Below are 72089 nucleotides of genomic sequence, written 5' to 3'. Positions count from 1 at the left end.
CTCAGTACATCATTCCATTATGCAAAGATTAAATATAATTCTTGAAGAAATTAATTTAATGGTTGCATACGGCCAGAAGTAGTAAGAACCTAATGGATCACACATAAGACTTGGAACCAAAAGAGAGATGGATGTTATTAATTGATGGAAGCCCAATTGAGCCCAGTAAGGCCCATTTAATTAAAGGGGGCCGAAATTTATATATAATTAGTGAGTAATTATTTTGATTCTATTAATCCTAATTTGATTAGGAATATGAATTAAATTAATTAAGAGATAATTAAGTTAGGAGTTTTAATTAGATTAATATACTCCTATTATTATCCAATAAGGTTATTTATTATTATCCTAGATATATTAGATATATAGTGAGATAATAATTAGGAATTCTATTCCGAATTGAATTCCTATTAAGTAACCTAATCCTATCTAACCAGGGTTTAGATATAAGTAATTATATATACCCCCTACCACATGAATTTCGACTAAGCCACCTTACTCCTCCCTTTGTGATTTTCGAAATCTTCAACTAGAGAGAGAGAGAGAATTCGACTCCCCCAGTTCGTGGACAAGAATTCATACGGCTTCCATCGATCGATTAATTTCATCTATCTTCTTTTTCTTTGATCTTGTGTTGATTAATTAGAGGCAATCTATTTTGGTTGCATCTCATACGGTTGATTCTATCTTAATCTCACTGTGTTTTACTTTGTGCTTGGGAACTCGGAGAAGAGTTGTGGGCACTTCATTAACAACGGTAGATTGTTCATCAAAAGGTATTTCTTCTTATCCCTCTTTATATGAAATAACGATTAACGGATCCTATGGTTAAAAGGAAGTAGGCTAAATTTTTTATATTTCCGCTGCTATACCTTAGCCTAATTTCCAACACAAAGTTCGTGAATAAATAAACAAGATGCTTACAAATAGTTCGTCTATTACTCATTTATTATGTTTGTGAACGAATTCATCTAATTGTAAATGAAATAATATTAAGTTTAGATATCTGTGAACTAACAGAAAACTATATAGTTTTCTACAAAACTAAAATTTGTTCATAAATGTTCTAATCGAGCCTACTCGCGAGCTTTCGAGCCGAGCTATGGCCTGCTCAAGCTTGGCTCGTTTACGAACCGAGCATGTAAATCGTGTTCACGAGCGTCTCGTTTACAAATCGAGCCGAGTCGAGCTGAGCTTTTATCGAGCCGATCGCCGAGCCGCTCTGTTCATTTACAGCCCTAAACGTACTATCTGTGCATTGTTGAATTCTTTTAAGTTTATGCGAACGTATGTGCATATTATTGTTTGTCAATTAGCATTCAGGTTGAATCGTCCATTATTAGTTGACTTTTTAGCATGTCAAATAAAAAATTCTGCATCCAAATAAAAGTTCTGCTTATAACGGTTAATCCTTCATCCTAATTAAATCATTCTATTTATGAACTTAATCAGGGACCACAAGGGTATTTTGGGGGTGAAGAATCGCCCAAAATCTGAATTATACCGAATTCAACCAAAAAATTCAAAATTTAAATGTTTGGCTTGGACAAGTCCGCATATACATGGTCTTTATCTTATCATGTATGCGAGTCCATAGGACCATATATACGTGGTCCCGGGCATAATCCGGTCTACATATATCCGGACCGAAGTCACACAAAGGAGAGGTGCACAGTCTCGTGCACAGTTAAGATCGCATATATGCGGTCTTGATTGTTCCAAGTGACACGATCACAAGACTATGTATATGTGTTCTGTTTTGGTCATCCCTCATAAATTACAACAACAATATGTTTTACCATTATTTAAAACAAAATTTCCTTGTGAAATTTGTCAAAAAACTAGTAGAAAGAAGCTACCATTTGAGTGAAAATATATCCCGTGGTAGTTTTGATTTAGATATTTAGGGTCTTATGATTTGTGCTTTGGGTTTTGATTAGACCTGTCCATGGGCCTGGATACCCATCCGGCCCGCCTAGGCCCGTATCCCTTGTACCGGGTTTGGAAATGATAATTGCTGTTAGACTCAGTCCGACCCAGATCTACTAAAGCCTGCCTATTTTTTAGACGGGTTTGGAATTAATAAAAATAGCCGCCCCGCCCCGCCCCGCCTATTAATATTAATTAATAAATTTTATATATTTATATATTAAATATTTATTTTTAAGTATTAAAACTTACTTTTTATAATTGACTATGGGTTCTTTCTCCTTCTCGTGGGAGCTTTGCTTCTCCTCCTCGTGGGAGTCTTGCTTTTCGATCTTTTTTCCTTCGTGACTGATGTGTTCGTTGTCGGCGATTATTGCTGTTGATTGCTATTGCCATGTGGAGGTTAGTATTTCTGTCTTTTTGGCCTTTGGGGAAGTCTCTGAGGATAGGGCGATGCGCTTAAATAGCTTGAAGTACTGCGATTGAATTGTTTAGGGATTTTGTCGATTTTCTTGGTCCTTGTTTTATTATTCGGTGTTTTTTTGGTGCTATTTGTCTCTGTGTTGTGGAGATCGGACTGTCTGTTTCTGGTAATTAGGGAGGGTGCAGTGGATTGGGTTAAGTGTTCACCAAGTTTGAAGCTCTTGAGCCTGCATTGTCTAGGGGCTTACCAATTCTTATTGCCTTATGGAGACCTCTTTTGACAACATATCTTTGGCTGAAGATGAGGATGATCCCATTGTTTTTCCAATAATAGGGCAGGAGAGGCGGAATGATGGGGAGAATTTGAAATTGGTGGGGAAGTTTTTATCAGAAAGAACGATCAATTTTGCCACTATGAAGACACGTATTGCGGATATCTGGATGCCCAAGAAAGGGGTTTGGATCACTGCGATAAACCCTAACCTTTTCTGTTTTGAGTTCTATCATAAAATTGATAAAGATAGAGTACTGGAAGGGGGGCCGTGGTCTTTTGACAATAAGATGTTGTTATTACAAGAAGTTGTAAGGGGTCAGCCACCGGAGGAAGTCGATTTATCACAATTGAATATCTGGGTTCAGATTTCTGGAATCCCTGTGGGATTGTTTTCAGAATCGGTGGGGAAGCAGGTCGGGGACTTCATTGGATCTTTTTTGGAGTATGATCCTTTCAATGAGATAACGAGTAGGAGATTGGATTTCATGCGCATCCGTGTAAGCATTGACGTTCGGAAGCCGCTTAAACGTTGCAAACGTATTAAGAGACAAGAGTTGGAGAGCTCTTTTTTATAGTTTAAATACGAGAGATTGTGCAACTTCTGTTTCCTCTGTGGAGTCTTGGGGCATACTGAGCGTTTCTGTGATTGTTTGTTCGTTAATGATACCCGTAATATGAAGAGAGGTTGGGGATTGTGGCTAGTTGCTCAAGGGAGAAGGGGAAGTGGACCGCCTATATCTAAATGGTTACGTGAACCTGGATTGAAGAACGAAGGGATGTGCCATGCCTCTGATATTGATAGTGGAGGGAATAATTGGGATGTTGGAAATAATTCCAATTCGGAAGCTTTTGGGCATAATAAAGCTGCTGAGGAAAGTGCAGGGGAAGATGATGAAATGGAACTGCTAGAAGCTAAGAAGCGCAGAAGAGGTGATAAGGATAATGAAGTTCAGATTGGAAATATGATATCTGATAGGGCAACGAAGGGAGTGTCATTGGAACATGAAGTTTCTAATATTCATTCGGATTCTTCTTTTCCTGGTGCAATGGATTCGGCGAGGTCTGGGGATCAGACCCGCCGGGGAAAATGACGTGCTTTAGCTGGAACTGCCGGGGCCTCGGCAACCCCCGGGCAGTTCGGGTTTTGGGTGAGTTACTAAAGACTCACAGGCCGCAGGTGGTTTTCCTGATGGAAACTTTGGTTGACGGAGTTAGGATGGAAAGTTTAAAACGACAATTTGGCTATTATGGATGTTTTACTATCAATGCTAGAGGTCGCAGTGGGGGCCTCGCAATGTTGTGGAAGGAGGATGCGGGGCTTGGTATCAAAAGTTTTTCTGATCACCACATTGAGATGTCTGTACTGGATAGGAGAGTTGGGGAATGGAGACTAATTGGTTTTTACGGGTTTGCGGATAGAGGTAGGCAAACGGAATCATGGAACTTACTTGGATCTATTGTTCAATCATCATTATTGCCTTGTCTTTTCATCGGTGACTTTAATTGCATTTTGAATTTAGATGAGAAACGGGGGGGGGGGGGGGGGTCCTGAATATCCAGTCTATCTTATTAACAGATTTATTGATGCGGTTCAAAACAATGATCTTTATGACCTAACCATGAGGGGTAGCAAGTACACTTGGGAAAGAGGACACGGGTCGGATCACTGGGTTAGTGAAAAACTGGATAGAGCTCTTGGGTCGGGGGGTTGGATGGCTCGTTTTAAAAATTATCGACTTACAAATTTAACGGCCTCATACTCTGACCATTCCCCTTTATTACTTGATTTCAACTTTTCTATCCCTAGGGGTAGATGATACAGATTTCGATTTGAGGCAGCCTTGTGCAAGGAAGTGGGTTTCGACGAAGCTGTACAGTTATGTTGGCAAAATTCTCTTGGTGATGCTGTTCCGAATCGAATTAACACCTGCAGGGCTCTTGTTGATCGATGGGGGGCTGATTACAAAAGGCGTTTTCTTAACAGAATTAGCAGATATAAAAGAATAATGGATCAATGCAGGGACTTAACTGATGCGTTGTCTGTTGAGAGGTATAGGAATGTCAAGGAGCAACTTAACATTGTTTTGGAACAGGAAGCTGTATATTGGAGGCAAAGAGCAAAGATTTTTTTGCTTAAGGAGGGGGATCGGAATACAAGGTTTTTTCATGCGTGCGTTATGGCTAGGAAGCAGACGAACCACATTCATTCTTTGGTTGATGCCCAAGGTATTCCTCAGACCGAGGAATCTAATAAAGGGAAGGAGGTCTTACTTAAGGCAGTCGCACAAGCATTACCCACTTTCTGTATGAGCACATTTCTGCTCCCTAAGTCAACTTGTGAGGAACTTCAAAGGATGATGAACTCATTTTGGTGGGGTTCGAAGGAAAACGGATCAAGGAAAATCCATTGGTGTAGTTGGGAAAGGCTGAGTGTTAGGAAGGAAAATGGCGGTCTGGGGTTTAAGAAATTGCATGAGTTTAACCTTGCCCTCTTGGGTAAACAAAGCTGGAAGTTAATTGAAAAACCAAACCTATTAGTGAGCCGTATGTTCAAAGCCAAATATTATCCCCACGGTTCACTACTTTCCGCTAATTTAGGGAGCAATCCCAGTCTTGTTTGGCGTAGCGTTTGGAGTTCATTATCTGTTATCAGGGAGGGCGTGAGGTGGAGAATTGGAAGGGGCTCTCAAATTTCAGTATGGGGAGATCCCTGGCTGTTATCAGATGATAGGAGAATGGTGGAATCCCTTTGTACGGCAGAAAATCGGGATGCGGTTGTTGCCGATCTATTCGTACCTGGTACACGGATATGGGATAGAGGGAAAGTTGAGGAGTGGTTTGCGTTGGAGGATAGGAATATCATTCTTAATATGGTAGTTCCGTTGGCATATCAGGAGGATTCTATCATTTGGCACTTTAATAATAAAGGCATCTACACTGCAAAATCGGGGTACCGTAGGCTAGATCTAAGTCCGCCAGTAACTGAACTGAACTTAGGATGGAAGCGGATTTGGAACTTGGATATTCCTCCAAAGGTCCGTTCGTTCCTATGGAGATTATGTGCAAGGATTCTGCCTTTGAGAAGTCGATTATCGCACAGGCATATCCCGGTTCCTATTGAATGTGTAATTTGTGGTAGGGACGTAGAGCATGGCTGGCACCTTTTCGGGGGTTGCGATTTTGCGGTTTCGTGTTGGCAGTTATCGGGTTTGGATGCTCCAGGAGGCGAATGGGATTGGATTGAAGATTGGTTCCTTAATATGATGATTAATTCAACATCTGATATAGTGGGTAAGTATGCTGCTGTTTTTTGGGCTATTTGGAATTATAGGAATAAAAAACTGTGGTCTGGTCAAGGAAGAGATGCTAGAAATGTGGTGGCACAAGCTGAAATAATGATTAGTGAGTGGAGGGAGGCGAATAGTAAAACGGTAAGACGCAGTGCTGTTACCCGAGATGTGAGTGGTGTAAAATGGGAAAAACCAGCAGTTGGGACACTCAAATGCAATGTCGACGCTTCCCTTTTCGCTGATACTAACCAATTGGAGGCTGGGGCTGTCGTGAGGAATCATTTTGGAAATCTACTGGCGTGCTGCAGTAAATGGGGATCAGGTCGTATTTCGGTTCCGTTGGCTGAAGCATTAGCGATCAGACAGGCTATGGAGTGGTGTATTGCCTTGTCTTTCACCGATGTGATTTTTGAGTCGGATGCGAAGAGTATCACTGACAGTATACGTGCTCCGCAAATTGACCAATCGGAAGTCGGGGGTGTTATTGAGGATATCCGTAGGATACTTGTTGAACGTCAAGATTATTCTGTGACTTTTGTTCCGCGATTAGCGAACGGTGCTGCTCATGCCATGGCTAGGCATGCTCGTTCCAATACTAATTGGTTTAGCGATTCTTTTGCGCCAAGTTATTTGGCTCCTATTCTTTGTACTGATACATTTTCTATTCTTTGTACTGATACATTTTCTGGGTAATAATAGTGGTTTCTGTTTCAAAAAAAAAAAAAAAACTTACTTTTTCACCAAAGCTTTAGTTTCTCCTATTTATAAATTTTATAACAGTTTAGAAATTATCAAATTGGAGAGTTTAGAATATTAAGCCAAATTAATATGATATCTAGACTTAGGATAGTAACAGATGATAACCTAACATTGGCCCCACAATACTACATACCCAGACATAGTTCACAAATATGGCTAAACATATATGATAATCATTTTTACCCATATGGCTCACAATTTTATGTATTGATTATATAAGGTTCTGAAAATTTATGTCATATTTCAGGAAGTTTTTTGTTCCTATATATGTGTGTGAGAGAGAGAGGGGTTAATTTAAGTTTTTTTTTTCTTTTTCCTTTTTAAGTAATTAGCAACTAAAGTATTATTTATATAGGCTTGTTCAAGCTCGAGTATTTATACAAGCTTACGTTTAATGATCATTTACCTTACTTGTCAACTTTAGACACTTATAAAAGAGTAAGTTTATAAAATAATTGTAATTATATATATTTTTATCTGATTAATCGGTTTGAGATTAATTAAATATTCATAGACGGTCTCTTTGAAGTAAAATGGTTTGCGCATTAGGGGTGCACGTGGTCGGTTAACCAGTCCATTAAGATTAATTCGGTCGGTTAACCATTTAATTGGTTTTTTAAAAACACTGACCATACATTAGTCCATTAAATTCGGTTAACCACTAATCGGTTAACCAATTATTTCGGTCGGTTAACCTTTTATTTCGGTTTCTAACTATTAGTAAATAAAAATAAAAATAATAAAAGAATTCTAATTTTTTATTATGAAGGAGACGACGGCGAGTTTGAAGAGATTAACTGCGGAGAGGGAGTTGTACGTGCATTATGTCCATGTGGTTTTACATAATTGTCACGTCCGGATCTAAATTTCTAGAATTTATACCTTGATCGTACTATATATTATACTTATTAGGTGTATGGTTTTTATTTGGTGCTATAGGAAAAATTTGGAGTTAATTCGATGGGTTTAGATGTAAATTAAAAGTTTAGAATAAGTTTTAAAAGATTATATAAAGGTGGAGGACCAAACGAGATCTTTACCAGATTTGGATATATATCTTCCAAAATCATACGGATCATCATCATCTTCTTTGGTTTTCTATTTTCCTTTTTCTTTTCTTTCTGTGCCTCTTCAACATTTTCATCGTTCTTGAACCGTTTCTTCACCGTTTCTTTGATTTACGGATATTCGATCGTCCGATTCACTTGAAATTGAAAACATAGCATCCTTATGTATAGATCTAAGTCCTAGCTAAAGAGTTTTTGAATTTCGACAGTGTTTGGAGGAAAATATCTTAGACATAGTTTAGAGGCGAATTGAACGGGTTTATGGTCTTCAATTAGTGACCAATGTAAGTAAATATCAACTATATTTTGAGTTTTATGTATATGGATATATATATATATAATCAAAGAATTTTCAGAAAGTGATATTTTAAGGTTATGCAGGAATTTTGTAAATTGAGGTTTTTCACGATTTTGCTTTTTATTGTGAAATTATGGTTCAAATGAAGCTATTAATTATGCTTCTATGTGAATTTCATATTTTACTTGATTATGTTGATTTAAGGCTTAATTTGGTTGATTTGCATATATACATATATGTTTTTGGTTTCAATATATATCTATATTGAACAAAATGAATTTGATGATATATTACGAATTGTTTTTTGATTGAGAAATCGGTTGCGGTTATTATTGTTATTATTTTGGATTGAAGTCCAAATATGATTTTTATGATACAAAAGGGCTAATTGTAGCTAAATGATTTATGGTTATGAAATAGTTTAGAATTTGATTGTGAAAGGATATTTGAGCACGTTATGATTTTATGATTTTATATCCATCGAGAGTTATCCGGATCGGTGGTTCCATATTTGAAGACCATGTTCAGTGAGGGACATGGCCTGTGTACACAGTTTGAAGACCTATTGGGTATGGCAAAGAAGTGTTGGGTAAGACCATATGGGATAGGCAATGTTAAGAGACGTCTCGACTATATATGTGGTTATGGATTGATACTTAAGGGGAGAAACTCGAGGATGGATACAATGTTTTAAGTTCATTTGGATTATGTTTTCGGTTATTATTGATTTTGATATAAGGTTTTACGTTTGATTAAATACGAGTTCGTTTGATAAAACACTTATTTGATTACAATATTTTATAAGGTTTTGAACTCAAGAATGAATACAATATTATATATTTTATATGTTTTTGGTTTACTACTTTGACTATATTATAAACTTAAGTTTTGAATCCCTTTATAAACGTATATAGCTATGTTAAGTAAAATTGGTTTTTATAAAGATTTTTGTCTCACGTTTTTAAATGTTTTAATGTTTTTAGGTGATAAAGTACAGGATATAGAGAAGGTTACCGACCGGTTAGGCGAGGTTTGGAAGTTGGCTGCTTATTACTAGAATTATGGTTAGAACTTTGGTATTGCAATTGTAGTATTATGATATTGAGATAAATTGGAGACTCTTAAGTGTTGATTATGATATTTCTATTTCACGCCCAATGCCGATTGAGGTCGTTTAGGGTCGGGTGTGACAGTTTGGTATCAGAGCTCTAGGTTAAATTCTTCGGACCTAAGGTTGATAGTAATTGAGGAATATCGATATTTGGTGATAGCTAAGAAATAATCGATAGTAATTGCGGAATATGGATATTTGGTGATAGTTAATAAATAATTTGGAATTTTTTTGAGGATTGAGTAACTAGCTAATGAGGAGTAGAAATGAGATTTGATGGTTAATAAAATATTGGGTGTATGAAAAATAGCAGATTATTTGATATTTGGTGATATGGGTTATGAGTAAGTCATAACTTTGAGCTAGAGATATAGAGAATTGTCTATATAAGTGCTGCTGGAAAATCAGATTCATACCTGAATCTTGTGATGCATTTTTCGACCAGATAGAGGCCGAATCTGTCATAGAGTCCTACATGAAAGTTCTTTATTATTATCTTACGTTTCCAAGGGTTTTTGAATCGCCTTAATCGGACTCCGTATGAAAAAGTTATGCTGAAAACGGCATATGTTGCTTTGATTTTTCTCCTTATCTGAGAGACATTGCTACTGGTTTACATAATAAGTTGGTCTTCTTAGGACTATAGGAGATTGAGGAAATGATAAAGTGATAAATTAAAGATAATCGATATGGGATTGAGAAAGCTAAAATATGGAGGTTTCATTTAATGGGTTTAGAAGTTGATTAATAATTGAGAGATTATTTAGTGTATTATAGAATCTTAAGTTGAATAAATGATATCTGAAATTTAAATTACTGTCTTATTGGTGAACTTTACTGTATTGAGGTTTAGAATTATTGAGAGTTATATAAATTATGTTTAGAGAGATGCCGATGTTAGTGATCAATGAGAAGTAAAGTGGAAGAATATCTTAGACTTTATGATTTGATGAATAATATGAAAATTTGGCAAGCTTACATAGTGTTTGAGGAGATATGAATTTTGAGGACAAATTTTCCTGATCTTAGAGGTAGGAAATTAAGAGATAAATATGATATAAGAGGAGATATATGTTGATAATTGAAATTTTGTAGTACATATATTGTTAATAGAAGTTATTTTTAGTTGAAGTTTGTGTGATTATGGTTTAAATTTATATAAGGATCAAATTGAGTGTTTATAGGTCAAATAAGAAAATCGAATGATATTATATAGTTTGGAGAATTATAAGAGTGATGTGATCTTAAGAGTTTATGAAATGACTCTTATTGATAGGAAATTGTATCATAATAATGAGGTTTATAATTGATTGATGATGATGATTAAAGTTAATGATACGAAACATGATTGGAGTGAAAATTATAGAATTAAGTATTATTATGATGAAATATGATTATAGGTGTATGATGTTTATTGATTCGAATTATTTGAAGTTTAAGACAAATATAATATCGTACATATTAGCAGTTCAAAAGTTATATTTTTGAAGTCTGTAGAACTTGGAAATAGGTGAAATCAATGGTGATTTAAATTTATTAAAGTGAGATTTGGTTTATCAAAGTGTATCATATCATATAAAATTGAATATATGATATTTGAAGTTTTATTGTGGATTTATTGGTGATGGAATTGACTAGGTTGAAGTTTAGAGTTACTAAGAGTTATATTTAAATGATTGTTACAGTGATTTGGATATGGGTAAATCATGGAGGTAATGGAAGGAAGCATTAGAATTTGTGGTCTTATGATAATTATGAGGAATCTTGATAATGTGAAATAATTTTGTGATCTTGGAGATTATTTGAGGAAGAGAATTTGGATTAGAGAATGTGAATTTCGAGGACGAAATTTCTTAAGGTGGGAAGAATTGTCACGTTCGGGTCTAAATTTCTAGAATTTATACCTTGATCGTACTATATATTATACTTATTAGGTGTATGATTTTTATTTGGTGCTATAGGAAAAATTTGGAGTTAATTCGATGGGTTTAGGTGTAAATTAAAAGTTTAGAATAAGTTTTAAAAGATTATATAAAGGTGGAGGACCAAACGAGATCTTTATCAGATTTGGATATATATTCCAAAATCATACGGATCATCATCATCTGCTTTGGTTTTCTATTTTCCTTTTTCTTTTCTTTCTGTGCCTCTTCAATATTTTCATCGTTCTTGAACCGTTTCTCCACCGTTTCTTTGATTTACGGATATTCGACCGTCCGATTCACTTGAATTGAAAACATAGCATCCTTATGTATAGATCTAAGTCCTAGCCAAAGAGTTTTTGAATTTCGACAGTGTTTGGAGGAAAATGTCTTAGACATAGTTTAGAGGCGAATTGAACGGGTTTATGGTCTTCAATTAGTGACCAATGTAAGTAAATATCAACTATATTTTGAGTTTTATATATATGGATATATATATATAATCAAAGAATTTTCAGAAAGTGATATTTTAAGGTTATGCAGGAATTTTGTAAATTGAGGTTTTTCACGATTTTGCTTTTTATTGTGAAATTATGGTTCAAATGAAGCTATTAATTATGCTTCTATGTGAATTTCATATTTTACTTGATTATGTTGATTTAAGGCTTAATTTGGTTGATTTACATATATACATATATGTTTTTGGTTTCAATATATATCTATATTGAACAAAATGAATTTGATGATATATTACGAATTGTTTTTTGATTGAGAAATCGGTTGCGGTTATTATTGTTATTATTTTGGATTGAAGTCCAAATATGATTTTTATGATACAAAAGGGCTAATTGTAGCTAAATGATTTATGGTTATGAAATAGTTTAGAATTTGATTGTGAAAGGATATTTGAGCACGTTATGATTTTATGATTTTATATCCATCGAGAGTTATCCGGATCGGTGGTTCCATATTTGAAGACCATGTTCAGTGAGGGACATGGCCTGTGTACACAGTTTGAAGACCTATTGGGTATGGCAAAGAAGTGTTGGGTAAGACCATATGGGATAGGCAATGTTAAGAGACGTCTCGACTATATATGTGGTTATGGATTGATACTTAAGGGGAGAAACTCGAGGATGGATACAATGTTTTAAGTTCATTTGGATTATGTTTTCGGTTATTATTGATTTTGATATAAGGTTTTACGTTTGATTAAATACGAGTTCGTTTGATAAAACACTTATTTGATTACAATATTTTATAAGGTTTTGAACTCAAGAATGAATACAATATTATATATTTTATATGTTTTTGGTTTACTACTTTGACTATATTATAAACTTAAGTTTTGAATCCCTTTATAAACGTATATAGCTATGTTAAGTAAAATTTTGGTTTTTATAGCTAATAGTTTCTTACTGAGATTTTTGTCTCACGTTTTTAAATGTTTTAATGTTTTTAGGTGATAAAGTACAGGATATAGAGAAGGTTACCGACCGGTTAGGCGAGGTTTGGAAGTTGGCTGCTTATTACTAGAATTATGGTTAGAACTTTGGTATTGCAATTGTAGTATTATGATATTGAGATAAATTGGAGACTCTTAAGTGTTGATTATGATATTTCTATTTCACGCCCGATGCCGATTGAGGTCGTTTAGGGTCGGGTGTGACAATAATACACTAATTATTTAACCCTTACGGGGCGTTTGGTATTCTATTGGGATAGCGATAGGGATAAAAGTTGAGATAAAGATAAAGATAAATGGTTGGGATAAGGATAAAAATATGATAGTCGAGAATTATTATTCAATGTTTGGTATGTGGGATAAGAATGAGGATAAAATAATACATTTTACTATTTTAACCTTATTTAAACTACATAACATTAATTTGAGGGATAAGATGAACTTTTCCATACTATTAAAATCGCAGGAGCTTATCACACCTTCTTATACTACCCCCCTCTTGGGTATAGGATTTGAGGGATAAGAAATCCCTCATCCGTCTCACTCTTCTATCCCCCAAACAAACACGAGATAACTTATTTCGTGTTTTTTTATCCCTATCCCACCTCCTATATCCCTTCTAACAAACACCCTGTTATGGTTACATAATACACTAATTAGTCTCTAAAAAAAGCCGCATAAATTGAAATTAGAGAGACAGTAACAAATTAACTAAGAGTTATTTACATATTTTCATCTAATTTGATGTTAATATTTGATAGAAGGACTAAACCGTGAAAAAATTTAGAGACCTTATAATTAAATAGTGGATTGATTAATGAGTTATGAAAAACTATAAGTACTAATTAATTGTTTACCCATATAAATAAAATTATTTTTATATTTTTTTAATATTTAATTGAGATTCGATCGGTTTCGGTTAACCGCGGTTTTTGGAATAAAGAAACCGTAACCGTAACCATTAACCACTATTTTTAAAATTAAAAACCGTACATTAGTCCATCGGTTTCGGTTAACCTTAATTTTGGTTTGGTTTTCCGGTTTTTCGGATTTTTGTGTGCACCCCTATTGCGCACACTGGAAATAAAAGTTGAGACATAGCTTATAACTAGATACTCAATTTGAACATGCATTTTTCAAACTCAGTGATAAAAACATGTTCAAGCCTCGATATGTGAGAATTTATGTAGACTTTTTTCTATAGGAGTGAGAATTCACCGAGATTGTCTTCTATATGGTATGAATAGACTTTCATCACAGGGGTTGGAAACATTCGTGCTGACATTCTTACCACTTTAGTTTGTGAATCTCTAAGATAAATATCTCTTAGGCAGATGGAATCGACTCTAGTTAATTTTAATTGATTTTTTTGTTAGCTATTCTTGTAATTAATGAAATTATATAAAAAAAAATCCGAATTATTAAATTTAAATAATGTAAAATTAATTTTGAGAATATGATATTATTCAACTTTCCTTATGAACTAAAGTTGGAAAAATTGTTTCCTTTTAGGCGAATAATAATAGAGCTATTAGCTTCATGGTCTAGTTTATACTTATGGAAGTTGTTAAATAATTTTCTAATGGTTCATTATCCAAAAAGCAAACCCATGGACTCATAAAGGTGATTTTAGGAATTATTGGAGTTTTATAATTGAAGCTCTATACAATTATTGATATGGTTGCATAGGTTTACTTGTAAATAAGAGGTGGACTTCTAAACTTGTGGGCTCATCTTAATGATGAAAATGTTGCATCTTTTTTTCAAAACAAACATGACATTGTAATGATAATGTGTTGTTAGTTGGGTTAATTGTAATCATGGACTCAAATTTGGAGTTATTTTAAAAATATCATTCAATTTTATTTTGTTTCGATTCAACTTTTGATGTTTATTTCAATCAATTTATTCAGACCATCAGGGTCGTTGTTGATCTTTTAGAGATCCGAGATGAAATGACAAATTTGAGTTTTTTCATATATATATTTTTTGAAAGCTAGATGAAAAAGAGGTTGTTAAACATCCCAACTAGATAGGCACCCTGGCATTCCCCTTTTATATAAATAAGCACGTATAATAAAATTTTATATATTAAAAACTATAACGTTTACAATTATAACACTTTAAATTGAAACTATTTGAATTTCTAACTGATACAATTAATGCAACGATGATCAACATACCAGTCGCCGTGGAGTTCTTATATTAAGCATTCAATCTTCTATGTCACTTCGAGGATCCCCAAGTCATATTTGGATACGCGTATTATGACCCCGCTTAATAATTAAAATAGTGAGACCTTTTATAATATGTGTTGGTCCATGTTACACATGACAAAATATATATGAAAGATCCTCTATTTGACATGGAGAACCGGGTGCATCTAATAATTTCACGTCGTTGTGATAGATGCATCGCTAAGCCTTTAATAACCTTAGCCCGAAAATAGAATTCGTAGAAGTGGGGTGAGCTTGGAAGATAACTAATAATAATATGCATAGCACAATCACACACGTATATAGTTCAAATTACATGCATTTAATACCTAATAAATGACCAAACATCAAAACACGACATTTTTCTATTTATTCATTAACATTTGTTTAAAGGCCCCGCCTGCCAATAAGAGATATACATAATGGTTTGCAACTTCATACACCCCATCACAATCACATACGTTTCACAATCAGATACCGCCCCCACATTGAGGTATCTCATCACTGCCCCCACGCTAAGGTGCTCAATACATATCACATAACATAATAACAGCACAAAATATTTCTCGCATCTCGAGATACTCCTACACTAGCCTTAGGGACAACTGCCTAACAATAAATCTCAACTTATCCACATATACTAACAATAAGTACACGAAGGAACCATTGAATATAACTCCATCAAAACAACCTATTAATTATTCTTTGTTTCTTTATTTACTAAACACACCCCACATTCTCCTCAATAACCATTATCTCATAATATTAATATCACATTATTACGTATGCCACTAGCCACATTCATTAAGCAAGTTAGAACAGTAACGTAGTTTCAACCATCATCAATATTGTCATCGATAAGAAAAAGCACATACATCACCAATCATTTCATATTTTCAAATCTAACACATCAACCAATCAAACACGACTTCAAATTTAACAATCAAATTCAAAAGAAGACAAACACATATAAAATATGCATATAATTATCTACTTATATTCAAAAGAACTATGCACATATTAACTATTTACCGCTATTCAGGATGAAAAATGAACAAGCTACCATCTCTAATTTATTACTTATTTAATCATCATACCAATACAAGAAGAAAATATCATGACTTCTACTGCTTTACAAAGACACAACGACTCTAAAATAAAAGTGAGATTTTTTTTTCCTATTGAACCCTTAAATTTTCATCCCTATTTATTAAATTTTTTATTTTATTAGACATTACCATAAATTAATCACATTAATCATTATATTTATTTCTAGTAATCAACATATACAATAATCATTCATATTATAGTTATTACAAATTTTATTTCATCAGAGGTTTCCTAAATTAATCATATTTATTATAATATTTATTTCTAATAATTCATTTAATTAAAATATCAATTTAATATACCACCATTATGAATTATAGTCCTAATTAATTATATAACTGATGTTACATTTATTCCTATAATTTTTAGAATGTAACTGTTCTTCTCCCCCTCCCACTAAAAAGTGTCCTGATAGCCCTTTAATTTGATTAAGATATAGTTGATTAATCTGTTAGTTGTAAAAAGTCAACTGCATACGTGTGTTGTACACACTTTGAAAAATTCAAACGAATTGACACGTAAGCGACACGTTGGACTTGGACTGACACAAAGAAAAAAAAGAAAGGAGGTTAAATTTTTTTCACAATGAAATCCAATATATCTTGTTACTTAGAGCATAATTTTTGACGTTCCTTGCTCCATTTGTAACAATTCTTTCTACTGGTGTTCGTACTATTAAAACAAAGTAAAATTGAACAATGTTATTATATAATTGACAAAGTTAGGGCTTTTACGGTAAAAAAAATAACCTCATTTCTTTTTTCCTACGTGTCAATTCATTTGACTTTTTCAAGGTACGTGCAACACACTTTCCGCATGCAATTTACTTCTCTACAATCGAGAGATTAATTGACTATATTTTAAGTAAGCTGTGAGAACTATCAAGATATTTTAAGTAAGTTGATCTTAGGAAGACAATCAACATTTTTGTACGATTTCAGAGGTTAATGATATATTAACCCTACATATAAAAAAACGAGCGGAATAAGATAGAGGTATTTTTGCACGTAGCTTAGTGGGTGGCATTTGTACGGATTAATGCCAGAGTCAATTCTAACCTAACAAAAAAAACTATGTTAACCTAATCAATTTAATATCGACTTGATATGGTGTTTGCATATGATATGTAATTTTAATGAGACTAAAAAATATGATTTTCAAATTAACAAATTAACTATGTCATTCAAAAGTTCGATCTAAATTTTATATAACAAATTTTCAATCCACTTATATTATGTAGCATTCGTGTAATGTATTCACAAATCACGCTTAATCTTACTATCTCTATTACGAATTATATGTAAAATTTTAGGAAGTCCGAGTCATGTTTATAGTTAATAATTGTAATATATTATCTTTATTAATTAGGATGATATGTAACAATATGAAAAAAAAAATGTATTAATGATTTTAAATATTCGTGTCATGTTTGAGTTAGCGGATCAACTTTAACCAAGCTTAAGCGTTTATTGTCAACAACGGACCCAAAGAACAAAATGAGTGAGGGTTTGGTCATCTATTGATGACCGAAAAATTAGGAGTGACAATTTCTGACATGAAAATACGATTTACAGAGACAATACAATTGACACGATGTAAATAATTTTTCTACCATTTATAACATATAAAACCATATGGAACATATATAAGATACGATTTTGACACGAAACACGAAAATTGGCACCTCCACGAAAAATATTATTGGAAGGTTTGTAGAATAATTGGCAACTCTAAATCTAATAACCCCTTTAATGGTTGACATTAATCCGGAGATTCAAATGCCCGGGTGACAATGCCCACTCACCCAACTTTCATTCGATTGAACAATTCAGTCAAGGTGGGACCCAAACAGGTGGTTCCTGAGAAAACGACACCGTATCTAATACGAGAGCAATGAACAGAAGAAGTAAGTAAAGAATGGATTAAACCTTTGTTTGGGGTTAAATTTGAGAATAATTTCAAGGTTGAGTGGGGTTAGAAAATAATTCTTAGAGAGGGGCTGTTTTTCTAACCATGGTTAGTTTAGGTAAGCCATTGCCCCCAATAAATATTAAAAAACAAAGTATCATTTTATAAAAATAAATATAAAAAGAAATTAATTTATTATTTTATAAAAATAAAATTATTATTATAATAATGTTATTGAATTTGTATTTTATAAAATTTGATTAAAAATTTAATTTAATTTTGCTTGAAAATGTTATGATTAAATTTGTACAATTTTATACGTTAGGGCTAAATCTGTACTTCAGTTAAAACGTTACGGTTAAATATTTAGTGTATTACTAACAAAAAAAAATATATTTAGTATATTAACAACATAGCTATTGGTTTGAATAGCAAGAATCTGATTAATGGGATCAAGAGGCTCTGCCATGTCTTTGGTTCTATCTCTTTCTGCCATATCTTTAGGGAGCAAAACAGGGTGGCGGATCGTTTGGCGGCAACTGGTCATGAATGGAGTTGGGAAGTCACTACTTATTCTTCTCCTCTGGATTTCCTTTCCTCGGTCCTCCTGGAGGATGTGGTGGGGGTTAGCTTCCCAAGGCTGATCCCGGGTTAATTTTTTTGTTGGTTTGTCTTTATTTTTTTTGTTCCTACCAAAAAAAAAAATAGAGTAAAATATTTTAGACATTTTCAAAGAAATTGTGATTAATTTATACGTAACAGGTTTAGTTTTTTTAAACTGTCTAAGATATTTTACTATATTATTAATATAGTTACAAAAAAAATGTAACTGATTCAATTTATCGACAAACTGGTTTAGAAGTTCTGGCGTGGCTAAATAACAGTCAAACAAATTTTTTTTTCAAATTTTCGATAGCGTATGGTTAAAATTGATCTTCCTTGAAAACGTTAGTGCTAAATTTGCATAATTTCATACATTAGGGCTAAATCTGTACTTCGCTTGAAACGTTACGGTTAAATATTTAGTGCATTACTAACAAAAAAAATATTTAGTATATTAATAACACAGTAAAATATTTTCGAAAATTTTTAAAAAATTATGATTAATTTATATTGCTAATTAAATTGGCAAGGGAAGGCTTGCTCCCAATACACCCTTGTGGTGGGACCCCTCCCCGGACCCTCGCTCAGCGGGGACGCGTAATGCGACCGGGCCGCCCTTTTTTTTTATGATTAATTTATATATAGCAAGTTTAAACTGTCTAAAATATTTTACTGTGTTATTAATACAGTTACAAAAAATGTACTATGAAACTGTTTCAGTTTATCGACAAAGTGGTTTAGAAGGTTCGATGTAGCCAAATAACAATTAAACAAGTCTTTTTAAATTTTCGTAAGCGTGTGGTCAAATTTGATCTTACTTGAAAATTATACAAATTTAATAACATCCGTATAATTTATATATAATTCTATTTTTATTTTTATAAATTAATAAATTAATTCTTTTTATAATTTTTATTTTTATTTTTATAAAAAATATAAATTTTTTTTTATATTTGTTTGGGACAGTGGCGTATAGCCACTGTCCCACTAATAGCCATTCCGACGCCATAGGACCACCTTATCAAAAAAACTATCCATTACGATTAAAAATACACCGTAATGGTACCTAAACTAACTATGATTAAAAAAACAATCCCTTCTTAAGAATTAATTTCTGACCCTATCCAACTTTAAAATTATTTTTAAATTTAACCCTAAACTGAGGTTTAATCCGTAAAAAATAACGTTGGTGTCAGGTGTTCCTCCAAGTTAGCCGTTTTCTTTAGCTTCTCTCTCTAAACAAAACCAAGTTGATCCAATTATCTTTCCTCTCTCTCTCTTTTTTCCCTTTTTCTGCTTTTCATTGACACTTTCCCTCTTTTCTCCTCCTCCTTCCTTTATTTATATACATACATACATTTCTTTATCACTGTACTTTTGTGAAATAGAAAGAGAGAGAGAACAGGGAAGAAGTCTCGATCATCATTAGAGACAACACATACACAGAGATTTGAGAGAAAAAAAAGGGTTTCTGATTCTGATTCAAATTTGAAAACCCACCAAAAAGGAGCAAACTTTACCCCCTTTTTTTGGGGATTTGAAAAATGGGATCATCTTCAGGACAAGGGAATAGTGGGTATGATTTCTCATTCAAGATCTTGTTGATCGGTGATTCTGGGGTTGGTAAAAGCAGTCTTCTTGTCAGTTTCATTTCAAATTCGGTTGAGGATCTTTCTCCTACTATTGGTACTTTTTATTTACTCTTACAAATTTCTCTGTTAGATCTCTATTGACTTGAAACTGTGATTTCAAAACATGGTAGTACCATTTTATAGGGTTTTTTTATGGGTGAATTAGAAAGTAATGGGTCTCTTTTGAACTTTGTATTTTCAAGTCAGAAGGAATAATTGAAGAAGTTTCTGTGATTTCTGCCTTAGTTACAGTTGAAAAGTTGATTTTTTTTTTTTTTTTTTGTGATGGGGTTAATGATTATTTATACATTGTGTTAATTCAGGGGTTGATTTTAAGATCAAGCAGTTAATAGTAGATGGGAAGAAATTAAAGCTTACAATTTGGGATACTGGTAAGTTTTTCTGATTGGTTTCTTCTAAAGTTCTAATTTTCTCTCCATTATTGACTGATAAAGCCTGCTGCATTTTTGAAGAAATTTTGGATATTTTTTTACAGTAATTTAACTTTCCCTTCAATGTAACATTGGGGTTTGTCTGATATATATAGGTAAAAAAGAAAAAGTGAGAATTGGTGACCACTTTTACTTTTGTTTTGTCAACTCTTTTACTAGGCAGTTCTTTTGACTTTAATGAAAATTTGAGCCACTTGACTATTACAATCATCTTTTTGGTTGTGAATAATTTGCCCCTTTTTTGGGGGAAGTGCACATATAACACTAATGTAAGAAATGGTAAAAGAAAGTAGGCCAGGTAATACTAACATGGCTCTTACCTGATCCTAGAGGCGGTGACAGAGAGGCACGGGTTGTTAGAGCACCCCGACAATCCCCTTCTTTTTCGTTAAAAGGGTGTTTATTGCACCCCCAACGGATGAAAGACTATGCATCTTATATTTTATTGCCCCAGGCCAGGCCAGGCCAGGCCAAAACGGCGATCTTTTGGCTTAGGTAAGGGTAAAAAACTTGTAAGCCAAACATATATCGATTGGGTTTGCTTTTTGCATTCCAAGCATCCGAAGGCTAACTATGCCACTGCTTGGGTCCAAAAATTGCTCCACATTGGTAACGTTGACTACAAAATTTTGACGTTAGAGGTAAATTTGGACCTTATAGGATCACTCAAACACAACATGTCATAATAAACCTCAGTTTAACAGCTAATAACAGTCTTTTATGGCCCAAAGATGTTACAAACATTACAAAGATTCAAAATCACCCCTTGACGGTAAGGGGACAGTTTTTTTTTGTAATAATGCATTATTCACGAGGAGTGATGAATGAGACATTGTAATGGTTGTTCCTCCCAGGCCTAAAGGGTATAAGGTACTATAGGAGGGTGTGATTGGTCACCACTGGAACTAAACGCTAGCCAGTGCCTAAGTTCTTCCCGTCCCTAGTAGTTACCCCTACTAGTATCATCTATGTATTGTTGTCTTTCGTATATAAATAAGATTATCCGAGCATTATCCACTTATCCACTCTTTTGAGTGATTGATTGATTCTGCTGATATGTTTGCAGCTGGACAAGAGAGATTCAGAACATTAACAAGCTCGTATTATAGAAATGCCCAAGGAATCATTCTTGGTATGTTACTTAAACTCTCAATCTTTCTCATCTACATTGGTTGACATTTTTGTAGTTGATTCAGCTTTAGAATAACAATGACTTCTGATAACATAAAGTCCTCCTAAAGCCATAAAATGTGAAGCAACAATAGTAGAAATTGATTCTAATTTCGGGTTAATTTCTGAGACAAAAACATGTTTGAGCACAGAAACTTATGCATTATCATATGTTATACCGCAATGTGAATAATGATCTTTCCATATCTGTTATGATTCTGTTTCTGCTTCTGCATACCTCTTAAACGTATATGACTGTAGCTTTACCGGGTAAACTACAACTGTGGCCATTCAACTTTTTTCTTACTAACATTATGGCCCGTCAACTTCAAAACTAAACATAAAAGTCACTCAACTTTAGTTTTTAATATAAAAGTCCTTTAACCTTTGACCATTCCAATAGCAGGTAACCTCCATTGTACAATCGATGGAAATGACATTCTAAGCAACTTTAATTCTTGAACTTTCTGGTTTTAAGGTCAGTTAGGTCTTGTTTTGTTAAGAGAGAGAAAACTCTGAAAATGGTGATTTTTGAAAACTGAAAGCGTGGTTCCATGAGAAATGTGGTTCTAAACAACTTTCTTTATTGGAATTTTATATTATGAGGCCGTCAACCGTCATTTTGGGGTCGTTTACTTTCATAAGTGACTTTTATGTTAGTAAAAGGTAAAGTGCAGGGACTTTTATGTCCGGTTTTGAAGTTTAGGGGCCATAAAGAAATTAAGGCCAAAGTGGAGGGGCCATAGGTGTAATTATGCATAGTGCAGACCACTGTTCGAAACGAAGGCCGCCTGGACCGCCTAGGCGCTCGAAATCGAGAATTCGCCCCGATTTTCTACAATTAGTCCCTCTAGGCGTTTTATTGACTCATGCGATTTTTAGGCTCCGCCTAGGCCGCCTCGACACCGCCTAGGTACCGCCTAAAAGATAATGAACAAAAGCATTTAATTGTGAATTTATTTTTTTACTTTATTATAATTCACTTTTAAGTTGTTTCAATGATATTGTTGTTGAAATGTTGATGTTTGCACAATTTTAAAGATATATGTTACAAATATACGTGTTTTTCTATATTAAATAATTTTATATTATTATTTTTAGATAGTATAATACATATTTTAATTGGATTTATACAATGATTTGTTGATTAATAAATCCCCGATTAATCTCCAACTAATCCCCGATTAATCATCGAGAGTCCTGTCCGCCCGACTAGCGCCTAGCGTTTTTTACAACCTTGGTGCAGACTAAGGAACTATTGTTCTTCTCTTGCAGCATTTACAGGCATCTAATAACAATCTTTTCTCTTTGATGCTATGGCAGTTTATGATGTGACACAGAGAGACAGCTTTACGAACTTATCAGACGTGTGGGCGAAAGAAGTCGATCTCTACTGCACGAATAAGTCCTGTGTAAAGATGCTTGTTGGGAATAAAGTCGATATAGTAAGTTTCAGTTATTCAATTCGAGAGGACATAGTAAATACGCGAATATGAATGAATCATATAACGCAGAGTTCAGTATACGCGAATATGAAATATGAAAAGGCGAGGATTCTCTTAATGATTCTTGTTTTTTCTATATGTGTATGATTGCAGGAGTCGGAAAGAGGTGTTAGTCAAGAAGAAGGAATGGCACTAGCTAAAGAACACGGATGCTTGTTTCTTGAATGTAGTGCTAAAACTCGAACAAACGTCCAAAAATGCTTCGAAGAACTAACACTCAAGGTACATATGTATCGAAATGTGTACACTATAATTTCATATATGGTTTTTGCAATTCTTTACAACAGGATATATAATCAGCATTCGTAGGTACACTATGCTTTTCTTCGACGAACACAGATTTTATATCCGTGTTCATTGATCTTAAGCACGTGTTGGTTTGGGGATTGACATGACAGACGATTCCTAGCAAAGATCACAACTTTAAGTTCTGATATTGCTGAATTCCATTTCGAAATTTAAACGCTTTTCCTGGACTTAGCATCTCATGACTCGACTCACATTTCTTCAATGAACACAGATTTTATATCTGTGTTCATTGATCTTAAGCACATTTTGGTTTGGGGATTGACTTGGCAGATGATTTCTAGCAAAGATCACAACTTTAAGTTCTTATAATGCTGAACTCCAATTCGAATTCCTGCTGCTAATATCTCATGACTCATATCACATTCCTTCGCAGATTTTATATCCGTGTTCATTGATCTTAAGCAAACTTGGAAGAGGGTGATCGAGAGTGATGTGAGTTTATTGGGGATTGAGGAAAATATGGTAGTGGATAGGACGGAGTGGAGGGAGAGAATTTATATCGCTGACACGATTTGATTTCACGGTTTTGTATGATGGTTCATGTTAGCGGACCCCGAATCATTTCGGGACTAAGGCTTTGTTGTTGTTCATTGATCTCAAGCACATTTTGTTTTGGGGATTGACTTGACAGATGCTTTTGAGTAAAGATCAGAACTTTAAGTTCCGATAATGCTCAATTCCATTTCGGAATTCAAACCCGTTTCCAGCATTTAACATATCATGACTCGAACAAACACAGATTTTATATACGTGTTCATTGATCTTAAGCACAATTTGGTTTTTGGGGATTGACTTGACATATGATTTATAGCGAAGATAACAACTTTAAGTTCTAATAATGCTGATTTCGATTTCGACATTCAAACCCTTTTCCCGCATTCTAACATGACTTGTCTCGCTTGCAGATAATGGAGGTTCCAAGCCTTTTGGAAGAAGGATCAACTGCAGTTAAGAGAAACATTTTAAAGCAGAAACAGGAAAACCAGGCGCCTCCTGGCAGCGGTTGTTGCTCGTCATAAGCCGCGACAGTGAGGACACCTCGAATATCGGAAGGCCTCAAATGGCATTGTACAATCAATGAGTTTCTTCTTCTTCCACTTTAACAGATAATGTATATGATGATGATAAACGCTTTTCTTGCCTCTTACTACTGTGTTATTTTTACTGTTTGAGTTGAGTTGATTACTGGTTTCCATGATTCTGGGAGAGTAAAGGAACTCAAATAACAACATTGTATTAGATTATTGAGTTGTGTATATTTATTTGTTTGTGTTTTTGTTTTTGTCGGCTAATTATTCAGTCATGTCAGCAAGAACAAGATTTTTATTTACTGTATTCTATTTATCAAGTTAATGTGAATTATTTATTTGGTTACATCTTCCAATAACAGTCTAATAATTAAATGTTCTTAATCTTTTACGCGGTAATACGATTTACAGAGACAATTGACAATACACTGATTTCAACTATTTTTTTTTTTTTTTAAATTTGTGTCGCTTCTGAACTCTATAATTCAGCTTAATATGGAGTAATTAGGATTGACGGTCATATAAATTTCGGTAATGTTTCGGTAATGTTTCCAAAAGGTTATAAATGTTTGTTATCTCAATAAAATCTCTACATCTTTTCTTTTGTTCTTATGCTGAAAATATTGACATGGCATCTACTTGCGTGACTCAATGCCATGTCCGCACTATGTTAATGCCATATCAGTTCCACATTTGCCGTTGAACCTTAGTTTGTGGACTCCAACTAGAGGAAAAAATGTACCATTGCTACTAATTTTTTTTATGCCACATGGTGCTGATGTGGCACAAACACGGCGATGCCATAGTGATCAGACATGTAAGAAGATGTCATGTCAATATTCTCGTTCTCGTAGAAAATGCCTAACATGACTTTATTGAGATAAAAGTAAAGATAATTGTTTTTATTAAAACAAAATGAACATTTACGATCTTATTAAGACATTATCTAAACTTTTATAACTGTCCGTACTAATTATCCGCTTAATAGGTGTAAATGTATCTTTATCTTTCTCGTTGATGAATTGTAGTTCAAAGAAAAAATGACGAATAAAAGAGTTATAATATATAACAATATTTTTAAAGTTGTCTCTAGTTTTATTCCTAACATAAATGATAGGACCCTAAACATTATTTATTTTTTTCTCTCTCGCGTTGTCTCTCTCGACTCCGTAACTCACGAAGCCGCCACCGCCGCCGGAGCTACCCTGGTTGTGGCCGTCGTCGTGCGTCTCCGTCGCCGGTGAGAGGGTCCTTCCGATCTGGTGAAGGTTTGTCTCAAATCTTTTGAGAGTGTTTTCGTTTTTGTCTCTGTTTATCGATGATTTTCTGCCCGGATCTTTAGCGATTCCTAGCCGTTTCTTGCTCCGATTTCTTGTTCGGTTTTGCTGGTATTGATGTTGGAAGTATGGAGGTCGGATTTTAGTTGTATTTTCTGGGTTGTGATGTTGATTCTTGCGCTGTTTTCTTGATGTTTCAGTGAGGAGTCGTTTTTCCGTTTTGTTTGGTTTTATGCTCAGGTCTTGAGGGACTGTTTAGCGATTCCTAGCCGTTTTTGCTACGATTCCTTGTTCGGTTTTGCTGTTATTGATGTTGGAAGTATGGATGTGGATTTTTAGTTGCTTTTTTTGGGTTGTGATGTTGATTCTTGCGCTGGTTCTTGTTGCTCAATGAGGAGTCGTTTTCCGTTTTGTCTGGTTTTGGTTTCGTTGTTTTCCGTTTTGTTGTGCTGGGCCAGGGTAAAGAATCGATAATGGTCTTGCTACTACTTGGTTCGAAGTGTGGCCGACGAAATTCTGTTTGAATTTTTTGATTATGTTGTTGCTTTTGTGCTGCGTTGAGCTGTTTGTTTTTTTATTGTGAAGAGCCGATTTATTTACTGACAGTGAGGAGACGTGTTTGTGCTCTGTGTTGCCTTGGTACCGCCTTTCCGTATTGCTTTGATTGGCCGGGTAAAGCTCTGGTCTGGTCTATATTGAGTGTAGCAACTCATTTGAGGGTGTTGGAATTCTGCTCCTGTGTGCAATGGACAGGGATATGGAAAGGCTTCGAATTGAGGGAGAGGAAGGGGGGCATCTTGATTTGTTGGCACCGCCGATAGCAGAGGTGGTGGTGGATGCGGGACTTCGGTTTCTGGGTCGATTTGTGGCAGATAGACCGCTCAACTTTTTGAGCATGAAAAACAGAATGGCGGTGCTGTGGAGACCAGTGAGAGGAGTTGAAATTCAAGAGGTAAGCCCTAATCTTTATTCCTTTGAATTTTTCCACCCGATTGATAGGGATAGGGTGTTAGCTGGAGGTCCTTGGTCTTTTGATAATTACGTGCTGATTATGAATGTTTGGAAATATAGAGTACATGTGGATGAGGTGAATTTACTGAATTACTCTATCTGGGTGCAAATTTATGGGTTACCTGTGGGGACTATGTCTGAGATAGTAGGAAAACAATTTGGGCAACTTTCTTGGGAATTTTGAGGAGTATGATATGAACAATAATATTGGTATTCATAGACAGTTTATGCGTATCAGAGTCAGCCTAGACAGTGAGCGTCCATTGAAAAGATTTAAAAAGCTGAAGAGCACAGGAAATGTTTGGTCCTTAGCAACCTTTAAATATGAACGGTTGGGGATCTTTTGCTATGTGTGTGGTTGCCTGGGTCATACGGAACGCTTTTGTGAAAAAGTTTTTAACCTGCAGGGGGGGAAAATCCAGAGAGAGTGGGGGGAATGGCTAAAGGCCCCTATAAGAAGAGGAGGGGATCAAAGTGGGGCGAAATGGTTAAGAGAGAGCAATGGGGGCAGTATGGTAGGAGGGAGTTAGAGGGGATTTGGAGGTATGAGAGGAGGAGGTATGGGGGTTATGAGGGATATAACTAATACAGGGAGAGGGAGAGGGGATCAAACAAACATGTCGGGGAAGGGGAGAGGGAGGTGCTGATCTGCCCAATCTCAGGGCCATTTTTTAAGATCATGTTAGAAGATGAGGGTGGAGGGAAAATGGGAGAGGAAGGGGGAGATAAGGGTGAGGACACTGGGATGGAATTAAACGATGTTAGAAAGAGAAGAAGGGAGGGTCAGTGGGAGGGGAGGGAGAAGGAAGGGGAGAGTGGACAGGAGGGGGAAATCTCTGTTCCTGGAAAGGATAAGGGGATTTTTACAGAGAATGAATCGGCGAGCCCTAAAATGCAGGGCCGCCGGGGAGAATGAGTTGTTTAAGTTGGAACTGTCGTGGCTTGGGAAACCACCGGGCAGTTCGCTCTCTAAAGGAGCTTGTTTCTTCCCAAAGTCCCAATATTGTATTTTTAATGGAAACATTGGTGGAGGATCAGAGGTTAAGTGTCATTAAACAACAGTTGAAGTTTGAGGGAGCATTCCCTGTGTGTAGAAGAGGTCGTAGTGGTGGGTTAGCTTTGCTGTGGAAAGCAGGGTTACAGGTGGTGGTCAAAAGTTTTTCTGATCATCATATTGAGGCTATTATCTCTGATCCGGTCCAGGGAGATTGGAGATTTGTTGGATTTTACGGGTTTGCTGACCGTAGTAGGCATGGAGAGTCATGGGAGCTATTAAGGAGTTTGGCTAGAGATGTTTCTCTTCCGTGGGTTGTGATAGGGGATTTCAATTGCATTCTTAACGCTTTTGAAAAGGATGGGGGAGCCAACTACCCCTACCTTTTAATGCAGGACTTTGCCAAAGCAATTGAGGAGTGTGGTTTGTGTGAGCTGGAGCTGAATGGTAACCCATTTACATGGGAAAGAGGTAGGGGCTCTCCGATGTGGGTAAGAGAAAAGTTAGATAGGGGCTTTGCTTCAGCAGAATGGCTGAACCGATTTGAAAATTATCACCTCAAATCTTATATGACAGGGTATTCAGATCATCTTCCACTTTCACTCTGTTTGGAGAGGGCGAGAAGTAGAGGTAGAGGAAACAGATTCTTCTTTGAGGAATCTTGGCTTAAAGAGCAGGAGTTTCGGAATCTGGTAATAAGGCAATGGAGAGGGCGGGTGGGTAAACCAGTGAAAGAGAAATTGGAGGATTGTGTGCAGAAAATGGCAGAATGGGGAAAGGGTTTCAATACGAGATTTAAAAGCCAGATTAGAAAATGGAGAACCAAAATGGAAAGATTACATGGTAGCAGTGATAGGGATTCCATTGCCTACTATTTTCTTGCCAAAAGAAAACTTAATGACATTCTGAAAGCTGAAGAGACTCATTGGAGACAGAGGGCTAAGGTGTTCTGGTTGACTGAAGGGGATAGAAATAAACAATTCTTCCATGCTCATGTCAAAGCAAGGAGACAACAGAACCGTATTGCCTCACTAATTTATGAGAATGGGGGGTGTGATCGAAAACCAGGCTGATTTATTGGACCATGCGCAGAGGTATTTCCAGGAGGTTTTCTCTGCTTCGAATTTGACAAGAGTGGATACGGTCCAGGTAATTGATACACTTATTGACTCCCCTACAAATGATTTACTTGTTGCCCCGTTTGAACTGGAGGAATTTAAACAAGCACTATTCTCAATGAGTCCTAACAAATCACCTGGTCCTGATGGGCTAAATCCGGGTTTTTTCCAAGCTTGTTGGGATACAATGGGGGCAGAAGTGGGGGCAGCCTGTGCAAAGTGGCTCCAAGAGGGAGAATTTCCTCAAGGGGTAAACGACACCACAATCGCCCTTATACCTAAGATTGACAACCCTCGAATGCTTACGGATTTTCGCCCTATCTCTTTGTGCAATGTCATCTATAAAATTATTGCAAAGGCCTTAGCCAATCGATTGAAAAAGATTCTCCCTCAAATTATTGGCGAAACCCAATCTGCTTTTGTTCCAGGCAGGTCTATAATTGATAATGTCCAGGTGGCTTTTGAGAGCATACACTTCATGAAGAGATTAAATAGAGGGAGGAATGGCCAGGCTGCTTTAAAAATTGACATAAGTAAGGCCTACGATAGAGTTGACTGGGATTTTCTGAAAGCAGTTATGGTTAGGATGGGATTTCACGAGATTTGGATTGGATGGATGATGATGTGTATCACAATAGTGAATTACAAGGTGGAAGTGAATGGGGATTGTTCTGATCAGGTTGTCCCAGGAAGAGGCCTGCGACAAGGAGACCCACTATCACCCTATCTCTTTATACTGTGTGCCGAAGTCTTATCTAAACTAATAAGGAAAGCTGAAGATGAAGGGCTAATCTCTGGATGCAGGATTTGCAGCAGGGCGCCAGCCGTAACACATCTCTTTTTTGCTGACGACAGTTTTCTATTCTTTGGGACAACTGTAGAGGAGGCTAGGAAGGTAATGGAGATCTTGACTGATTATGAAGTGGCATCAGGACAGGCAGTAAATTTGAATAAATCAGGGATCTTCTTCAGTTTAAATACGTCAGAGGAAGTGAGAAGTGAGATCAAATCGATTTTGGGTGTGTCAACTCCTCTAGATACTGGGCGGTACCTGGGGCTATCTTCGCTTATCGGTCGCTCGAAGCCCCGGATTTTCACTTTCCTGGTCGACAGACTGCGCAAGAAGTTTGGTGCGTGGGGTCTAAAATTCCTTTCACAGGCAGGGATAGAAGTGCTACTCAAATCTGTTGCCCAGGCCTTGCCAACCTTCTGTATGAGTACGTTCCTTTTACCCTTATCTATCTGTGATGAGCTGCAAAAATTAATGAATTCCTTTTGGTGGGGTATGAAGCCTGAAGGAAGAAAAAACATACATTGGTTTGATTGGGGTAAATTGTGTAGGCCTAAAGACTCAGGAGGGATGGGTTTCAAAGATTTACATATGTTTAACCTGGCAATGTTAGGAAAGCAGGGTTGGAAATTGCTAAAATTCCCAAATACTTTAATAAGTAGAATGTTCAAAGCTAAATATTTTCCTAGGCATGACTTACTTTCTCTAAATTAGGCAATAATCCTAGTATGGTTTGGAGAAGTATATGGGAGGGGCTTAGCATATTGAGAAAAGGAACTAGATGGAGAGTGGAAAATGGCAGGTCTATTAGAGTTTGGGAGGATGCATGGGTACCCAGTTTAGAGGGTTTCTGTATAAATTCGTTCATGGTCCCTGGAATGGAGAATTTGACTGTGGCTGATCTTTTACTTGAGAATGGGAGAGGGTGGGACATGTAGAGACTAAATGGATATTTTAGTGAAACCGAGGTGCAGGCTGTTAGCAATATTATTTTGCCATATCATGTAGGAGAAGATATGAGAATCTGGCACTGGTCAAGGGATGGTCATTGCAATGTGCATTCTGGCTACTTGACTGGCATGGGTGAGGTTGAAGGTAGTAGAGCTCAGGAAGGTTGGAGAAGGTTGTGGAAGTTGATGATTCCCCCTAAACTCAAACAATTTATTTGGCGCCTTTGCTCGAGATGTTTACCCACTAGAGCTCGGCTGGCTCAAAGGAGAGTTCCCATCTCCACCGAATGCCCAGTATGTGTGGAGCAGGAGGAGACAGATAACCATTGATTTATTGATTGCTGTTTTGCAGGTGACATTTGGCGAATATCAGGGATTCCTACCCTGCTGGTTGACAATGTGAATTTTGCTGATTGGCTCTTACAAGCTTTATGTGGCTCAAATCAAGATATGATTGTCAGATTATGCTGTGCACTAAAAGCAATTTGGGACCACAGAAACCGAGTCCTTTGGCACATGAGATGGTGGCCGGCAGATACTAGTTGGCGGAGCAGTCTGGAAGCGACTCAGGACTGGAGAGCTTATCAAAAAAAGGCGTCACCCTTAGGCAACAGGAGGATGGAATTGAGCGATCTTCAATCAGCCATGGCAGTAGCCACTGTCACCAGGGTGCCATCAACAGACAGCGCGGAGGGACAGTAGCATCATAGCACTGCGCGCAACAATCCCGAAGTTGCGCATATTTTTGGCGAGAGACAGCACGCGACGATTCAGCAATGGAGCACACCTAGCCCAGGCTATGTCAAATGCAACATAGACGGGGCAATCTTTAAAGAATTGAGAAGCAGTGGTATGGGAGCGGTTATCAGAGACGAAAGAGGAGCCTTTTTATTATGCAGCAGCAGCTTTATCCCAGGTATCAAAGAGCCACGTGTTATAGAAGCTCTTGCTATTCGTACGAGTTTGATATGGCTATCTAATATGGGATTTACAGCTGTTGAATTTGAATCTGATGCTAAACTAGTGGTAGATGCTATTCATTCTGAAAAACGGGATATCTCTGAATTCGGAATGATACTAGAGGACTGTCGAGTAGTTCTAAGATCCAATCCAGCTTTTAAATTAGTTTTTATTCCTCGCTTAGCGAACAGTGCAGCTCATTTGGTAGCTAGGCTTGCCTGTTCCAATGCTAGCGATTTCGTTTCAACTATGATGCCGGAATGGCTTGTGAACACTATTGTTATGGATGCAAATCCATCATTTATTTGATCTTTCTCTTTCTGGTTCAAAAAAAAAAAACATAAATGATAGGATATTATTAAGAGCCTAACATCAGCAAATTGAACGAAATTCAAACTATTTTGTGAAATCTCCATTCAATGTCTTGTATATTACAAAGATTACAAAGTATGCAAAACATTTATTTTCTCTTGTTTATTTAGTAAGAATCTCATTGAAAACATGTGAAACGAACTGTTAGCGATATTTTCGTAATATATTAAATATTGTCCATTTTAACCTTGTTACGTGTGGATTGAGTGCGGACGTGACAGTGAAATTAATTTCCAATTAATTTGGACGGTTAAATGATGAAAAATGTATGCAAAAACTTGATTTCTAAACGAAACGATTGGCGAAGAACGCAATGATTGAAAAAGTCCATCTTGGATTTCTAGTGCCGCTATAGAAGCTTTAATAGAATGACAATGGCCACTAAAAATTAAATAAAGGAAACTTAGATGCAAAATTGACACGATGATTTGAAAAAAAGTCAATTTTATTGATATAATGGATTAATTACATAGATGTTGATAAGATATGAGCGATTACAATCAAATTTATATCTATTATTACAAAATAGCTAAATCGATTGTGAATATTGAATTTAAAACAAAATATGAATAACAATGGAAATTGGAATACATAATCGAAGAATGGAATTGAAATGTTAATAATAGAATTGAAACGAAATTGAAATGACAAACTCAGCCAATATGGCTAGCTTTAACGAGTCTTGGCTAAAGTCGGCTTAGATTCCACGAGCGTGAGCGCGACTTGAACAATCGATGGACGGTATGAATGTCTTGAGTATGAACTTCCAATAATGATTTGATGATGATTGTGGGCGAATTGAATGTTTGGAGAATTAAAGTTTCGGAATCGGGATTGACGAATGATTTTGAGTTGGATATCGAGTGTGAGAACCTAACAGATGTTAAATAAATAAAGAGGGACGACTCTGGATTGAATTGATTTGGTGTCACAAAAGCTAAATAGAAGTAGATTTTTGAAAGCTGAAACAGAAAATCAAGACACAAAAACATGTATAAAATGAGTTTCCGGACACGGAATTGAACGAAACGAAAGCTTAGAATCAAATTTAGGATATTGGAAACAATAATAAAGTGAAAATTTGGACCAAAAATAGACTCTATAATACCGAAATGAGGTCACAAAAAAATATGGGCAGAATATGTAAAAGAACAACAAAAGAACAGAAATTATGAACTTCGAACGATGAAAACTCTAAAAGCGGATTTGGAATAGACAAAATAAATAAAGAAAGCTAAGAATTATTCACTTAGAGCTAGAGAAACTCAAAGACAAAGCTAAGAACTAAAGGAAAAGACTCAAGAAATTGAAAAGAGAAAATTGTATTTGCGTTGAATGTGTGTCGAAATGAGAAGGAGGTGGCGTTTTATTTATAGTTGAAGAGGGTATGTTTAGTTACAACTAGCTCCTAACTTGCCTCCACTATTTACTAACTTCCTTTGTTTTTAGTATTTAGTTTCGATGAAGGTGGTAGTTAAATTGGTTAGAGTAAGAGTATGGATAACAATTAAATTAACTAACAATTGCACATTATCTAGGTATTGGCTTTACTTCCAAACTTTATTTCTCCTTCCATATGGACCCGAATTAGACCCACGAACACATCCCAGATTCATCGGGATGTCTAGTTTCTGGAACATTCGATCTCGTGAGAAAATTCGTCCGATTGATACCCCGAATGGTCAATTGAAGTGACGTTGGGACAGCAGACCCGTACTCTAACTTCCAAAATTTTTTTCTCCCTCCATATAGATCCGAATTAGGCCCACGAACACATCCCTGATTCCTTGGAATGTCTAGTTTGTGAAAACTTCGACCTCGTGAAAAAATTCGTCCATTTGATGCCTCAAATGGTCAGTTGAAGTGACGTTGATGCTACTGGAAAAATGGTCCTTATGGCTTTCTCTTTTTCTCTTTCTTTTCTTTGAACTGGAGGCCAGCTTGTTGAGATGAGAATGCCAGTTCGCCGAGCTAGACTTTAGAACTCCCTCTGGGATTGGCTAGATTCCAGTTTGTCAAGCTAGGGACCAACAAGTGCCTAAGAGATGTTTTTGTTTATTATTAATTTTTGTTTATTTTTATACTTTGCAATAAAAATTACGTTATGTTTCTAAAAAAAAAAAAATTATTTTATAGACCAATATGAACATATTTATTGTTACTCATTCAAAATATTCTCATTGAATTGTATTTTAACATTGAAAAAAGCCGTAATCTTTTTCTTTCATAAAATTGGATTGCTCCCAACAAAAACTACAAGTAAAAAAAAACCTATTTCTCTATTTCTTGCTGACAAAAGATAGATTAGGGATTTGAGAATTGGTGTTCTATTGTTACAATAAAGGTACATTGGGGATTTTTATTTGCTTTTCTTTTAACAAATTAATATTAATTACTGATTTGGAATAAAAAATGAAAATACATGCCATGTATAACAATGGGCAAGAGTTAACAGCCCGGTTAACTTCCCATTCCATCCATAGATGTAGTAAAAGTTACCAATTTGAATACCTAATGAATCAAAATATCACCAAATTATACCTCATGATTCAAGAGGCAAAATTTTAGAGGTTCTGAAAACCATTTTCCCCTAAAGCTACAAATTATAGTTTGTTCGGAGAACAGTTTCCATTCTTAAAAAAAAACAATTTTACATTTACCAAACAACAATAGTTTTAGATTTGCTTTTAGCCGAGAAAAATGAGAAACTGTGCTTTTAGGTCTGAAGAAGCGCGCCCTCAATCAATACCTAACGAGTCAAACATTTACCCAACTCAAGTTTTTTTTTTTTATCATGACAACCTAAATTTAACCTAAAACATATTTAACCATACCCTAATCCACTAATTTTGTATTGGATTGGTATCTTGGCTATTACATATAATTTTACTAAAAGTAACTTGTATAAATATAAGAAAATATAGTAGTAATTTTAAATATCCATTCGATCGAGTTTTGATCCAATACGTATTTAATAAACCACCCAAGCTTTTCGTGTTGAGTTCGTATAGTATTGCCAAGAAAAATCTCTTTCCTTTACAAAGTGATTCTAATTAAGGCATCCATCTCATCCAAGTTTTAGAAATTTTCATGTAAAAGGAATCTTAAAAAAATACACAAAACAGAATAAGTGCAAAGGAAAGTTCTTGGTATTCTTTTTCTTTAACTTCTCCCAAATCAAGAAGAATTTATGCCATTCTTTCTTTTCCTTTCTTCCTCCTATTTTCCCCTTTTGTGTTATTCTCTTTTTCCCTTTATAAGTCCATGTTGTCTTTGGATCAAGATTTCAACTTGATCAAACAATGTCAACATCTTCAGGGAAGCAGGGCAGTAGTGACTATGATCACTCATTCAAGATCGTTTTGATCGGCGATTCAGGCGTCGGAAAGAGTAGCCTTCTAGTCAGTTTCGTATCCGGTGCTGTCACAGATCTTCCTAACACTATCGGTATACTATAATTCATACATTTCTCAATCTCTGTGTAATTTTTCATGTTATTTCAATTGAGAAATACACATATATTCTTGTTCTGTTTGATTGATATCTAGGTGTGGATATGAAGATAAAGCAATTAACAGTGGGTAAGAAGAAATTGAAGCTCACAATTTGGGACACCGGTAAGTTTTAGTTAACTCTATAAATTTTCGAGTAAATCTATGCCGAAAATTTGAAGTGACGTGATTAATTATGTACCTAAGCCAGCCACTCCAAAGTCTTAAAGAAACGCCAATATTAGCTCCACAAATACTGCTATCAACAGAAATGCTCCGAAAAAACTTCAACTTGTTACTATTTATAGACCCCGATTGGGATGTTTTGTTACCGACGGTGACATAATATAAGTGAAGCTAGCATTACGTGGCTTGATGCCATTAATTTAGTGGAAATTCATAACAGACTTTGGGCGGCCTGGTGCACTATGCGTCCCCGCTAAGCGAGGGTCCGAGGAGGGGTCCCACCAGTGTATTGGGGGCAAGCCTTTCCTGACAATTTTTTGGCAAGAGGCTGCTCCTAAAACTCGAACCCGTGATCACATGACAATAATGTTTACCGTTGCGCGAACGTTTAACGTTTAACGTTTACTGTTGAAATTCATAACAGACTTTAACAGGATAAAAATCAAAGTTCAATTATTATTTTTATGACACGAAATGCAGTAACCGTAGAGCCGAAGTCAAATGGCTGTTTGATGTTACAGTTTAACTACATTTGTTAATTACTTGTTGCAGCTGGGCAGGAGAGATACAGAACACTAACAAGCACTTACTATAGAGATGCCCATGGAATCATTCTTGGTATGTACTCATTCTTCATATGCTCACATGTGATTTTCTGATCTTATGTTTGCTATAATGCACTCAGTTACCAAGCTCAGACACTAATCTGTTCAAAAATAATTAAGCTAAACCAATTTCGTAAGAGAATACGAGTTCAATCAGGAGTATCAAAACAAATTAATGTGTCATAATCGTGTTATGTGATTTATATTTCCCACATCATTATCAATAATGTAAATGAAGCAAAAATGATAATCATGTCAGGTAGATTCTCTATAGATCGTATTCTCGTACCAGAATTTGATAACCTTAAGTTCAAGACCTTTCTGTATTTGTATCTGTATTTTAACACAGTCCTAAAATTGCCCAATAAATTAGGGCAAAAGCCATATTTGTGCTCTTGTTTTTGCCTATATTTCATCAATAAGCCAAAGTTCTCCCTGGTCATTTATTATACTTGTAATTTTTGGATAATTTGCCATAATTAACAAATTGGTCAGACATATACCATACTCTTCGTCAACTGGCATGTCATTATTCACGTCAGATGTAATCCTTTTCGTTTTTGTCGAGCCAATTACGGTTATTAACAATTAGTCTTTAATTGTTATTTACAGTTTATGATGTGACACAGAAACAAACCTTCACCAACTTGGCAAACGTGTGGACTAAAGAAGTTGAACTCTACTCAACAAACAAGGACTGTATCAAGATACTAGTTGGAAACAAAGTTGATAGAGTAAGTTTTCTCAATAGGAAAACCAATTAACTGCTAACAAGACTTCGGTTCGGAGTGGCCATCAGTGTTAAAAAGTGTAAAATTCAGTAGTCATACCGTTAAGAATTGAAGTTCAGTGGCCATGGGTGTAATTTACCCAACCAAAAAATGATACATTACTTGCTCAATAAAACACTAACCTACTAAATTTGGGTTGGATTCATATTGTTTTATGGGATAAGGTACCAAAATAGGTCTATGGTTTTTGGGGAAGTATCAATTTAGGCTCCACATACAAAATAGCACCAATATGGGCTTAACGTTTAAAAAAGGGTACCAATTTAGGCATCGACAACGGAACGTGACACGTCATTCATATTACTCCGTTGATACTTCCCCAAAAACCATGGACCTATTTTGGTAGGTATCCCTTGTTTTATTGGTTTGTGTACATAATTGTCACCACTAGTTTTTTTCTATTTCAATAGCAATCTATATTTGTGCTGTTTGACATATAGGAATCAGAGAGGCAAGTAAGCACAGAAGAGGGAATGGCTCTTGCAGAACAACATGGATTTTTGTTTCTTGAATCCAGTGCTAAAACTAGAGAGAATGTAGAGAGATGTTTCGAAGATCTCGCACTTAAGGTAGTCCTTTCCGTGGAGTGAATAGATAATTGTAGGTCAAAAAATCAAATTCTTAACAAGCTAGATTTCATGTTGCAGATACTGCAGGAATTCGAGAAGAAACGGGAACAAGAAGAGGAACTGAAGAAGAAAGAAGCAGCTAAGATGCCACCAGAACCAAAACCGGTGGAACTTAAACCGCAAGGAAACCCAAAACCAACCCCATACACAGGAGCGCCAGGTGGTAATGGGGCCTGCTGCAACTAAGACTTTATTGAGTAACAGTTTCTAATAATGTATATGAAGATTCGTAGTTTGTAATAATGTGTTGAGTAACAGTTAGATCCGTTACCAATAGTCAAGTAAATTGAAGTTTCTATCGACATCTCGTGTGTTCAATGTGAGGAATGCGACATCTCGTGTGTTCAATGTGAGGAATGCTACCCACCTAGGGGTGCAAACGAGCCTTGGTAGTTCGCAAACTATTCAAGCTCGGTTCGGTGAAACCGGCTCGACTCGAGTTCGGGATCGGCTCGAGCACTAACGAGCTGAGTCCGAGCTTCCTCAGGTTTGGCTCGAAAGCTCGCGAGCAGGCTCGATTGTTTTTAATTACATATATTTGATATATATTTCATTGGTTATTATTAGTTTTCATCACAATTCACAACTCAAATAAGATTTAACTCATACAAAAAATGACACAAAAAAGCTTAGAAATTTGAATCTTTAGCTAGACAATTAGGTTTTGATGAGGAATAAAATACATTACAAACTTTAATATATATGTCATTGTTTGAAATTTTTCTCCGAGCTTGTGTTTTCCGATCACAAGTACCATATACTGTTCTGGAATCTCGACAATAACATGATTGTTTTTTTTTATAAATATTTTAAACTCATATAGAGTATGTTATAAAGCTTTTCTATTTTTTTTATGCTACTTATTTTATACATGTATGATGAATTTGGTTAAAGTTCGTTAAAAGCTCGATAAAAGCTCGGCTCGATCAAAGCTCGGTCAGATTCCGTCAAAGCTCGTCAAAACTCGATTCGAGATATTAACGAGCCAATACCGAGCCTACCTAGGGTTCGGCTCGGTTACACCCCTATACCCACCTAAGCAAATTCGAAAAAGAAATCAATAAGTTGATCGGTTTCCAAACTCCTAAGGTACATGTATTTGGTCCTCAAATAAGACCAACTACAGGTATTTGCATTATATTCACAATAAAACATTCATACCTTGTCCTCAATTCGATGCTCTACCCTACCAATAATTCACATGTAACACGAAAAAGATATTTATATATATGTTTCAATCTCTTCAGAATTCTAAAACTTGCAAACTAAAAGGATAACATGTTAAGCCTTTCTTCTAATGAAAATCCAATAAAACCAATGGCCATGGCTGAACCGCCACTCGGTCCTAAGAGTGATCAAAGAAGAGTGGGGAACCTCTCAAAAACTAAAAATGTACCTCATCCTAACAACTATCAGATACAGTTTGCTGTGTTATCTGAGCAATAGAGCAGTTGTACTTATAACCTAATGGCAGGAGAGAGCACTCACAGCAGATTCCAAAATTCTCCTGGCTTCTGTACCGGGTTCTGCTAACTCACCTGGGGTCTGCAAACAATAATTGATCATTAACAAATATGGCGTAAAGGTGCAATTCAAAAATTGTTCAGATGATGCTGACCTTTTCATATACATTTGGTTTTGTAGCAGGAGCACCAAAAGCCAGCAGCAACCTTATAACGCCCACATGTTCGCCTCTTGCGGCATGGTGAAGAGGCTGACAAGAAAACAAAGTTATCTCATTATGCAAAAGTGTCTAATGCAGGCTTTGAAGCTAATAACACATAACACGGTCATTTAGAACATTTCCAGTCCCTTTCAGACAGCTGAAGATCACATTATTATCTAACCAAAACCAATCAAACACATCTACAAAGATGAAAAGAAACGGGAGAAATCTCAATGAGAATCCACCAAACAAAAATGTTAAGCTATATCTTAAAGTTTTATCTAATATCATAAAAATAAAATAAGGGCGGCCCGGTCGCATTACGCGTCCCCGCTGAGCGAGGGTCCGGGGAGGGGTCCCACCACAAGGGTGTATTGGGGGCAAGCCTTCCCTTGCCAATTTAATTGGCAAGAGGCCGCTCCTAAGACTCGAACCCGTGACCTCTAATATCATAATTAAACTAAAATTGCAAGCCTCCTAAACTCAATGAAGATTTAGCTTTTTTATACTCACTGTATCACCCTCAGCATCAACTGTTTCTACCATCCTTTTGACACACTCTGCATCAGTAGCAGAGTTCAAAAGAAGTCGGGCAACCTCGGTATAACCTACAGCAGGAAAAACAAATAAAAAAAATTAATCAAATCCAAGGAATCCTGGACAGACAATTTCAAATAAGATGTTGATAGTTCGTGATTGTTGCTTACCCCCAGCACAAGCGTCATGCAAAGGTATCGCTCCATCTTCATCCTTAGCCTCCACATTTGCTCCTCTTTCAATTAGCAGCTACATTTAACAGAGCATAGGAATTGGATTTGTTTTCATATGATGGAAGAATAAAGAAAAACTGAATAAAAAGGTTATAACTTGATGGAACTTACCTGGGCACAAGGTAAATAACCATAGAGACAAACCAGATGAAGAGCTGTGTCCCCATCCTCTACCGCTTCATTGACACTTCCATTCAAGTTCTCTGCACCCAGAAAGAAAAGCATTAACAGAAAGGTAAGCTGAAGGGAGTTTGAATTGGCCATCCAGAGTGTTTTTTCAAATTCACTCAATTGAGTCCTCAAATATCATTTACAGATTATCACAAAGCTATAGTCCACAACATCTTGGCTATACCCTTGAGACTTTCCAAAATTCATTCAAAACTATTTAAGGCCCTTTTATTTCCAAATTCATTTATTTCGCCAAAAGTTCAACAATCGCACTTAGTATCTTTATCATTTGGCAGAACTAAAGAATGAAATATCTATGTTAGAACATATGATCTCTGATTCATTGCGAAATGCACAAAGCCAAACACCGAATCCCAAAAACTCATTGCACAACTTCATCACTACACAGGTATTATTCTTTATAGCTTTTCTTGAACTCCCTAATCTAGTCATGGCACAACCAGATTCTTTAACTGATGCATAACATTTCTTGTGCTTATTATTCACTTTTATTGTTATACCAGTTTATTATCAACGATAGGAGATCATGCATACTATAGAGCCTCAGCAAATCATCATTTTTGCATAAACTCCACCAAAACCAGGACAACTATTTCTCCACCAAATCAAAGCGAGTTCAATCCCCACAACCACTCACCATCTCCAACCCCATTCACAATTGATGTATGGAGATCATAGTTGTTAATGGCACAAGGCATGAGGCTCAGGCGCACGCCTGATGAACAGAACGCGCAGAAAATGACAAAAAAATAAATATAAACACAAAATCTAATCATCAATATTTGATATAAACAAGACAAAACCATATAAAAACATAACATCAAAAACACCAAGTTAAGTGTTGACAACAAGACTAAGATACTAGAAATGAAGCAGTCTGCTGGTTTCTTGCGTCGTACTACAGAAGCAGCTCCTCTCCTTTATGTCTCTCACTCTTCTTCCCTCCCTTCTATTTTTAAGTCTTTTTTATTATCTTTTACTTAGATGAACTAATCCCGAAATGATTCGGGGTCGGCTAACATGAACCATCGTACAAAACCGTGAAATCAAATCGTGTCAGCGACATAAATTCTCTCTCTCCACTCCGACCTATCCACTACCATATTTTCCTCAATTCCCAATAAACTCATATCACTCTCGATCACCCTCTTCCAAGTTCGCTTAGGTCTTCCCCTACCCCTCACCATTACATCCCTTTGCCACTCTTCAGTCCTCCTAACCGGCGTATCAAATGCTCTTCGCCTTACATGGCCAAACCACCTTAGTCGATTTTCCCTCATTTTATTCTCAATAGATGTAACCTCTACTTCTGTCCTAATTATTTCATTACTCACCTGATCCTTTCTCGTATGACCACACATCCATCTCAACATACGCATCTCCGCCACCGACATCTTATGAATGTGACAGGGTTTCACTGCCCAACACTCCGTACCATGTAACAATGCAGGTCTAATTGTCGTGCCATAGAATTTTCTCTTCAATCTATTAGGGATACCGAGGTCACAAAGGAAACATGTAGCACTCTTCCACTTCATCCAACCAGATTTAATCCTATAAGCAACATCTCCTTCTACTTCTCCCTACTCCTATCGCCGCTAAACTTAGACTCTAAATATTTCATCTTACTTCAGCACAACTTAAAGCCTCTAGATTCCAAAGTTTGTCTCTTGGTGGGGTGTGAGCCTTTTAAAACAGAGGCTCGCCTAGGACTTGTTAGGGGCAGGACCTTAAGCCTAGTATGAGGCGCGCTTCAGATAGGCCTTTAACAACTATATATGGAATACTAATTGAACCACTTGAACTTCAAATTGGAAACAAATAGAGTATCTATCAATTCAATGGCTTTAAATTTTCACAAAATTAACCTTCAGCTTAATTCAACACATCCAAAACAGCCTAATCAAAAATTGAAAAACCTAAAAAGAGAAAAATTCACTGTTCTAAAAAATCAATAACCACACTAGATGAACAAAATGAGCTAGGGAGTTTAGCATGCAACAAATAGCAGGACAAAAAAATCAAACAAAAACAAAATCGAATAAAGCAAAAACCAAAAACGATAAAAAAACGAAGAAGATTAAGCAGAGGGGATTACTGAGAACACACCTATAGCTATCCGAAGAGCCTCAACATTGCCGACCTGACAAGCGGCGCCGAGTTCCCGGAGGTGAGGGGGAGTATCAGGATCAAGGTCGATCATCGGTTCCTCGAAGAGAGCATTATCCTCAACGTTCTCTTCCTCGTCTATAAGACCATCGCGGTGCACGGCCATCTCTGCCTTGTTTCTCCTGTACAACGGCTGTGTAACTGTTGGTTGAAGTTCGTACAACTTTGATAAACCCGCCCGACGATTTATTGAGTTACTCGGAGGCTCTGCTTCTGCTTGTTTCAGTAACGACGAAGCACAAGACTTGTTGGCAGGCTTCGCACCCGCCACTCACCAGGCCCAATATGATAACACGCATTCCTGTTGAACTTAACAAAAACGATTTATTATTTTGGATAGGGACCAAAATTGAACTTAATGTTTTTTTTTAAGAAATGTAAATTTGATTTTAACCTATGATTTAACGTGTTATATCTGAATTTACGAATAAGTTTGTAGATAAACCGAAGCAATTACATATATTTCTTTTTTTTTTAAAAATAAGAACAACTTCTATTAATCAGAAACCATTTCTTGGAGAATTACAGAATTAAAAAAGATGGGATTATAAAAGATAGAAAAGGATTAGCATTGGAATAGACCGCTCTAATTAATGTATGAGCTGCAACATTTAATATAGTAAATATTTTAGATATTTTGATAAATTTTTGTATAATTAACTTATACGCCGCATATATACTTCATTGTTATATTTTAACCGTTTTTTTTACAATTGTGTTAGTAACATACTAAGAGCTTGTTTGGTTCAGCTGTTGTTGCTACTATTAACTGTTTAATTATTAGTATTTGGTAAAATTATATTGAACTGTTGTTGTTAGTATTTAAAATGTCTAATATGGACATTTTTAAATTAATTACAAATAAATTATAAAATAAAAAATGTATTACACAAGTTAATAAATAATGTAAATTAAAAAATTAAAATAAAAGATTTATTGAATGTAATAAAATATTGTTTTTTCGATAATTATGTTATAAAAATATAAATAATGTTAGAGAATAACATATTTTGTGAAAATAAGAAGAATAATTTTGTCAATAACAAATAACTACAAACAGTTGTTCATGAAAAGCTTCAAAAATGAGGTTTCGTAAAAAAACTTCAAAACGCTACAGTTTCTATAGAAAATACTAAACGTTGCGGTTATATAAACCTAATAAAACGATATATTTATTGTGGTTTGGAGTGAAACGTTAAACACTCATTTGAAAAGCTGAAACAAACACTCACTAAGTATCCTAAACATAATTTTCTTTATTATACTAAACATAGTCAGTAACATACTAATTATCTTAAATATAGTTAGTAACATACTAAATATCTGAATCATTCTGAATCCAATCAGTGAAATATTGTTTTCTCTACGGTCGAGTCAAAGTATATCACAACTACATAAGTAGTAAAGGAGACAATTTGGATTAAGATGTTCATGACAGAACTAGTAGTGTCTGTCATTGTTAATTACATTACTATGTACTATGATAACAATGAAGTCATTGTACAAGCAAAGGACTCATAGTCCCATAATGTATCCAAACACTATCTTAAGTGGTACCATCTCATCAGAGAGATTATAGCTAGAGGAGAAGTGAGAATTGAAAGGGTGCTTACTAAAGACGACATTCATTGATGAATGCTTACCCCATAAGGTTCATTGTAGTCATGCAAACTCTTGTGGGATTGTTTTGAAAAAAAATTGATTTTAGTCCAAATGGAAGAAGGTTAATGCAGTGTCCTAAAAGACAATTCCTATTGATAAATGAATTATTTATTACTGAGTTAGGTATTTTTTGATAAAACTGAAAATTAATTGCTGAAAAAATAAGTACTGTGATTTAATTTATATAAAAATAGTAGTTGATAATGTTTAACTTAAAATGTTAAGTTAAATATTTTGACTTATCAAAATAAGTGGTTTTCAATTTAATTAACTAATTTAAGTGGTGGAGAAACAACCGTTAGCAAACGCACTTAAATTAAATAAGTGCTTAATATTTTAATTTAAGCAATTAAGTGGTTTATCAAACAAGGCCTTACCGAGTTCCGGATTTCTAGTTGTCCTTTTCATTCCAACGGATGATCAAATTGCAGATGCTCTTACCAAACCTCTAGGTAGTGCTCAATTTTAGATTCTTCGATCTCGCCTCATAGTTTATTCTCGCCATCAGCTTGAGTGAGGTGTTAGAGATAATATCAATATTATCTTTGAATATCTTCTCAGTATATTTTTTTATATCTTATTAACTGTTAGAGATTAGTTTCATTATTATTTGTAACTAGTTTTTGGCCCGTGCGATGCACGGATTCATCTTAATATATAAATATTAATAAAAATACAATCTAATAATTACAATTAATGACATAAATGTGTTATATAAATTAAATATTATTATTTGATTTTCACATTTACTTTAAATAATATTTTTATAGATAAATATAATAATAAAATAAAAACTAATATATTATATATTATATTATATTTTTTATCAGTAAAAAAGGAGGAAGTGACACCTCAGTTCCATCGTTACTGTTTTATATTATATATAGATTATGTCCTACAGTTTTACTCTTAGTTTCTTAGTTTGCAACTAAACTAAGTTTGTGTATTTATACCTAATTTAATAGACTTCCTAATGATGGGAAATTACATTTCTTAAATATTCTAGTCAGTCTTAATCTTTCTCAATCTCCTAATCTATTAGGAGGCGTTTGTTTTTGAGGTTCAGAAAATGGTAAGGAAAGATATGAGGTTCCATTCCATTTATTAGTATTTGTTTTACTAATTCAATCATTTTTTTTTCTAGTTTTGAGTTTATCTATAACTCCTCTAATCTCATTCCCCAATAGAAGAAGGTTTTCTATTTTCTTTCCCATCTCTTACTAAATTGAACTTCTAAAACCTCCTTATAAAATTCTACTTTAGTCTCTATTTTAATTTGTATTTATATTCATAGCCTATTTATTATTAATTTTTTAACCTTGGATTAATTTCACTTTTGATCCTTTTACTTATATATTTTTAATTTTTAACTAAATTTTACTTTTTGATTTTTGTTTTGATCCTTGTACTTATTTGTTTTATATTTTTACTTTTTTATCCTGAAAAATAATTTTGACCAATTTTTTTATCATATTATTCAAGTGTAATATTTAATTTTAATTATTTTAAAATGATTATTTTCTTTTTAAACATAATGTTTGTGCATTTTTTTATTAATTTTATTTCTATTTCATCTATTTCATCATCTTTCGATTTTAATGACTAAAGTAATTGATTTTAATTTTTATATTTACATGTGATTAGTTTATTAATAGAGACAAATGTATGTATAGAAATTGTTGTTAAAAACACAACTCTGGTTTATTATCTCATTTGAACCAAACAAACACAAAAGGAATGAGAGATATATCATTCTATTTGTGGAACTGAAACAAACATACAAGAAAATTCATGGTTATTCCATTCATTTCTTCTTGTTTCCCTTTGTTAATTCTATTATGTGCGAACCAAACGCCCCATTAGTTCTATCCCGACACTACCCACCTCATAGGGAGCGGTTACACTTGAATGCATCTGTTACACTCCAAATACTCTTCTTAAAGGTCTCATTCTTTTCTTCTTGTTTCTCTTTGTTGATTCTATTCTGTTACTTCTGTGCGAACTAAACGTCCCATTAGTTTTATCCAGACACTACCCACTCCGGACAGAGTGGTTACACTTGAATGCATCGGTTACACTCCAAATACTCTTCTTACCCTAACTAGGCCACTAGGAATAATGATGGTATAACGGATGGATGGGTATGAAAAGGTTCCTGCCGTACAACATACTTAACTTCACCAAGAATGAGTAGAAGTGGATCCTTAATACAAGGAAGAAAGTTAGCTTCTTTTTCTTGCATATCAAACAATACAACCTCTTTTCCATGCTTATGTTGTTGCTGCCTCTCTTTTTACTTCCTCACATGTTCTATAAATGTTCTCATTCTTTATCTTTATATATGATCCTCAAATCACAAGTGTCATTCTTTATAATATATCTATATATGATCCTCAAATCATGCTAGAATTATATTATTTTCTAAAATGGAGATGGAAAAAAGATAAAGAGAAAAAAATGGAAACGTTTACGTATCAATAAACTTTTTCGTAGCACTGAAACAACCGTGTTCATAACTAAAAGTGTTGAAACGGGATCCTATAAGACAATAAAAAAGCTAGTTGATAGTCATTTAAGGTAAAAACATTTTCAAACATAATGTTATGGAAGTTTACATGAGGCTCATACACATGTGAATACTGCAAAATTTGTCATCCTGTCAATAGCAAAATTACCTTCCCGAATTGAATAACAAAGTGAAGCTCCCAAATTCACCGCTCAATATCAAAACAATGAGATAAGATCTGAATATAAAATTGACAATTTGGAGTGCTTACGTAACCAGAGTCATAGCTAAAAGTGTTGAAAGAGAATCCCGTAAGATAATAAAAAGCTAGTTGCTAGTCATCCGAGATAAACTATATCACAAACATCTTCAAACATAATGATTTGAAGGCTTATATGAGACTCAACACACATGTAAAAACGTAAAAAGATAGTTTATCATCCAATCGGTAATAAAATTACCTTCCTAAAAAGAATGAACAAAGAGAAGCTCCCGAATTCACCGCTCAAATCAAAACAATGAGATAAGGTCTAAGTATAAAACCGATGATTATTAAGCTTCATTGTCATATAAATTAAGGACACCCTATGAGTCAATTTCAATAATGATTTTTTGTTAGAACCATCGACTGCACAATCCAAAAGTTTAAACTAATTGCCGGATAAATGATGTACAAAGAAGATTTTAATGGCGAAAAGATTCATTTAAAGAGTGTTTGACAAATCTCGAACTAACAAATTAAACAATCTATATAAAAAAAATGTATTTATAGAATTGAAAGAATGATCAATTACATGATAAAAAATTGATAAGAATTTTGGTGAAATAAATGTACAAGTTTAATAATTTTGTAAAAAAAATGATGTAATTAGAACAGTTAATTATAGCTAGTAATGACAATTAACCAAAGATGAATTAGCTGAGAAGACAAGAACTTGTTCTTTAGATGGAAACTGGAACTTCGATTCTCTAACAAGATTTTCCTCTTCCGTTTCCGCCGGCAAATTAAGATCCAAGTCCAAACAGTTCCTCGGCCGTTTCTTCGATTCTTGAAATTCCGATTGACCTTCCCGGCTACTACTAGCCGGTGCAACAACTGTCGCCGTCGAAGTAGTAGTAGTAAAACAAGAAGAAGAAACCACCGGCCTGTGCCGCCTCATATGTCCGCCTAACGCCTGACCGGAGGAGAATTCCGCCCCGCAAACGGAACACTCGTGAACCTTGTTACTATTATTCGCTTTTTTACTGTTACTATTATTATTATTGCTTATCTGCAAAGAAAGAGTTGTGCTCGTATTTTCAAGAAACCGGCGACCGAATTCTTCACCTTTCATCTTATTATTATTTCCGTCGTTACCAAATTTATTAACCGGTTTCTTGTGGCTCGCTCGGTGTCCGCCGAGAGCTTGAAACGACGAGAAGCTCCGGTTACAAGTCTTGCACCGGTAAACACCCGATTCTAACGCGGACGGCTTAGTATGAACGGCGGCCGGAGGTACTTCTGAGAATTTCTTGATTTCACGGCTCCCTTGAGCCAATAGTATCAAGCAATTCGCCATATCTTCCTCTTCTCCTCCACCACCACCACCACCGTAATTATCATCAATTGAGGTACTCGGAGTCGTTATAATCCTCAGATCCCCGGCACCCGAACCACCCGAACCACTTGAAGAAGAGACCGTTAACCCGAGCGGAGACACCGGTCTTTGACGCTTGGTACGCTTACCTTTGAACGAGGATAGCCCGATAATCAATTCTTGAGCTTCTGCAACTTCGACTTCTGTCACCATATTAATTCAATCGAGTAATCGGATAAACTATATATATATTAAAAAAAAAAACTGAAATCCTTCTTGAAATGTGTTGCCGGAAAATCAAGAAATGCTATATGTGTCACCGGAAAATCAAGAAATGCTAAATCCTTCTTTTAATGTGTTGCCGGAAAATCAAGAAATGCTATATGTGTCACCGGAAAATCAAGAAAAGGGTGAGGAATGAGAGGAGGAGGTGTGTGGGGTTGGTTTCTTGTTTAAATTGTTTAAGTAGAGTCAGCCCTTTAACAGGTATCCTGAATTTTCTTGCTAGCCAGTCTTGCTTTTCCAAACTTGGAAGTTTACTAAAGAGTAATAACAATAATAATAAATAATAAACTTATTTATATATTTATAGGAATATAAAAGAAATATATATATTTATATAGATAAAAGAGTGAGAATCGGTTGGCTTTGAAGCAAACCCATTACTTTTTTTGCAAGCCTGGAATGGAACCACAAATTAAATTGGCTTATTTTTCTTATTTTTAATCATTTTTGTGTTTTATTTTTTAAAATTTTCTTTTTTTGGGTATGGTTTAGAGGTTTAGTTGTCACACATAGTTAGTTAATTACTAAATTTTGACATTAAGTAATGTGAGATTAATATTAAACTAGTAATTAGTATATTTTTTATTCACACACTATCTTTGTTAATTAGTTATTTACTAAATTTTCCCTATTTTTATTTAATTACTACATGAGAAACACAAGTTTAATTGTCACGTTTAGCATATGTAACACTCAAATATATTTTTAGATAAATGCAAAAATTACTACATTATGTGTAGTATATAGTAAATTTAGTAATTTTTAGTTTATAGGTTAAGTTAGGATGTAGTGACTTAAATTTATTTGACTCCATAGTGTTGTCATATATCATTTTAGCTTTATATTTTGTATAACATAAAAGGTGCTAAGCAAAAAGTATTTACTACTTTTAGAAAAAGGCAATTTTAATTTGATAAAACTTTGCCAATGAAATTATGTATTTTTTACTTTTGTCATATTTGAAAATCAACTTTAAGCATAACTTAACTTTTATTTTTGTTGTAAAATTAGGTTTATAATGACACATATATCATTGTATATATATCTATATGATTTTTTTATATTGACATTTTTTATTTTTGATTTGATTTAATCAAAATTGTTAAGTTGAATGATGAAATTAATATTAAAATTAACCTAACGAATCAAACTGAATAGTCAAATTGATATGTCCTTCTAGAGAAGTGGTTTGGCTACGGAAATGATATAAGGCACCACGTATTAGATCCCAAATAGACAATACGTATTGAAGCTCAAGTGACGCTCTTTTGTGTGAGACAGAGGCAAAAGCCTGAGAAGAAAAAGGAGAAGAAGAAAGAAAGAGAACAAGCTACACAAAACGGCTTAGATTAATTCTCCTTTGCTCGACAAGCATGATGTTTCAAAAGCCCCCAGGAGGCATACAAACTTATGATATGATCCAAAGATGTAGTTTCTGCGAAATTCGTCAACTAATATGCAACACGATTCCTCTCTCTGTACGAATGAACAAAGTATTGAAGATAGTTATTGTGAATTATCTATTTAGCTATCTTGAAATACTAACAGATGGCTATTAAGTTTGTTTAGAGTTATTTAATAACTAGTGTTTATATTTGTTTATATTATGTATTGCTAATCATAATTAAACTCTAACTCATGTAATCTGCTATATATACAAGGTTCCATGATCAATCCTATTGAGGAAAATTCATTAAATATTATATCTTTCTATGGAAAAATTACAAAACTGGGTCAAATGGGAGGCCCATTTATATATTTAACCCATTTACTCAACATACTACATATCTAGACTGTTTTTATGTGACTTTCCCATAATACTCTCAATATTTACAGCGCGTCTATCTCCCTCCCATCTGACTTCGTAGATTCCAGCATATGCGAAGCCTGTGACACTATGCCATTTTTCCTTTCATATGACACAAGATACATGACAGACATTTGTTTTCGTATCGTCTGAATATTTTTCGTGACAGTATTTTAACTATATGTCATCTGAAGGCGAAATAAAAAATGCGCTCGATTCTCAGATGACATTACGATTACAGAATCCTGTCATCCAAAGAAAACGCACGTTTTCGTTAAATTTGATGCGCTCAAAAGATGACACTTCTAATAAATGAATGTCATTGTATGCCGAAAACAAAAAAGCGGCAAATGAAATTTCACTTACGCGACCATACCAAATTTTAGGCGCTCTATATCATTTGTCTGAAATTTCAGCTGATATATAAACCCTCTCTCAATTCCAAACCCCAGTTTAGGTTACGCAAGCTTCATCCCTCTCATCCTGCTCCATCTCCATGGTTGATTTGAACATGCAATCGCTGGGTGAGCTCGAAACATGGTACTGGTAAGCCATATTTTCTTCGTTCCTAGCTGTATTAGAGTATCATTGTTTCTTACTCTATCTTTTTCTCATCCGATTTACTTTGGTGTATGTCAATTTCAGCAGCTGGTATAATGATTTTGTGATTTTCAGACCTATCGTTGAAAGGTTTAGATCTCTCGCTTAGCTACACTGATTTTATTGTATTTAGATTCACTGCTGTAAAGCTTGGGTCTTTATCTTTTTTTAATCTAGGGCAAGACAGTGCCTGATACAGTAGATGGTATGAACTCATCTGTTTCCTTTTTATTTGAACACTATTTGCAGGGATAGTAAGAATGCTTCAGTACATGGGAAGGCTGACTGAAGAGATTGTCAATCGGTTCATGCCTTTAGCATATGGGAAGATTTCTTTAACTTACTGAATATATATTAATGTTATGTTGGTTTGAACTGATTGGTCATGCCTTTAGAAGTGATTGTGTATGTTTGATGTACTGTTTTGGAACCTAGAACTCATTGATTTAGGAAACTAGCCTGATTTAGTATATATATTGTTATGTGGGTTTGAACTGAATGATTACATATATGTATGGTGTTTTGGGTGATGATGAAATGATTGGTATGAACTGATTGGTTAGATATAACTGTTTAGGAAGCTAGGACTCATAGAGTTTATGTATGAATGATCATTAAGCATGTGGCTGATTAGGCATACTCTAAAGCTTTGAATGTTCATTGAGATTGGCACTACTCTTACACCTATGAGTTATACTGCTAGAAGTGGTTGAGTATGTGTATGTGTATGAAACATGTTTATGTATGATGTTCTGTTGATGTTTATGTTTGAGGTTCTGTATGAGTATGTGTACGATTGTTCATTTAGGCATGTAGCTTATTCATCATGCATCAAGTATTAGAGGAACATTGTAAAAGGGTCATTAAGCATGTGGCTGATTAGGCATACGCTAAAGCTTTGAATGTTCATTGAGATTGGCACTACTCTTACACCTATGAGTTATACTGCTAGAAGTGATTGAGTATGTGTAAGTGTATGAAACATGTTTATGTATGATGTTTTGTTGATGTTTATGTTTGAGGTTCTGTATGAGTATGTGTACGATTGTTCATTTGGGCATGTAGCTTATTAATCATGCATCAAGTATTAGAGGAACATTGTAAAAGGGTCATTGAGCATGTATGAAGCATGTATTAAAAGGTAAATTTAGGCTAATTGCATGTACTGATATGGCTTGCAAATGATAAGATATCACCATACTCTTTTTTATTTGAACATGACCTATGATGATAAGTAAGGAATAAGTTGTCTTGAATAAGTAAGGAATAGACATGCACGAATAAGTTGTCTACTTGTTATAGCATGTTCACTTGAATATACATGTCTACTTGAATATGTTGTCTACTTGTTATAGCATGTTAGGCATACTCTTAAAGCTGAAAATGTTATGAACTCAACTGGCTCATTTTTATTTGAACATGACCTATGATGATAAGTAAGGATTCTGAATGCAATTTGTTTATGAAGCATGTATTAAAGGGTAAATTTAGGCTAATTGCATGTACTGATATGGCTTGCAAATGATAAGATATATTTTGATTAGATAGAATATACATATAAATACGAACTGAATAACAAGCTCTACATAAAGGGTTATGTATGTGCATTGGCCATACTCTTACTATGTTCCTTTCCACTCGGGTTGATATCGTAACAACAACATTAAACATGGTGATAGGTTTATGATGCATTCAGCACAAACATAGTCCCTTGTTTTGACAATATCATAAACCTCATTACCAAGTTTAGAGTACCACGAGTACAACCCAAGTGGAAGGAGCATTGTAAAAGAGTCAGTTTAGTCTACTTGTACATACATACAAACTGAATAGCAAAGCTCTACGTTATATTACAAAAGGGGGCATGAGTGTTGCCTTTCGGTTGTAATTGACAGTCCAAAGTGTTGGTCCCGTGTAATTAGTTCCAAGGGGGGGTTAGGAACTAATGTATCTTTTTCGCTTAATTATGCTGACTTAATTTGATTCTTTAAATAACCTTACTCAGTTTTGGTCAGCAAGGTTGAGCGAGATGTAAGACAACTTTAGTCAGAGGCTGACTAGAACCGTTTTACTTGTGAGTTGGGAATTAACACTTAAGGTCAGCTTCCAACTCAGCACTCTGATTACGCAGTGTCAGCTTATATAATTTATATCCTGAGTAATTTAAGCAAGCAACACATGCATATATATATTAAGAGAAAGGGTTAGAGATTACTCAGTAGTCTTATCCTGGTTCGGCCTCACCGCCTACGTCCAGTCCCCAGAATCCTTCCGGGCTTTTTCAATTCACTACTGAGCTCTTTAAAGGTAGAGCACATACATTTTACAAAGCAATTGAGTATGCAAGAGTACCGTCCTCTATTCGTCTACTCAATCCTACTGAGTGCTATAACCGAACACTCAGATTTTCTCTACCGTTGAGTACTAAGACCGAGTACTCAACACCACTCTCTCAATCTTTACAATTGATACAAATTTGCTCTTTCTAGATGAAGAAAACTTTAGATGAATACAAATTCACTCTAGACTTTTACACAGAGATTGGATTTGGGTGTAAGGAATTTGCTTTTTCTAATCAGACAGCTTCTCTTTTGGATTTTCACTCTTGTGATGATTTTCTTTTCTGTCTGTACTTGCTTTTTCTTTTTGTAAATCGGCAAAGGATCCAAGTGATGGACTTGTCCTTTTATAGTAAAATCTGATGCTCTAATCATTTGAATTCGGACATATCCGTTGAATTCAAACGGTCTTCTTATGTCATTCATTGGTCAGCATACAGATTTGCAGGCCAATCCTGTCGTCTGAAATTAGCAATCGTCAGGCTTGTCTTCTTGCTACAGGTTCATTTTCTAGCGCCAGTTTTGTCTTTTAGCTAAATGCCAGTTGACCCATGTATCTCGAAAAGGTCTCTTGGGGTAATTCCAAGGCTTCTGATATGGCGCAGATCTTTGTCGGATTTTGTCTTTTAGTTAACGGATCATTGGCGCTGTCCTGGTGAACACTCAGCTTGACTTAGTAGACGTTGCCTTCGACTTTTATCTTTGGCGAGGCTGAGTTACGTTCTACTCAGCTTCTTCGGTCAGCTTCATCTTCAAGCGTTTGTTCTGAAGAAGACTTTTCTTCTATTATGCTGAGTTGTGTTCTACTCAGCTTCTGTGGCTCATGCTGACTTCATTCTGTCTTACTTTTTATTTCTGTTCTCATTTATAAATATACTCAACATTGAACAAACACATTAGTACAATTAAATCAAAGCACTTAAATTTAATTGTCTTAATCGTGGGATTAACAAATCAAAATCATGTAGAAAGGTGTTTCAACACAAAGTTCCTTAGCTGTTTTGACTAGTGAAAGGAAATTTGGAATTGGAATGAGAACCACATTTGGATATCACATTGCCTTTCAATTCTCCTTTCACTTAGCCAAGACAGCTTAGGAGATTTGAACACCCTTCATATTCAGCACAAACAGAGTCCCTTGTGGTGACAACATCATAACCCTCATTACCAAGTGGAAGGAGCATTATAAAAGGGTCAGTTTAGAAGCACAAAGCTCTACGTTATATATTACAAAAGGGGAGGAATTAAAGGCCCAAAGCTCCTTAACTATTTTGACTATAGAAAGGAAATTTGGAATTGGAATGAGAACCACATTTGGAGCTCACATTGCCTTCCGATTCTCTTTTCTCTTAGCCAAGATAGTTTAGGAGATTTGGACACCCTCATATCCACTTTGCATATGTAACGTCCGTAAAAAAATATTATTATTTTGTACATGTAAATCTTTAAAATTAGGATCCTAAAATAATTAATTAAAATTTATTAATTTTGATAAAAGTAAATATTAATATTATATATTATATTTTGAAAGAAAATTTTATATATTAATGTTTGTGATAAATTAGTAGTTTTTTTTAAGAATAATAAGTTAGTATTAATATAGTTACTAATTATTTGTTTGACGAGCTAAAGTGTAGGCATTTGAATTCTAATAGGTTAAAACAATTATATATATGTTTATTAATATCAATAATAATAATAAAAGAAATAATAATGGTTTATTTACATCAATTTTAGATAGGGTAAACTTCTTCTTTACTTATATATATATATATGAAACTTGTTTTTGTTTTTTTGGGGGAGGAGGCCGCAAACCGTTTGGAGATTCTGGAAAAAGGAAAGGTTATTGTTTTAGATAGAAAAAAAGATGTATCAATTGAAGATAGATCATCCTGGCTTGCTAATTTAGCGTTATCGTTCGAAATTGAGGTGAGTAGTTAATTAAATATACAGTACCTTTCATTATGTGTTTTGTTGCCACGTTGATTAGTTGAGATAAATTGTCTATTGGTTCGATCTTCGTGTTTGATATGTGTAAGTAGTTAATTAAATATATAGTATGTTTGGGTGTCATATTTGACTTGGTGGAATAATTGTTTAATGATTTGATTTATATGTTTGATATGTATACTTGATATTTATGATGACTACGGTGACGTGAATGAATTGAATTTGATATTGATGGTTGTGAGAACATGAATGCATTTTAGACCGAGACTTATTGGGGATAGAATGGAAATCGATAATGATACAGTTGATAAACTCTAGATAAAATGAAGGACTGGAAAAGTATAAGAATAAGAGCTTATCTAGGATAGTATATTCAATGGTTGCGACTGAAATGAGAAAAATGAATATTGTGATAACGTGAAATATAAACACCGGGTATTTGTTACGACAGGGTGTTAAGGTACCGGGTATTTGTTACGACAGGGTACCTAGAGACGGGATACCAGATATTTGTTACGACAAGGTATCCCATGATATGATTTTATTGGCCAAACAACCATTGAGTATTACTAGACTAGAGTAAGCAAGGCCCTTAAATAAAAAAGACTATTAAATTTAAAATTGGTAAACTTGTTGCATGATAGCCCGTAAATTAAATGCACGAAACTATTGTATGCGCATGTTGTTGAACTGTGTATTTAATTAACTATCTTATTGAGTCGGCAGCTCACCCATTGCCACCACCACTTTTCAGGAATAAAAAGCTAGCGACGCTCATATGGATCGACCAGTATGTAGAGTCGTCATTATTATGTTTATATTACTAATAGTCTAGCTTGTCTGTACTTTTGGTAAATTTTAAACATTTGGTTTCATTTATTTGAATCTATTGGAATGCATTTATAAACGTAATGGAATTGTGCTTTTGAATTTTATTAGTATATTAAATGAAATTTACTATTGGTCTCAAAATTGACGGTTTTTAAAAAGGGGTGTTACAGCATACTCCTCAGTCCATATCCGGGCGATCCCCTCATACTCTTCCCTGTTGCTGCGATATTGCTCAGCAACTGCTTCTTGCCCAGGATATGGCTCCTCGCTGTGGGGCTGTAGAAGTAGATCATATATGTGCCACAGACACTACAAAATGCATAGAATAATTAGAACAAAAATATGATGTTGTATGTTTATCAAATGAAATAGATAAATGGTTGCATTATACCGTGGCAGTGGAAAAGCGATGGTTATTAAGGATACGGGGAAGATGAATCGACCCCTGAGGAGCCACGTTAGGATGATATATCCTATTCCGGAACCAAAACTGAGAATAAGAGGAGAGATTTATTAGTGTATGTTTCATGTAGGTGATTATATCTTACTGATTTGAGTTAATATTACTCTTGCAGGTCTGTTTGGGAAATCCGGATGGTAGCTGATTCTGATTTCAAATACACCCCTTTCATATGGGGTGTATTGGGGGCCTTTCATCCTGATCGACCATGTGAAGAAGTTACCATCGAGAGGACCTGTACGTTATCATCCAAGAAGAATAATTAGAAATATATAGAAGAAACCAGGAAGGGTTACAGAACAACTATGGATTGACATACGTACCATTGATGGCCAGAAGCCACTCTGGGTTCTCCATGTACAACTTATTCAAGTCAGCAATTATGTCTCCTAGAGTTTCAACAAGAGGATCCATTGTTGGTAAGTTTTCTAGCTGTTGAAGGTATGATTCTGAATTATGATGCATATATTTATAGTGATATGATTGTGGTAAGTGAAAGGCCGTGAAAGGGGAAAGGTCACGTAATTACTACTGATTTTAGGGTTGTGTGTAATATTAATGACCTGCTTGGCTTTTGCAGATACCAAGACCTTTGGGATTATAGGCCTAATTATTACTCCAAGATATGGATTGACTTATGGAAGATTGGTTATTTTTTGTGTGTGTTTTAATTCAGAAATGTATTGGTTATTCAAGATATGGATTGACGTTAGGCACAAATGTAAACATATTATGAGTATTGGTCTCCAATAAAATTAAAACCATTGATATACAAAATTTAATCTTCATATTTTAGAATGTTTCTGTATTCAGGTATAAAAATCAGAAATTCAAACGAAGAAAAAGGCATAAAGTAACATTTTAATTTTTAAAAATGTCATCTAAACAGCAATAAAAAGACATTAAAATTAATGTTTCTGTCACATGAAAAAAAATCCTTTGACATGATTGATTAAGACGCGTGCCATCTAAACAGGCTACAACGGCAGAAATTATTATACGAACTGTCATCTCAAATTAAATATGCCAATTTCCCACACGCTAACCTGACGGTTTTAATTGTAAAAATGTCATTTGATGACATTAAAGGTGACGGCAGTAATAAATAAGTTGCATCATAACAAGGGTAAAATGACAGTAAGAAAATAAGCTAATGTCATATGTGACGACGAAACATGACAGAACCTGACCGTCGTCTGAAGGTGCAATAGACGGCAGCGAGCCCCGTGATAGATTTATATCTCGCGGGACGACGGTTTTTAACCATCGTCTGAAGAGGGTTTTGGCGTAGTGCGAAGCTAATGTTTGGTTTAGTTGATGGTTTTGATTAGCATATGTGAAGTCTGGATGTGTTTTTAACAAAATTCGTTAAGTGGTATATAACAAAAAATGCCAAACAACAACGGATTCTAACATTAAAATCATAACATTATCAAAATTTACAACAAGATTGCCACAATAAACTCCTAAGAAATCACTTCAAAGTGAACCTGACTAATCTGGACGAAAATTTCTCCCTTTACAGGAAGTCCAGACTTTTTGGGATGAGAAATGGAAGTCCAGACTTTTTGGGATGGACGTGTCCCATGGTGCACATCAAGATAGACACAATCTCTCATAATGAATCACTTTAAAGTGAATGTGTCAATCTTGAGGGAAGTTAATCCCTATACAGGAAGGAAAGTCATCTCCTCTACAACCCCAATACGCCGCCTTCCAGAAAGAGATGTTATGTATTCAACCACATTCAGGAAAAAATAATCGTGTTAGGTAGGAAAAAGGACGATTTGGCTTCACGAAATGAGGATTAGCGAAACATGCGAATGTAAATGTGTAGGGAAGATGATGATTTTACTTAGCGAATCGATGTTTTCACGAAGTCTGCGAGGTCTGAAACATGACGATCTACGTCGCATATCGTTGCTTTCGCGAAGCCTGCGAGTGAAATCATGAACTTTTCTACTCGCAGACTTCGCGAAATAATCGATTCGCGAAGTAGATCGTCACGTTTCAGGCTCTTTCTCATCGCAGATCTTCATGAAATCATCGACTACACGAAGTGATTTCATGGAAAAACACAGAGAAAACAGTAGATATTTACATTTTTCGCGCCTTTCACCCTTAAAAGCAACAATAACAATATGATAAACTGGAAAAAATGATATAAATAACGTATAATAACCATATTTTGATGGTAACAAGAAGAAATAAACCAAGTAACGAGCAAGAACAGGAAGATGAAGAACCATGGCTTCGTTTTCTAGGATTAGGAAGATGAAGAATCAAGAGATGAAGAGAGGAAGAAGAGAAATACATTGTGATTTGGAGAAATGGTGCAGATTTCGTGCAATTTAAAGGAAGATAGGAAGATCAAAAGTCTGGGAATCATTAACGGAGGAGCTACCAACCGTTTCGCGTAACCAATGAGAAGGGGGACGTGACCGTCCGCGTAAGGGGGAAGAGGAAAGATTAGGGGTATTATGGGAAAGTCACACAAAAACAATCTAGATATGTAATAGGTTGAGTAAATGAGTTAAATATATAAATGAGCCTCCCATTTGATCCAGTTTTATAATTTTTCCATCTTTCTACCTATTTGTATAGTATATTCAACGCAAAGGACATAACCCAATCTCTATCATGCAATTCTCGACACTTTCTAATAAGCTAATAACTTGGATGGTGGTGAGGGACCTCACTCATTATAGAGCTCAAAACAACCCGAGAATCCAACTCTACTAAAATACGGTGAAAACTTTTACTCCAAGCGACTTACAAGTCAAAGTAAAGCCTTCCAAATCCAGCAACAGTCACAGTATATATATCAATATTTATAGAAAAACCTATAATCTATCTTCCTGTCATCACGGATCATCCCCTATGACTACAGTCACAGTACAAATACCAATATTCTCCGATGGCTCTTTTGTATAAATAATAATAATAATTAAAACCATTTTTTTGATTAAATAATAATAATAATTTAATTAGTAGTAAGTTAATTAATGAAAAGAGTTGGATTTTCATGTGGGAGTTGACCCATAAGCTTTACATTCACATAGTACTTGGAAGACACTAATTAAGTTAGTGGAAAGACAATGACCCAAAAATCACGCCGACTTTATATCAACCAATAATTCATCATTTTATCCTTTTTTATAGTCAATCATTAATTAGGATTTGGTATTAATATTTTTTCATTTTTCGACAATGTTTTTTATTTGCTCAATATCATCTTCTTAAGATTTTTCACGCGTATTGCGGTCTAATTGAAATTAAATGTCCAGCATCCATCTTTCAAATGTGAATGAAAACATATACTTAAAAAAAATAAAACAGTTGGCATCATTAATCAAAAGAAATTAAGAGCAAAATAGAGTTAGGGTATGTTTTCATGTTTGCTGGTTGCTGTTCCTGTTTGTTATTTGTTTTTGGAAACGACTGCTTTTTATAAAAGCATAAATTCTCTACTTTTGTAAAAAACTACTTTTCAGCTGTAAAAGGTAATGGGTATCTAACCAAACACCTAAAACTCTGCATTTTAAAGTGAAAAGACAAACATGAGATGAAAAGTAGGTAAACAAACACCTCTTAGTTTCTATTACTATGACACTGTTTGACAAATAGCTGTTAGCTCATAGCTGATTACATTAGCTGTTAGCTGATTATCTTTTTTGTCAGCTAATTTGACTAGCTGATTGTGTAAACTTCTTTAGTAAAACTTAGTTGATTGTTAATAGCTATTTCTGTAAAATGACAAATAAAGATATGGTAAAGTCTTTATTTGGGGTTAGAAAGTAGTAAATAAGGGGTAAAAATGTCATTAAAAATAGATGAAACAATAAACAAATTGAAAAAGCTCCTAAAATTAGTTTTTTGAACCCAGTAAGTTCTTTCAAACCTCTCTCCACCAAATACCACTATTAGAGGTTTGACTAATCAAAACCTCTAAAGTGACTCAAACCTCTAATTTTGCTCCAAAAGGCTCTTTACCAAACAGGTCTATATCTATGTAATTCACCCTTGAAGAATAAGGGGATGTTTGTTTTAGCTTTTCGGAATAGCATTTAACGTTTCACTTTAAACCGTAGAAAATATGATGTTTAGTTAGATTTATACAACAATTTTTTTTTATATATATATAAACAATTGAGTCTTGTAGCTTTTCATGAACAATTACCGAACAGACTAATAAGAATAGCTAGTCTCCTGGTCGGCAAATTTAATACACTTTATGGTCTAAAATTAAGTAGGACTAATTAATGAAGTTACCTCCCATTATCTCAAACAAATTACTCTTAATTATCTGATATTTATAAAAATACTCTAATCATGGTCAATGAAGAGTAATTTTACTTTTAAATGATACTAGTATAATTAAGGGTTCAACAATTTCACAGATTAATAAAAAAAATATTTCTCTTCAAAAAATAAAAAAGTATTTTGTTTATATATTCTTGCATCATATGACTATCAGTTAGATGATGTTTGATAAAACTGAAATTTAACTTCTAAAAAAAATAAGTACTGAATTTTAAATGCCGAATATTATAAATGCTGAAAGTACTGAATGGTGTAATTTTTATAAAAGTATTAGTTGATAACGTTTAACTTAAAATGTTAAATTAAATATTTTGAGTTATCAAAATAAGTGATTTTTAACTTAATTAACTAATTTAAATGGTGGAAAAACAATCGTTATCAAGCACACTTAAATTAAATAAGTGTTTAATATTTTAATTTAAGTGATTAAGTTGGTTATAAAAAAAAGAACTTAGTTCACTAAGCAAAAAAAATAGGTTTTTTTTTTTATGATTTTAAAATTGGTTTAAAGATGAAATGCCTTCAAAATTGTTACATATTTACATCTAATAACTTCCTATTAAACAATATTATATTTTTAAAGTTTTTTTTGTTCAATACGTAATAAAAAAAATCGAATAAGATGGAACTCACATGATGTCACATATATGTGTGTTTTTTTTTTTTTTTGTAGTTTGTGCAATTTTTTTGGTGATCATCTCTCAATTAAATTTTTTTGTGTACATTAAAACTCGAACTTGAAATCTAGTTTAAACGACCTGAGACCCTTAACCACTCAAATCAACCTTAATTAGTCCATATGTATGTATTTATATTTTAATTTTTTTTACTAGTGAGTGATAACACGATGAATTGAAAATTATTACGAGATTCTTTAACAAGGAAAGATTTACATTAATGATACAATTGATCTAATTCTTTCTCCTACTCAATTTATTACACGAGACATACTTACTTTAATTTTATTAATTAATTGTAGTTAATTTTAACTTTTAACCCTATTAATTTGGATTTTTAAAGTATGATAAATATGACATGGGTTGGAAATTAAGTGGAAGGCATATAAATAAATGCATAGAGAATTGAAGAAAATAAATTTACTTCAACATCTAAAATGGTTTAGTTAATAAATTACTGACTATTTGACTATTTCTTTTTCTTTTGATATTTTACTAAATTGAGTCAACACTAAGCTGGTATATTTCAGATTATTTTGTTAATGTTATTATTATTATTATTATTATTTATTATCATTATTGGCAGGAATTTTAATGTTTAGTATTCACGTAGCAGCCATGTTGCTAACTTTTTTGTAAGATGAACACATATTCTCATCAAAGGAAATGATGATGAGGACACATGTCACGTGAAGAGCCTCCGAATCATACTACGTAAAAGTAATTAACTACTAATTACTAGTTACTGAGAAGAATGATACTGAAATTACAATAATATATATCCGTGATTTCACAAATCACAAGATGACACTTTCGGCAAACACAAATGTCATCAATAGCAAACTAACACTCTTCACTCAAAAAATGACACGTGTTCAAAAACTGAACTATAGTATACAATCTTACCGACTTTCAAATTTACCATTGACATCCTATAAATAGAACAATTTGCTACATAGTTATGGTACACATATATTCTCTACACAAAAACTCTCGTTACATACTTTTTAGTATCAATCCTCTATAACTCTCCTAACTTTAGCATTAGAATAGAGTCGTCGCTCTCCGACCCCTCATTGATCTCATTTTTCTGTCTTATCTCAGGCAACCAAAGGATCCTAGTTGATATTAGAGAACTACACTCAAATCAAATTGGTGCGGTGGACGTGGAAGAACAGATGCATTAATGGGTCACCTTGAAAAAACTATGGATCCATCATCCTCATCCCTTAGCCAAGTAGGGTTATAATCGAGCCGAGCCAAGCTTTGACATGCTCATGCTCGGCTCATTAGAAAATTTACAAGCTCGAACGAGACGGACACTTTTGTGTTTCATGATCTAGGGCTAAAATATCATAATCTAAGGTTGTTGCCCTAATATCGTCTCGAGTTTTCATACGAAAAACTTCGAATGGTCATAACTTCTTCATTTGACCTCCAAATTGAGTCCGAAAAAGTACATATTGACGCTATTGAGGGACACAACTCATTAAGACCTTTCGAAAATTTGATTCAGTCAAGAAATATATATCATAATTGAAAAATGGTTGATTTTAACTTTTAAAGTTCGTAAAAGAGGCTCGGGTTTCGGACCGCAATTATGTACGATGCGATGCGGAGCCCACCTGCAACTTGCTAAGCAAAGGCAACTATAATTTCATCATTATGATCGGAAAATTCGTGTTCACATCTGCTAACTTTAGCATCATAGTGGGGTCATCGTCTCCGACCCCTCCTTGATCTTCTTTTCTTTCATATCTCAGGCAATAGATGAATCCTAGCTGACGTCAAAGTACTACACTCAGATTTACTTGTATCAAAGACTAATTAACTTGCCTTTTTTTCTCATTCTCAAGCGAAAATCTAACTGCTAAGAAAACTCTCAACTCCTTCATCTAGGTTTAGAGTTTTCTTCCGGCTTTTAGTTGGAAGGTATACCATGTCTTTACTTTCTTTTTCTTTATTGAGTAAGACTTCTAATTGATTTACTACTATAGTAGGTTTGATCGTACCTCCTCTATTTGGAGTGCATTGTTATTTTTCCCTATATGGGAAGTATATTGTTCTATCAAGTTTTCTTTTATGGAAAGTCGGATGAGTTTTATCTACTATCACATAGATCAGACTTACTGAAGGATCATGAAGTCATTCATGGAGGAAAAAAAAACTCTGAAGTCGATCCTGAATGAGATGATTGTTTTCCTCTATTATGCTAAAGCCAATTCAAACATTATCTACTATTACTCTATTATGATCTATGAAAATTACAGATTTGGATTGAAGCTTATCTGATGTAGTTATAGATTATATTCTTTTAATTACTTATGTCGAGGTTTACTTCAGTTTCTATGAATCAACTTATGACCTTTCTTTAAAAAAAATCTTGCTTCTTTTTATATTTTTTTTTTTTTTTGAAAAGCCATTTAAATCCAAACAGTTTAGCAAAACTTATAGGAATGACTTGCAAAGGGACATTCTTTTCTTTACTTATTTATTGGCTTCTTGGAATATTCATGCTATTTGACTCAAAATGTAGACAGCTAAAGAAGAAATACAAAATCTTGGGCGGTGGCCATATAAAATTAAAAACAAATTAATTAATAATTATAATAATTAAGTAAGGTATTCTTCCTATAATTAAAAAATTAATTAAGATTAATGTGAATTGAATTAATGGAATAGAATGTATTAGTAGAGATTCTTGACGTAGGGAAATATTATTTTGAGTGTTTGTGAGAGGCACGTAAGCATCACTTATACCTATATAATTAATTAGTCACCCAAAGCAAAGCATCATAATCATAATTTTATATAATATTTATTTATTTATTTATGGATTTTTTTGAATGAAGGTTGGGACGCGAAGGAGGGCCGGGCATCCCAACTAGGTTGGCACCCCAGCACAACCAACAACCCGTTTATTAATAAAGAAAAAAATACAGAGAGGAGAGAGAGAAAAGGAAAAAAAGAAAGAAAGAAAAATAAAAGGATTACATAACTCTAATATGCGCTACATTGCATAAGTCATCAAACACGAGAGCCTGACAGAAGTAGGGAGCCGAGTGCCACCAGCAAGGGGAAGATGCCAACTGCCCATGATTCGCGAGCCGATCAGCGGCCTGATTTCCTTCCCTAAAGATATGAGAAGCTCTCCAATTCATAGCTGACAGAAGTCTTCTGCAGTGCTGCCATTCTCTTTTGATTTTCCAGGGAACCTCAGCTTGTCTGTTATTCAGAAGTTGTACTGCATACATCGAGTCAGATTCAATCCAGATATTATGCCAATTTATGTCCCACGCAGCTTTGACGGCATACACAATTGCCTTGAGTTCAGCGATGTGAGCCTGCGCATTCGGAATCGGAAAAGCGAAGCATCCGACTACGAATCCTCTTGAATTTCGAAACAGACCACCAGCTCCTGCTTCAGCAGTAATACCAGACACACCATCAGTGTTTACTTTCAGCCAATGAGTCGGTGGGGCAATCCAGCGAACAGTCACAAAGTCAGGCTCCGGAGGCGGTCGGACAGCATTAACCTCCATTCCTCTGAACTCGTGTATCAAATGACGCAGTCTGTGCTTGAGGGTTTGGATTGAAGGAAGCTCATTCTCAAAAATAGCTTGGTTCCTTACATGCCAAATGAACCAGATACAAGAAATCACAGCAAAAGTCCAAGACTTTCTTCTACTACGCCTTAACCTATATTCACGCAACATATTGAAAAAATCCTCAAAGCAAGTCGAGTACCTGGTAGTAAAATCAAATATACCGAATATGTTGTTCCATAGCTCTTTCGAAACAGTACAGTTCACAAAAAGATGGTAAGCTGATTCTTCATGGGCTCTGCACAGTTCGCATCGTTGGGCAAGCGCAATTCCACGAGCTTGCAGCAGAGGTTGAATTGCGAGCCGACCGTGCAACAGCATCCAACAAGTAGCAGCTCGCTTAGGAGGAATGAAAGGATTCCATATGAACCTGCTCCAACTCACCTTATCCCCTTGAACAAGATTCGAGTAAACATCCCTTGCCGTAACCTTTTCGGAGTCCGACGGCAGCCAGACGCACAGGTCAGAATCATCAAATGCCACCACTTGATGGATATTAGACTGAACTTGAACAGGTAGTTCCTGAAGGTTGACCCAAGCCCCATTGAGTCTGTAATTCTGAATAGGTTCAACCAACTTAGCTTGCAGTTTTATGGGAATGTTGATTTGATCTGCAATTGACGGCACAATCCATTTGTCAGTCCAAAAATTCAACCCCGAGTTCTCCCCAAACCACCAGACAGCATCATCTTTTATAACTTCAAAATTGACTCCAATCGAAGACCAAATGGAGGAATTTGCGATGTATCGCTTAGCCATACCAGAGGGCTCCAGGAATCTGTGACGGACCAAACTGATGATGAATCCCTATCCCTGAAGGAGATCCCAACTGAACTTCGCAAGCAAGGCAGAGTTAAAAAATTTCAAGTCTTTTATACCTAATCCGCCATGATCAATTTGTTGGCAACAAATTTTCCAAGGAACCACTATATTCTTCCTTTGATCCCTGTCACCAGACCAAAGAAAATTACGAATAGCTCTATTGAGTCTTTTTAAAAGAGCACTAGGCCAACGATACAAAAGAAAAGAGTGCACAAGCGCTCCTGTCAGAGCAGATTTGATCAGCGTAAGCCTGCCAGCAAAAGAGAGAGAGTGACCCTTCCAGAGACTGAATTTAGAGAGGAATTTATCAATCAAAGGGTTCAGATACTGAGATCTGGGAGCTCCTTGGAATAGCGGCACCCCCAGATAAGTAAAAGGAAGGTCAGCATGTCGAATTCCCAGGATATCAGAAAGTCTGGCTCTTCGCGAAGGAGAGATAAAATTGCCAAAAAGAGCCAGTGATTTGCTCCAATTAACAGCTTGTCCTGAGAAATCCTCATATAACTTGAAGAAATCCCTGATGCACTTCATGTTTTTCGTCGAAGCTTTAGCAAAGATCATCATATCATCTGCATACAGAAGATGAGAAGGGAAAACAGCATTGTTGGTATACAACATGGGATCAAACTTGCCCTCAGCAATCAGCTTAGATATCCATCTCCCCAGAAAATCTTCAGCGATTCCAAACAGAATGGAGGAAAGCGGATCACCCTGCCTAACCCCACAAGAACAGGCAAAGAAGCCTTTAATTCCGCCCTGAAGAGAAATTGAGATTCTAGCCGATCTCAGAATCTCCAAGATCCAGTTTCTAAATTTCAGAGAGAAACCAAACGATTCAAGAATGGCCAGCAGAAAATTCCAGTCAAGGGTGTCAAAGGCTTTTCTGATATCGATCTTGAGTGCCATGTTACCTCCGAAACATTTCTTTTTAAGCATGTTGATACCCTCAGAAGCCGCAGCTATACAGTGGTGAATGCTTCTGCCTGCTATGAAGCCAAACTGGTTGTCAGAAATTATTCTGGAGGCGATAGGCCCAATTTTGTCAGCAATAATTTTTGAAATGATCTTGTAATTGAAATTCCCCATAGCTACGGGTCTGAACTGATGAATTTCATTAGCCCCTTCCACCTTCGGGATGAGAGCCATAATGCTCGCGTTCAAGCCAGGAAGCATGATACCAGAATCAAAGAAACTGAAAACCATTTGACAAACGTCATGGCCAACAATATCCCAAAAGTGCTGATAGAAAATACCTCCAAATCCGTCAGGTCCAGATGAGTTGTCTGTACTCATGCTGAATACGGCTTTGCGAATCTCATCTGCAGAGGGTCGCTGCGTAAGAATTTCATCGTCCAGCTCTGTGACACAATGCGGAATAACTGATCTAACATCTTCGTAATTGACATGCCTCACGCTGCCAGTGAAAAGATCCTCATAGTAGCTCACAACGTGCTGAGCAATTGTGTTTTCATCATTGACAAGATTGTTGTTAATTAGGAGGCTTTCTAGAGAGGATTGGACCTTTCTAATTTGGGCAGACCTGTGGAAAAAAGCAGAATTACGATCTCCAGCCTTTAGCCATTTTTCTCTGCTTTTGTCCCTGAGAAACAATTCTTGTCTGTAGAGATGCATATCAAGCTCTTGTTGAGCTTCTAATTGTTGTGCAAACCGGGTGTCGTTACAACCCTCTCTCGAAATGCTTTTCTGAATCTCTTCAAGTTTTGACTGAGCATCCTTTATGTTGTTATCAACCAACCCAAAAGTCTCTTTGTTCCAAGCCCGTAGTTTCGGTCTTAGGGCCTTTAGTTTGTGACATAGCAGCTGCGCCGGCGGGAGAGAGATATTGCAAGAGGACCAATGATCAGACACCAAATTTCTCAGCGAGTCATGCGTGGTCCACATAGAGAGAAGGATCGGGGAGTGATCTGACTTACTTCGCGGAAGAATGGAGCAACTTATACTGTCCTAGCTATCAATGAAATCATCATTCACCAGAGCCCTGTCCAATTTGCATTCTACATGAGCCACCCCTCTTCTCCCATTCGACCAGGTGAATTAAAGACCAGAGCTATCAATTTCTATCAATTCTCCGTTTCTAATGAATTCTCTGAAGTCCCGACAGCTGCCTTCAGAGGGGCTAATTCCGGTTTTTTTCATGGACACCCGTAAGAGCATTGAAATCTCCCAAAACAAGTCTTTTGTTGCAGACTTGATTAGATAGAAGAGAGCTCCAGAGCATTCTTCTTCTAGAAGCCGTGTTGCTGCCATAAACAAAGGATATCTGATAACTCTCCTAGTTCAGACTGTATTTTAGAGAGATATATTGATCGTGACTGATAACAGTTGAGCACAGCCCACTGTAACCAACCTTGCAGAAGACCCAAACTGAATTATTTAAATTGTATTCAATGCGTTGCATACCAATAGAGTTCCAGAAGATGGGAGAGATTCTGTCGAATTCAACCATAGGCTCGGCTAAGCACAATAAATCAATCCGATTAGATATGCAGAGCTGTTTAAGAGCCCTCTGAGTTCCCTCGTTCAGAATTCCCCTGCAATTCCAGAACAGAATCTTCATCAGAATTAAACAGTAGAACCACCGCGCCCTAACAGACGCAACTCGCCTTTCTTTCCCTTAGCTTTCTTGCGGGTCGTTATCCAGTCACTTCCTTCAGCCGCAAAATCATTCTCAGAGCAATTCTCCCTGTTATGAGTCCGGATCATGTGTTGAGTCCATTCAACTGATTCCGATAAAACATCGACCCCTTTGGGAAGATCTACATGAGTCTGGATTTCAGGGATCCTTGAATTAGACACAAATTGCCTTTCATCATCACTGGGATCATCCCAGGCATCATAGACTCCTTTCTCTGGGTTCTGCTTGTGCGTTTCGGAATGGTGGATGATCACTTGCAAAGAATTGTTAGTGGGATTTCCAGCTCTCTCAACATCTGCAGAGTGCACAGGGGATGCAGCCACGTTATTCTGTACCGAATCTGCAAGCGGAGCTCGCTTCCAAACCGAGGTGGAAGGTTTAGCTTTTGAACTCCTTTGCGGATGAGGTTTTGGAGCGTTCCTCCTGCAAACAGAAGAATCATGTCCAATAGAAGAGCAAATATCACATAGCACATGCAGGTTCTCATATTCGAGAAATACCCAATGTTTCTGATTTTCAGTATCAATCCGTAGCCTGTCTTGAATGTTCAAAGAAAGCTCTACATCAATGAGTACTCTAGCATAGTGTCCAAATTCACCGTTAACAGTGTTGTTATCAAATCTAATAGGTACGCCTACGGCTCTAGCAATACTGGCAATAATTCTGGTGTCCCAGAATTCCCAAGGCAAATTATAAAATCTTACCCAGACTTGCGCAAACGTGGACTTGTGCATATCGGGGTTGAAGCCGGGATACCACGGAGAGAATCTGATAATTCCGGGCCTTAAAGAGATAGCTCCATGCTCCCAAATCACTTGCAGCGCCTTTTCATTGGGCATAACAAATTGGTAGAATCCCTTACCTAGAGAAATCATTTTCCAATCTAGTTTATGTTTCCATTTTTGATTGAGCTGTTGTTTGAGGTCTGCGTGCTTCCATGGCTTCTCTCCTTTATTCAGAGAAACTCGCCCAATGACTGAGAACTGAACAGCTTTGATCCTTTCCTCATAAATCTTCTGTGGAATTTTCACTGCCTTAAAGCCCCCTTCCTCCGTGACCATCGACGAGGAGGAACAGCCTGAGGTAAGCGGCGTCGGCGGAGGGATTGAAAAAGATGGGATTGATTTCTTAACAGCCTCTGCGAAAGATGATGCAGCAGGAAGCGAACTCCTGTGATTAGAGAAAGTGGAGAAGGCTTTCCGATCAAAAAGGTGGGCAATTGCAAATGCCGGACCATCGCCGGCCGACGAAAACTCCATCCAGCCGCCGCTCAAAAAAAAAAAAAAGGATTTTGAATACTGTAATTCAAATATTTTAGTAAAAAAATTGAAGTTCATAATCAAGTCTAAAAAGTATTTGTAAAACAAATCATAATTCATGTTTGCTAGTTTTTAATAAAAACTGCGAGACTGTGTTTGCGGGAAAATCGTTTTTTTAAATATACTTACCTTTGTTGTTAAGAGAAGATAAATTGTGGAGAGCTCCTATTGCGATATTCTAGTTGAAAGCGAGTGATTGAAAAAGGACAATATGTGCTATTATTGTTGATTTTCAATTCCAATTTAGTTGACTACATTATAATTTAAGAGATAATAATTATTTATATACGTAATTTTTAAAAAATTGAAATCTAATTATATTTAGGATTAGAAACCCCTTAAATCGGATGTCCTAATTAAAATATATTTTTAATTAGAGACTTTAGGCAACCGTCTAGGGCGATTGTCCCTAGGGCCGGCTCTCTAATGAAATGACGACATCAAAATAAATATTTAATTATAATTTATGGTGAATAGAATCAACGGTGTAGCTAAATTTACATATTCATTATTTCATAGATTTTTTTGAAATTTGATTTGATTTGAAATTTAATAATAAATAATATAAAGTTAAAAGATTTTAATATCATAAAATGAAGTTTTGAAATCATAATATTAATGTAAGTATGAAATAACGAAACCTAAACTGTCAAGAAAATTCTAAACTCCATCATCCAGGTTTGGGGTTTTCACCCAGTTTTTAGCTGGAAAGAAAAACTTCTTTGATCGATCTACTATTATCGTAAGTTTGACGATTTCTCCTTCATTTGGAGTGTATTGTTTTTTCTCCTTATATGAGTGTTCTGCCACTCAGTATTGTCCACTAACATATAGATTTGACTCATTAAAGATCACGAAGTTATTCTTAGAGAAAAAAAAAACTCTACATCGATTTTAGATGGAGTGCATTTTCCGCTGTTGTGTTAAAAATAAATTCAAACAATATCTAATATTATTTTATCACCATCTATGAAACTAAAAATCATAATATTAATAAATACAGATATTTTACCCAATTGAATAGTAATACATATATAGCATATTGTTCTTTACTTCCTCTACTGTTTTTTGTTCCCTTGAAGGAGTGCTACTACTTCTCCACTTTCCTTATCTTCAAACATACCATTAGGAATCCTATTAAAATAATAAAATAATGATTAAGTTTAAGAATATACCAGTGAATATATGTATAATTTATATATGTATGTATATGTTTGCCCACTCTTGTAATTGTACTATTCATTGCTTTGCATTATGGCAAAAGGAAAATGCTGTAATTAATAACTTATTCATGCAAATGGAAATTAAGACATTGTATTGTATACTTAACCATTAATTAAGCATTACTTTATCAGAGTCTGCTACTAAATTTAGTGTTCATTATCCACTTTAATCTGATTTCCATTAAGTGTGCACAAACAGCCTCAATAAAGGTTCATGAACAAGCTCGATAGAAGCAAGCTCATAAATAAACTCAGGACTAATATAGAATATTATTTATATTTAATAATTATAATTTGATATATGACGATTCTAAAATTCTTTTATTTGATATTATAGTTTATAAAATCAGCGGTGTTCGCATGAACCTTAATGATCAAATAAATTCGGTCATTCACTATTAAATCTAGAGTTATTAAATCTAAGTCTTAAGTCACTTTGAATCTCCACCATAGAATTCTAATAGGCATAGATCTAATAGTGAATGACCGAATTCATTTGATCATTAGGATGAGCACTACTAGAAATATAAATTAGATGATGAAGAGAGGCAAGGGATTTATGGTTTTTTTTTTTCTGTTTATGCATGTAAAATTGTATTATTTTACTTGCTAAACATGCTATTATTTTATTTGATATTATTTTGTTTGCGAACACAATAAATGAATTTGTTTATGAACATACTTAATGAGCTGCTTGCGAGAAAAGCTCGTAAAAAAAATAAACAAGCTGCTACTCGTAAGTAAGCCCGTGATCAAAATAAATAAGATAGGTATGGGTTTTAAGACCATTATGGATCTAAGACTGGTTTAAGGATCCTAAAAAGCAAGCTAGAGGAAGACCAGTCTACAAAACTACAAAAGCAAATTTAACTGCTATCAGGGCGGTCCTGGGCTATCATTTGACGGTGCCGGCCCAGAGTCCATATAAATAAGGGATTTAAGAAAAGGAAAATTACACAGAAATTCATCTTTTAAAAACTATTTACAAGTATATCTTCATAATTTT

General features: G+C 35.2%; 4 protein-coding genes across 4 annotated transcripts; 2 read left to right on the top strand and 2 right to left on the bottom strand.

Moving 5' to 3' along the window:
* Window positions 1–19624: 19624 nt before the first annotated feature.
* On the top strand, window positions 19625–24790 carry LOC136209555 (ras-related protein RABC2a-like). The gene is made up of 6 exons (XM_066001051.1): window positions 19625–20061; window positions 20330–20398; window positions 21525–21590; window positions 22952–23073; window positions 23227–23355; window positions 24348–24790. Exons 1-6 carry the CDS (start codon window positions 19920–19922, stop codon window positions 24459–24461), a joined length of 642 nt encoding a protein of 213 aa, XP_065857123.1. The 5' UTR covers window positions 19625–19919; the 3' UTR covers window positions 24462–24790.
* Window positions 24791–35162: 10372 nt separating this feature from the next.
* LOC136208303 (ras-related protein RABC2a-like) lies at window positions 35163–37946 on the top strand. The gene is made up of 6 exons (XM_065999115.1): window positions 35163–35389; window positions 35491–35559; window positions 36172–36237; window positions 36837–36958; window positions 37456–37584; window positions 37663–37946. Exons 1-6 carry the CDS (start codon window positions 35245–35247, stop codon window positions 37828–37830), a joined length of 699 nt encoding a protein of 232 aa, XP_065855187.1. The 5' UTR covers window positions 35163–35244; the 3' UTR covers window positions 37831–37946.
* Window positions 37947–38848: 902 nt separating this feature from the next.
* LOC136207984 (uncharacterized) lies at window positions 38849–42724 on the bottom strand. Its single transcript, XM_065998844.1, has 6 exons — window positions 42382–42724; window positions 40192–40283; window positions 40018–40096; window positions 39824–39918; window positions 39263–39358; window positions 38849–39189 (listed from the first exon to the last, which is right to left on the bottom strand). Exons 1-6 carry the CDS (start codon window positions 42545–42547, stop codon window positions 39109–39111), a joined length of 609 nt encoding a protein of 202 aa, XP_065854916.1. The 5' UTR covers window positions 42548–42724; the 3' UTR covers window positions 38849–39108.
* A 4700-nt stretch (window positions 42725–47424) lies between these two features.
* LOC136209526 (zinc finger protein ZAT5-like) lies at window positions 47425–48714 on the bottom strand. The gene has a single exon (XM_066001017.1). It carries the CDS (start codon window positions 48397–48399, stop codon window positions 47497–47499), a length of 903 nt encoding a protein of 300 aa, XP_065857089.1. The 5' UTR covers window positions 48400–48714; the 3' UTR covers window positions 47425–47496.
* Between the last annotated feature and the right edge of the window lie 23375 nt (window positions 48715–72089).

This window comes from Euphorbia lathyris, chromosome 10 (genome assembly GCF_963576675.1).
Source record: "Euphorbia lathyris chromosome 10, ddEupLath1.1, whole genome shotgun sequence".
Taxonomy (NCBI): Eukaryota; Viridiplantae; Streptophyta; class Magnoliopsida; order Malpighiales; family Euphorbiaceae; genus Euphorbia; species Euphorbia lathyris.
The sequence above is the reverse complement of the archived record's forward strand: the minus strand, read 5'-3'. Positions and strand labels throughout refer to the sequence as shown.

Coding starts and splice junctions, on each gene's coding strand:
- LOC136207984 (XM_065998844.1), bottom strand. CDS start 42,547: ATGGCCGTGCACCGCGATGGTCTTATAGACGAGGAAGAGAACGTTGAG. Junction 40,284..42,381: donor GGCTCTTCGGATAGCTATAG/GTGTGTTCTCAG, acceptor TTCTGGGTGCAG/AGAACTTGAATGGAAGTGTC. Junction 39,359..39,823: donor TTGATGCTGAGGGTGATACA/GTGAGTATAAAA, acceptor TTTTCTTGTCAG/CCTCTTCACCATGCCGCAAG.
- LOC136208303 (XM_065999115.1), top strand. CDS start 35,245: ATGTCAACATCTTCAGGGAAGCAGGGCAGTAGTGACTATGATCACTCA. Junction 35,390..35,490: donor AGATCTTCCTAACACTATCG/GTATACTATAAT, acceptor ATTGATATCTAG/GTGTGGATATGAAGATAAAG. Junction 37,585..37,662: donor TCGAAGATCTCGCACTTAAG/GTAGTCCTTTCC, acceptor TTCATGTTGCAG/ATACTGCAGGAATTCGAGAA.
- LOC136209526 (XM_066001017.1), bottom strand. CDS start 48,399: ATGGTGACAGAAGTCGAAGTTGCAGAAGCTCAAGAATTGATTATCGGG.
- LOC136209555 (XM_066001051.1), top strand. CDS start 19,920: ATGGGATCATCTTCAGGACAAGGGAATAGTGGGTATGATTTCTCATTC. Junction 20,062..20,329: donor GGATCTTTCTCCTACTATTG/GTACTTTTTATT, acceptor GTGTTAATTCAG/GGGTTGATTTTAAGATCAAG. Junction 23,356..24,347: donor TCGAAGAACTAACACTCAAG/GTACATATGTAT, acceptor TCTCGCTTGCAG/ATAATGGAGGTTCCAAGCCT.